The sequence below is a fragment of the Amia ocellicauda genome, chromosome 2 (assembly GCF_036373705.1).
Source record: "Amia ocellicauda isolate fAmiCal2 chromosome 2, fAmiCal2.hap1, whole genome shotgun sequence".
Classification (NCBI taxonomy): Eukaryota; Metazoa; Chordata; class Actinopteri; order Amiiformes; family Amiidae; genus Amia; species Amia ocellicauda.
This window is the reverse complement of record NC_089851.1, coordinates 10,508,099-10,579,903: the sequence shown is the minus strand read 5'-3', so window position 1 is coordinate 10,579,903 and position 71,805 is coordinate 10,508,099. Positions and strand designations below refer to the sequence as shown.

Sequence of the window (71,805 nt, the reverse complement as noted above, 5' to 3'; positions counted from 1 at the left end):
TGAGGACCACCACTTCCAGTACACCAAGCTGACCCACTCCCAGAGTGCTTTGCACGTGTCCTTGTGCATTCTTGTTTCAGAAACCAGTCCGAGCACAATCTCTGATCCTAATGATCATATCAAAGAACTGGCAGGAGCCAAAACCACAGCCACCCTGCTCTCCCACTGCGCAGCACTGATACCAGGCCATACGTTTTAACTTCCCTTTAGCAGCACGCTGGGAATCCGTATGTCAGCAGCACAAAACTGCATTAGAGTACTTCACTGAAAGAGTGAGAGATGGATTACAGGATGTACTTTTATTAAATCGCTGCAATGCATTGGTAGCAGGATTCATCACAACAGCATGTTTCATAGGTGTCGCACATTTCCATATCTGTCTCTCTTAACAACAATGAGATAAATCCATAGTGGAAGTATGGGGTGGGGGGTGGTGGTGAGAATTACACTTTAATGACAACTTTTAAAGCCAGATCCATCACCAGAGGCTGGGGGCATGGCTACTTATTATTTCATTTGTAACTATGGACTATTTTCTTTAGCAAACAGTATGCCTACTCTTGAGCAGACCATCAATAAACGTGCGCACGCTGGCCGAGACCTTTCACTCCTTCTGCTATCTTTAGTATAGATTGCCATGGTGACTTAAGACACAGAGGGAGACGTCTGGGGAATGAGAAAATCCTTTTTGTGGCAGTACGGAATACCGAAAACCCTCTGGAGTCAAGTTTTCAGTTTTGATTGAAAGAGGTGAAGGTGAGGATGGAGGAAAAGGTTATAAAAAAAAAAAAAAACATTTATGAAACAGATTACACTTTTCTTTTTTAAATTGCAAGCCATTTTCAGAGCTAAATTGGAACTTAAAAAAAAAAATAGGACAGTCAATTTCACCATTTTTAGAAGCCTGAAAATTCCTAGCTCTGCTCTACTTAAGTAAACCTCTTTGGCTTTGCCGTATGGAATACTTTGAGTGATGAATCGGACAAGATTTTCAGATCTCTATGAATTTTATACGCAACTCATTCTTTCAAGCATTCAAACAGCATTCTTTCAACCTTTGAAAATGTAAAGCCACCTGATGGATATATAGCTTTTAAATCATTAATTATCCTATGAAATATATCTCCAAATATTTGAAGAGCAAGTGTATTACATTTTAGGAGTTCCATCATTTCTAAAAATAATATATAGCTGTAATCCATTTCTCTTGATAGTTTATAGTGGGGGGAGTACAGCAGAGATTAACTTGCTTTCCAGAAGTTTAAAACTATGAATGTGCACATGTAATATTATATTGGAGATATTTCCTCAAAGACAATGCATAAAAAAGAAACCTTTTAAATAACTTAAATGTAATGAATACCCATATGTTCAAGTACACTAATGTATAATGTACTGCATGGGAGGGATCTCTGTACTTCCTAATACACAGGTGATGCATCTAGATAAACTGCAATAAACAAATTCAGTTCAGACAGAATAATTCATTTCAAAACTATTGTTAAATCCAAAATTTAGCAGAAGGTGGATGAAAGCCTTAAGGTACATTACAAACCATGCCAGCACAAACCAAACACTTAATTTTACAGTTTGAGAAACCGTAAACTGAGCTTTAATTTGTTTCCTGCTCTTTTTTGGACAACAAACTGGTAATGCTTTGTTAAAACTAATCTCCACAGTCTTGGACCACACAGAACTCTGTATGGTCATTTGTACAAAGTTAAGCACTCATTAAAAACTACAAATCTGTTCAGACAATTTTGGCAAGCGAAGCCTTCTCTGCTGCTACAGAGGACACAGCACTGCCTACGCATCATTATTTTACAGACAATCTTGATCGACAGCTGCATTGTTCCATTGCTACACATGGTACGTTGCATAAAAAGTATGATGCCATCACTGTGATGTATTATGGTAGACTTTTCTAATTTTAAACAAATAAAAGTAGACCTTGTGCTTTTTACAAAAATAAGTACTCAATTCTCTGTTTCCGTTTCACACTGATGACATGTAATGCTACAAAATAAATGGAATAACTGTGTACATTATACTGGGGAATAAATCTGCAATGTATTAAACTATCAAATTCATCAAGTTGTTCACGCTTAGGTCTATATATAAATATACAGGCTATACTATCCATTTCTTTCTTTAACAGTGTTTAGACATCAAGTCCTGGCATACATGTTAATCTTCCCTAATAGACAGCTGTATTTCTTTTTTTTTTAAATAGCTAGTTAACAATTTTCATTTCCATACCCTAATTGATCATCTTTGAAAGAGAATTTGATGTTAGCTAAAGACCAGATTCTCGTGACACAAACGAGAGATACGCACAACATTCTGTATGGGACCAATAAGCCCTGAGAAAGAGCAAGACAGTCTGCGCGCTGACCTGGGAGATGTGGTTGATGGAGGACTCCATTCTTCGCAGCTGGGATGCCTGGATATCCAGCAGCTGCAGGACATTGTTGGCTAAGGCATTGATCTGGTAAGCGACACTAGCGAGAGACTGAGTCGTGTATGCTTTGGTCTCCTCGAGGGCTTTCCTCTTGTCCTGGGCCTGAAAAGAAAAACGGTACAAAATCAGCATGTTTTGGTACTCTACAGTCCTCTGTACACATTATAACAGTACTGTGAGGATACTGAGATGCACACAAGGGAGTTTAGTGTAGCCTTCAACAAAGCCCCTGCTTCTCTAAGCGGGCTCCTCCCTCACACAGTAATGTTGCCATCGCAAAGACAATGTGCTGATGTCTAGAACTTCAAAGGTAAGCCCTCTCAGTTTCATTTATTCTGGACATTTCTCAAGCTACTTCAAATATTTGAAATCTGATTGTCAAGGTGCACTGTAAAACCCTGTGATTTAGTGACAAGCTGACACTATGCACTACATAATCCACAGATTGTGCAGTAAAATAAAATAAAGCTAGACTTGTGTAAGATCACCCTCATCAAACAGCTACACCCCGCTTTGCACGACCCACTATACACGGATTCATTATAGCACAGATTAAATAAATTTTAAAATGCAATTTTTTAAAATTTAATAAAATGTGAGCAAAAACTATTTTCTGCTTAACAGCGCAGTTATATTAGTATGTATCCCATTTTAATGTTCTGTCGCATTTATGAAACCTAGGCCTACTCATTAATTGTATTTATGAACCCTTTAGCATGAAGTGTTCTGGAACTTCTCATGTGCAAATAGATTTATCTGTACTGCAGAAAGACAAAACGCAGGACAAACTGACTTAATATTAATATTGTATATTATTTATAATTAATATTGCATTCTGTAATTAAGTAAAGATTTATTAAAAAAGCACCTTCCGATTGATTTTCAGCAAATTCACAATGTTCATCTCCTAACTGAAAACGCATGGAACCCAAAAACATGTCACACAGCATCTTGTGATCACGTTACGGTTGTTACCGTTTTCAGGCTTAACAGCCTTCATTAACAGTTCATATATAAATGAACACTGTAGTATGTGCATCTCTATGAGAAGATGAATGAATTAGAGCACTTACACACTAATAATTACAAGAGCCAAAAATGATTAATGTACTTTGTACAACGTCAATTTTAAAACTTTAATTATCCAATTACAGACTGAATGATACAGATTTGGGGTCATCTAGTAAACATGAAATAGTAATCACTCCCAAAAATGTAAATCAAAGGAGGTCCCCTCCTTGCAGTTCTGTATTCAAAATGCCCCAGTAAGCACCCAAGAATAAAGGAGTTTAAATGGCTGCATCATAGCACTTCTCTTGTGTATGCTGTGTAGCCATTTAATATTGATACAAGTCTAATGACATAATTAGAAAAACATTTGCATGAAGCAAACTCACAGGGACCTAAAGTACAATTACAGCTCTGCTTCTCAGAAGAGGCGTTGCCTCACATTACAGGGAGAGAGAAAAACAGTTAAACAGAAGAAAACTTAGCGAGACAAAACACAGCTGTTTCTGTATAATATATAAACTAAAAAAAAATGGTCTAAAAATGAAGCAACCTGCCAATAAACATTCATTGCTTTTTCATTTTGTGCTCATATTAAGAAGTTTATTTGATTGGCAAAGGGAGACACAATTAGGTTGTGGAAAACATTAAAAGTTATTTGTGAAAATAACTTGCCGACTGCCGTATTGTAAACCTTAGACCTGCAGGTTTTTGGAACAGATAAGAGAGCACAGTGTATTCATTCGATCAGAAAACTGATAGAAGTCCCCCACCCATAGTGCATGACCTACTAAAGCATTTCATAAATAACCTATTCGGCTTTTTTGTTGAAATATCCATCTTTATCCATTTCAGAGTCCAGCTGGACACAATGTCCTGCATCAAGGTCAAATGGTCTTTAAGATTCCGAAGATAAAAAGATTTACTGAAGGACACTCAGAAAAGAGCATTTCATATCTTCAAGGGCACTCAACACAGCCATGGAAGAAAATATTTATTCTGACTAACAAGGTCATTCCCATACCCACAGTGCACAGATTTAGGACATTTTATGCACATGTTCACAAGCCCCAAAAATCTTTACCAGCCCACCCCACACACACTCGTCTCAGAGAGACAAAAGGGGAGAAAGGGAGAGAAAAAAAAAAACAGCAGTGGAACAGAAGCAATGCCAAAATCTAACAGTACAGAAGCAATATGCTGTACTTCACTTATTAATCAGGGAAAAAAAAAAAAAAATGGAAAACAAAAACCCTGGCCAGAAAAGGTCCCATCAAATCTGTGATTCTTTAAAATTAGTGTCAAGCAGTTTGTACTGCACTTTGAAAAATGTCCAAGTACTGCAGGTACTGCATTTCCTTTGTATACAATAGAACATATAAATCTTATCTGTGACTATAAAGTAAGCAAAAAGCTACCTCTTGAACAGCCTTTGAACACAATGCAGTCTAGGGAGGATTTTTCAGCTGTTATCATCATTCGGTTTACCCTCCCTCCAGTCTCGTTTTCTGAGGGGAGTATTATCAGTTGGCAGCAAAGTGTTCAGGGCAACAGGAAGGAAACCCCCAGGTTTCCTCCCAGGGGACAGTTTCAGGGTCAGACTGAACCATGCACCCTTCTCCTCCTGTTGCTTACTACTCCTTTAACTCTGCTCACAGCTCAGATACACCATTTCCTCACCATCAACACGCCTTTCCCATTCTGCCTGCGCTGCACAACCACACAGACGCAAAGCAAATCACAACATCAGTTAGCCAGTCAAAATAATCCCCCATACCATGTCAGCCTGCATTTTACAAGTACTCCCCCAACTGAAGCACTAGAGACATAATGAGTAAGCAGTACTATAAAGTTTAGTCATACATTTTTATTCGACTTTAAGCCTACTTAAAAGCTACAGAATTAAATATAATACCTTTGTTCTAAAGTTTTTAGAAGACTTAATGATAAAAATAACAAAAATATACATCAAACTGTCAAAATGTCTTCTGAACTTTGCTAACAATTAATTATCAATCAATCTAAGGTACCAATGCTTTAAATCTCTAGGAAAGCAACAGGCCACTGAACAAAATTACCTTTTAAAAAAAAAAAAAAAAAAAAAATTGAAATCCATCTTTTACTACATATTAGCATAACAGAATATTCCACTAATCTTATTAGAAATCACAGCAAGTATGGTTTCTAAAATAAGCAACTTAAATTCTGTATTTTTGTAAAAATTGTTAAATAAAGGTCACTTAAGACATCACTGTTATATTGTGTTGTAACACCAGCCACTGAATGAACACTTCAACCATGCAACAGACTGGCTCCTCACAAGCATCGTCTGACATGGGTATCCAGACACAGAAAAGCAGCTAAATCTGAATCCTAATACAGATTAAATAAAATCACAAGATTTGTTCTCCAGATCATACAAAGTTTGGGGATTTTCTGTTCAGCCTTGGATTACCACACCCCTTTTTCAGTTTGTGCACTGTAATGACAACATGCTAAGGATGCCAGTTTCAAAATCCACCTGTGTAGATGTTACTTTCAAATTTCCAGGGAATGGTGCCCCAGACAGCTATAATCAAATATGGCTATGGTTTCAAGATCACAGAAATAGTAAAATTACTGGTTCCTTAGTCAATGTGCGTCATCCTGGCTCAGAGTAAGTATTTGTTGTCAACTTTTATTTCCTTAGTTATTCAACTTGAAGTCAAAGGCAGTTGAACAGACCAACCCAGTCTGGAGCTGCAGTATACATACAAATCGGTGAACTGAAATCCCAGAACAAGTCAGTCAAACTGCTCGTCATAGAGTTGCTGTAAAAGGCACTATGGAAATGAATATTCTGCCTCTCATCTGTTATGAAGATACTGAAGTGCATTTAAGAACCAAAATTGCTTCAGCCTCAAAACTACTCAAACAGACAGAAGGATGAGGTTTCAGCAGCTGGAATTAAATTAGTTAAAAGCTGTTTGAGAGCCTAGATGCACTGCAGGGACCAGGAAAACTAGGCAATGTAATCTAATATTAGGACCAATTTTAGTAACATGTAAAGGCATTACTTTTTACTCTTTTCAAATGTAATGCAATTAACACTTTCTTTTACAATAAAAATGATCCCTGATCAGTACATGATAATGCAGATGACAAACAGGTCTGCTGTCTTATTACAGTGTAAGCCCAGTTTAAAACTAAACAAACCAACATTAAAATTATCTGATAAATCATATGAACAATTGCAAAACATGAGTAACCAGATTAACTGGCGATGTTGTAATGCTAGCACATACGTTACACTGTTAATGGATTATATTAGAATTTATGAAAGTATTGACTGGAGCTATGTTAATTACATAACTGTATATAGAAGTTTAAAATGTTTTTTACATTCTCAAATAGGAAATAAGTGAAATGGGGGAGGGGGGGCATTTTCCAGAAATTGTATTAGCCATTTCCCAGCATGAAAAATCAGGAGCCATATTTTTACTAGTTAGGTCTATACATTGCTTCCAATTTCTCTACACCTCAAAATTAATTTCACCAACACCACCATTTAGCATTGTTATTTACCTATGGAAATCCTAAGACTGCTTAACTACAAATTATATACATGTTAAATCCTTTTAAATTCACCATTCCATCCGGTGAAACACACATACACATATGCATACACATATATTAACCACTAAAACATACACTGACTAATACCGATTTGTAATCAAGGTTCAAAATCACATTCCCCAAGCTGACCCTCCCTGTTTAAAATCATATCAACATGGTTTAACTCACTGTAAATCATTCATATTATTTAATTTACTCTGCAGTCTTTTGATCAGGAAAGGATGGGACTGTACAATTAACTGTGATTGTCAACATTTATCCCTTTGATCCATGAAGCCATCAGCTTCTGAAGGGCAATGGCACCATGATTTTGTATGCTACAAGTGTTTTAATTCACACAATTTACAGAATAATTCAACACAGTTACATTGCACTTCTCGAAGTGAAACGAACAATAAAAACTTTTTGAAGAGCTTAATAAAAAGGAGTGGAAATGCCCGTGTAACATGATAAACAAGCCTGGGGAGCAGAAGATATTCTAATCTGCTGCAGTCTGACATGGCAGTACATGCTGACAGTTGGGGAGTCTAGTCTGCAGCTTTACTCACAGCTGCTCTATTAGACCACTCCTCCCAACAGGTGCCCCTGCACCCCCTGCCTAGTACCATGTGCTTTAATAGCACAGTCTCCAGGTCTGATGTTGCCGATGTGTGCTAGAAGCAGACTGTCCCTACCAGTTATCAAACAGCAGACACAACAAGGGGCGTGCCTCAAAGACCACAGCAAAGTCAGTCAAACATATTGGTTTAATTAAAATAATTAATTCAGAGATTAAGTTAAAACAGATCAAAACTGGCAAACTGATTTTATTTGATACTGATCTCGACAGAAATTGTCATGAGATTGGGAAGTAAACCAGAGGAAAACAGATTACCTCCTCTGTAATCTCAACACAGGAGGGCAAGCACAAACAAACATCCCTTCTTGAACATATGTTTACTAAAGCTCAGTGATCCCTAGTCCACTTGTAAGACTTTCAAATGAATCAAATTGGTTCCTGACCCGATTCCTCCGCTTACAACAGAGATCACAACATTTGTGGCCCGCATTCACATCTCTACTGTAATTCCCTACTGCTTAAATGCTGCAATTTAAAACAGTTGCACTGAATCTATGTGCATCTACTTTAAATAAATACACAAAATATCTAAAATATACATTACAAAGATTGCTTAAAATTATGGCCTTCAAATATACATAACCTTCCAGGTCTGTAACAAGTGTATCTCAATTGCAGTGTGCTGTACACCTTATGCATATTACACATTAAACTAGCAGCAAGTAGGCTACATCACAAATAATCTAGAGCATAATGTAGAGAAGGTTCAGAGGAAAAGCAAATTATAGTTCACAAAATGACTCTTCAAAGAAAACGCATGCAGAACCTAATCACATGGAACAACTTATGGTATCTTCTCCAAGATCTAGGGATTCAGATCTTAAACTGCAAAAAATGCATCTTTCCAAACACAGACAACTAAGACTGACAAGAGGGAAAATACATTTAACACAAAGAAAAAAAAAAACAGTTCAGAACTTGCTCTTTGCAGTCACAATGAAAACACTAGAACAATGCTAAACAACCATCCATACCTGAAGAGGAATAAATGATGGGAAAAACATCAGAACTTAAGCATTAGGCAGAAGATCTGTTCAGAAGATATGTTCTGCACCTTCATGCACACAACCCCCATCTCAGTGTTCAGTGTTGCCCAAAACAAATTGACTATTCAGACAGTGTGTTCTGGGAGGGGTAAAGAACAACTACCTGAAATGACTGGTAATTAAGCAGCTGTTCTTCAATAAATTCAAAGTGGGAAGAAATTAAGGAAAATAATCCACCTAGAAAGATAAACCCTAACATCATGAGGTGAAGACGACCTCTCCTCTCACCAGGTGAATTGGGACCGATTAAATCAATTCAATTTCTGCCATCTTTTCCTCAATTAAAAGTGTCAATCACCACAATCAGTGTCATTCTTTAGGGACAGCCCTTGTCAGTGCAAGTCTTACTGTTGGCTACAATCTCCCTGTAATGAGGATTACAACACCACTGCAGCAGAAATCATTTATTTTAAACAGAATTTGTGTACCAACAAATTGTGTGTGACTTAAGAAACTAGAAGCACAATATTACAGAATGGATATGCAGTCTAAATACATGCTGGCAGGCTGGTACTTCTGTTCACATTTTTATGCAAGGTAAGCGAATTTCAATTACAAGATTTTGTAAATTTAGTAAGACTCTGTAAGTTAAGTCTGCTAGTCAAAATCAATGAAAACATCTGTTAGTGGGGCTGTAAAGGTGCACAAAATTGACATTTTGTATAACAAGAAATCACTACTCCATCTAAATACCCTAGTGTGTGGGTTGAGAGCATTTCCTTCTTGATTCCCCAGAAGATAAGACGTTATAAATTTTGTATTAAAAAAAAAAAAAAGACTCCAGTCCATTCAGTACAAACAGATCTAACTGACAGACTCTTACTGTCAAATATCAGTCTTTTGCCAGAATACTGCTTATTAAGAAATAAGTACAGCTTAGTAGAGTCTAGTGCTAAGAGATGCAAAGGGGAAAGGTGCTAAGGCGGGATTGAGCAGGGAGTTGGTCCAACGAGTCTGGATCTCCCAGCTCCTGTGATTCAGCTTTTCAAGATCAAAAATAAAACATCTGGTCAGGGATATCCCAACTTTAGCAGGCCTCAAAATTCACAAAAGCCCTGGTTATTGGAATAGCGATGCAGGCTCTTTTGTACTTATTGCCAGGGAGGAATGTGTACTTAGTGTTATACAGGGGTAACTTGTAACAATACCATCTGACTGTCAAAATTAGTGTTTCTGCCAAGACTAAATTTGTCATACCAACTGTACTTCAAATATGTACTTCAAATGTAAATAAGTTGCACTGCACAATGTCTTAAATGCCCAGTTGTGTACTTTGCACTGAAACCTGTGTAACACCGATAATTAAATCAGTCCATTTCCTTATTTTCAGCCAAGAGGTGGTGGTTGTGTCACAATATTAACTGAATACTTCGAACAAGCATGAACAATAGTCTAAGCAGAAAAAACTAAACAGTCTCACACACACAAGATCTGAAACACGCAAACCATATACAAAACTGTAAAAACAAATTCGTATTATTCTCCTTTGAAAAGCAACTAAATTGAAGTGAAACCAGGTCAGTATGATATGGCAAATCCCACCCTTGACAGCCAAGTGGCAGATCCTTTGGGATATCCAAAGAAAAGAAAACACACATCATGCTAAAGTGTGAATGGATTTCAAAATATGTCAGTCTCTAAATATTGAAGTACTCTTGAGCTTCCAATTATACCTGGTTACTTTGCAGAGGACAAACATCAGCCCTCAAGGTTGTTTTAGAACCACATATCTGGTGGTCGCTTTGTTTAGGAGCCCACCTGGTGTCTAAGCCTATCAAACAGTCAAATCCATTTTGCCACCGTATCACTGTTACAGCCGCTCTTTAACTGAATGTAACAACACTAATCACAATCTCAAAGTGAGCAAACTATCAGATATGGTTGGATCAAAAACATTTCCATTTCATAAATTAAATCAGATCAAAACTTCTAATTAAATGAACACACATTAGTTCTAGCATAAAAACACTTGATTCTGTTAATACAAATCCCTTTCACAGTGACCTCTAACCACCAACATCTTCATTTGTTAGAGGGAGGGAGGGGTAAAGGATACTCATGCACAGCAGTCTTACCAGATCTATGAGAAGTAGTTTGGGCATGCAGTAAATGGTTAACCGCCTCAGAAAGGCCAAGCAAAACCGGAACATCTTTCCCTCCAATGTTGCTTGGCTCTTTTCCAGTACTAGCAGGTATTCAGTATCCATTTTTGCAGGGCTTCATCTTCAGCACTCTGTCTGATCACAGCCTTACAGAGCAGCGGGAGTTTGATTTCTCCTACAGCTGACACCTCATTTAAATAAACCTCCTTGATGCTCTTGTAAAAGGAAGGACTACCATGAATGTGTCAAAGCCTCAGTTTGCACTATGCACCAAGGTCTCGCCAAAGTTTTTATTAAATTATGGGTTTGACCCAACTCTAACTAGTTTAGACTAGTGATTGAACTACTGAAAAATAAGTCTAAGGGGTTAAAATAAATACACCGTGGAATACATCAAATCCACAATCTCGACTCTGTACTGTAAACTATAGAACAGGCCTGTTTATGTATAGTCAGTAGGAGTGGCAAAGCAGACAGAAGACTACTTTCAAATTATAAGAAATAAATGTTTCACTCTGTAATATTCAAAATTTCATGTTTACAGCCATGTGTCAAGAGTTCAACACAGTTAGAGGGGGATTACTGTAATTCTTTATCTGGTATGCTAAGAACCTCCATTAAAAGGCCAGACTGCTGTCCACAGAGTAGAGGTCTTAAAGGCAAACCAGTAAAGCTGAACCAGCACAGGACACTTGATAAGGGTTTAAACAATGTCTTCAGACACTATACAGGGCAGACAGACAACTCTAGTGACTACAGGAAAATTTAGAGATTTGCTGAAAGGGTTTAATAGTTATTCATGCATTTACAATATACTTCTCAAATGCATATAAAAGGAAAATATGTGCTGTATTACTCTGTGCCTTTTTGAAGTTAAGCTCTTGAAGAAAATTACAGGAACATCAGTCTAGAGCTGGGGTCTAAAAATCTGTTGCTTAAATTCATTCCTACCAAAGTACTAAGCTGAACCAATTATTAAATTGATTAGGTAAGATTAATTTGATCTGGAGTCTTCTGCTGAGGACAAAAGGGGTTGTGGCTTTTGGGTTATTTTTGTAATGCCATATATATATATATTAGAACATTTGTAAAACTATGTACTAGAAAATAAAAATGACATTTAAAAATTCCACAGAAAAAAAAACACCTATACCGTCTGCAAGATTCATGGAAGCAGCAATGACCCGTCATAAATTAAGATGTGAAATTCACACTATTAAGTGGGACAATTGCTGTCCTCATTACTGCCTACATGGACCAACCCCCACCATCTGTTGCTGCATGTCTGGTTCTGCTGCTGCAGGACCATTTGTCTGCAAAGCCACAAGTGCAAACAAACGTTGCTCCATAGGGCTGTCAGCTTGCAAGCAGGAACACGTCCGTGAGCACAGCAATATCTGTGTGCCTTGGATTCTTCACCTTTTCGAATGAGAGAGAAATGCAGGCAACCTTCAAACACTGACACCACAAGATAATCCAAGGAACCCAGACCTCCATTCCTTGGAGAACATCTTAAAGCCCTGCAAAACCTGGTGGATGAGGGTACGCTGCAAGCTGTGCATGGCACACAGAGTAGTTTTTAAAAAACAGGTTATTTTTAACATGATTATTAAATTTTATTTTTGTATCTGTCCCCAGTCATTCAGAAAATAACCTAATGCCTTGTTTCCATTGCTGTATATTGAAAAAATGGTTTCCTTTCAGTGAGCTTCTAAAGGAAAGAGTGTGTTTTTATTTACTTATCATGATAAGAAATCAGAAGACAGGAATCTCTTTCGAGGGAGGGGTATATGCATACAAATAAATCTAAGTCCCAATAGAACACCCTAAGTAACAACAGCCACATGTTAAACCAAATATTCTGAGAATTCAGGGTGCTCCCTCAGTGCAAAACGACAGTTGTCTACCACTACTGCGGCCACACCTTTGACTTGTGGTTCGAGTTGAAACACACACTGCCTATGACACACTAGCAGTAATCGGTCAGAGCTACAAAACTTAAAGAAACAAATACAGTATCATTTTTAATGATGGTAGCACAGATTATAAAAAATAGGATTTTTTACCATATTTCCCAGGTAAAAACTAAAAACAATTCCATCACCCTGACACAATACTGTTACTACTAAAAACAAAGCTGAAATAAGATGTATGCTAAATGTAGTTACTCATTCAAATGATCGGTGAATGTAGTTTACTCCACTGAGTTCAATTTCAGTCTAGCAAAGGACACGCCTTCAAGTCTTGCACAGTCTAATGTTTTTCTAAACATTTTTTACATTCCATACAACGCAATACCTGGGCTGTGTCAAGTGACTATACACATCTATAGCATTGAACATTCAAGTAATTACTTTAACCTGCAACCGTAAAGGCTACTCGAGTCTTTACAAAGTTTACAAAGCTAACGTTACACTATTCCACTATACTGGATTTATTAAAATTGTATTCATTTAAATTAGATAGACTATCAGATAAAAACTTAGTCAGGATTTTGCTTAAGACAGTTTACAGTAAAAGACAACCTAAGGGACTATGCAAAAAACTTGTTTCATACTCAAACAAATTATAAATTAGAGTACATACAGGTCTAATATACATTTCAGTCACTGATACATGTTTAGGCTCACTTTCATCAGCCAAAGCAGAATACACTTTTTTTCTGGACAGCATGTACACAAGAACTGTACAGTACAGGTAATACTAAAATGTGATTAGTTTGGAAGCACATATCATACAGCTTCATCCTTTCCATTTTAATATTTGGCAGTTAAATTGCATTAGTTGTATAACTGGTAAACATAAAATAAACCTTAAACTGTTTGCATTCTTTCAAAGGAGGGAAAACATGGTCAGCAATGCTGTACGCTTAAAAATGTCATTATTTTGAATGTGGAGGCGAACTACAAAGCATGGTTAATGAAAGATGGCTTAGAGGCAGTGTGGATTAAACAATGCTTTGCAATGACCACAAATCTAAAAGAATGTGAAGGGAAACTTCATGAAAATGTTAATCCAAGGATATTTTCAGGTACTTCTACTGATGATAGTAAACACTTTTGCCAATGAAAATTAATGATCCCAAAAGTTAACCATTATGTTATACCATTACATGACTGCAATTACAGAATGGACAAAAAAGTAGATAAATAATTGATTAATGAATCACTGATAGCTGTGTGTGTGTCTGTCATCTTGAACAGCAACATTCAACACACAGTACTGATACAATGTAGCGAGCAAGGAAGTGTCTTTCACACGATTGGGCAAGAGCAGTAGGGTAAGTTAATACATAAAATTAAGATCATATGATCAATTTTCCCTGAAGCTACAACATTAATCACATAAGACTGTAGGATGAACTGCTGTATACAGCTCCGTTTAGTAAACAAACATACTGAACAGTGTACCGTTAATGGATAACTAAGAATATGGATATCAACAATGGATAATAAATATAGATATATATATATATATATATATATATACTGCAATCAAATACATACGGAGTTCCAATAAATACATAATACCAACTAAATAAATACTGACATCACATCGTCCCCGGAGTCGTAAAACCGGATCAAATAAAGTTCTTAAAAATAATATGCATTTTTGTCCATATTAATTACCGACATTTCGTGTGATTAAAGCGATGCACTAATTGCCGGACTTTAGGCAGAATCTGCAGTCGCATTGTGAGAAGACTTGACAATAATACAAGACACACCCTCTGGATACACGAACTAAACGGATCATGAAGGATTGCAATGAATGGGAACAACACATCTCGCGTTTAATGTTTTATTACATTTCAAAAGACAATAGAAATAGATTAAAACGCAGATTTAGCAACGACACGTAAAACCACGCGGTGTTTCTCGGCTCATTTGTACATGTTTAATGTCTATCCCTTTGAGTTTCCTCATTGCTGCAACACTCCACATTTCCTGTCTCCGGTTTCCCACACTTCCACGGGGGGGGAAATACCGTGGAATAAGCGTTGTATTTCAGGATTTAATCGGTTTTTCTTTCTTACCTGAACATAATTGCTTTCACAGTAGTCTGCTACCCGGGTAAGGTTCTGGTAGCTTTCGACCAAGGCTCTTTTGCCGGCTGGAATTTCTTCCTCTAACAACATTTGCAGCTCTGCCATCTTACATCTCTCTGCATTTCTTCTTCTCCTTCCCTTTGATGAAAACCACAAGCTCTGCCCCGAAGAGGAGCTCCTTCGCCGGGTATTGTGGGATTCCTGGCCTCGCTTTCACCACCGCGACCTTTCACCTGACAGACAAAAAAAGAGAAAGAAAGAACAGAAGAAAAATACTGTAACCTGGAAAAGTGCATGCTGGGATACGTAGTTTTATTTGCTTAATGCAGCGAGAGAAACTCAAGACATGTTTACAATTAACATGAAACAGCCACGCTTGAATTTATACATATTTAACGTATTTACTCTACATATGCGTGTGTGTGTAAATGCATCATACATATATATGCAATACACACTTCCGCTTTTGGATTAGAATAGGTGTATGTAAAATTATAACATTATTTGTATTCCACTTCAGCAATTTCGATAACTACTTACTATACTAATTCAGTACCTTGAAATCGACCCTATTAGATAAATGATACACGACTAGTAAATACATACATCATAAAACAGTATCCTTTTAAGTACTACAACTCCCAACAAACGACTACATTTCCCAATGCATCATGGTCGTTGTCGTCATTTTGCCGACTCTGGTTTTTGACGCACTTGGCAAGTTGGTCTTTGCGGAACTACAACTACCTGCATGCACTGCAAGGGCAGGCTCGTATGCTTCCTGTTTATGGACGTATTAGAGAGGTCGCCGTATTTGCACCGCAGCAGGTAGATTATATTTGTGACATTGTAAGAACTGTATACTTGCAGAATCTGGATTCTTTGTGTGATTTTATGACAGCCCTTATCTACGTATATATATATATATATATATATATATATATATATATATATATATATATATTAAACCCACAATGTGTCATCCCTGGGAAGAATGTGTGCTAAGTAATACTAGTGGAGGAATGACCTGTTTGGAGACCGTACTGTTTACATTTGTGAGACGATTGTTAATATTTAATTAAACCGTTTAAAAGCTTCGTGGAAGTTAACTTATTCTGTGATCTTTTGTGGCGATAATTGTATACTATATTAGACAATAATTAAAGACCTTTGAACTGCGATATATGACGCCAACACTGTCGGCACTGTCGGTTTATTTTTTAATGCAGACAGCTACCCACAGATATTTATAATCCCCAGGTTTAAAGGTTTGCTGCTGACACTTTCCATTTTGTGTCACAATGGCGGATGAAAGACCGATCCACGAACAAAGGTTTGACGCTGCAGTGAAAGTAATTCAGAGTTTACCACAAAATGGTAAGGGCTGCATTTTCTCTCCTCTAAACTGATGTGTTAGTTGACTGAAAGCACCCATGAAGTGAATTAATCTGATTGGTTTCGTTGATGTCTTTTGCCATCTATCTTCAGATCAACTCTTTAAGTGTAATTGACACTTTTTTTTAAATGCATTTTTATTTAGTTTAAACATAACGTGCATACATTGAAACTACCACTTTAAACAAAGATATCAAATCTATTTTGATGCATCGACTGAAATCTAACTAGAAGGGGAAAACATAAATAATATGCTAATGCAACATATAAATATACATTTGAAAACAAAATATGCATTATTTGTACTGGTATTTTATCCCAGTTACTGTTGTAAAACTATTATTCCCATATTGCATTGTGCATTTGCCTCTTAGTCAGAATGCTGAAGATACATTTTAAAACTAATGCAGATAAGAGGGACATTTGGAAATCTGGGACTTACAGGGAGCTTAAAAGTATGGTGTATGTGCAAGCAGTATATACAGTACAGCTAATTTAAGTTACATTTGTAAAATAACAATCTTGTTTCATTCTTCATTTTTTCAACATGCTCAAGAAAGGAACTTTTTCTTTATGTGTTGTGTTGTTTTCCAATATGACGCATATCTTACCCAAATTAATGCATTGTGAAATATGCTGGTCCTGCCAATCCTCCGACATGAACTTAGCTGAACTGTTATTGGATGAGCTCACTGTGAGAGAAAAAGAGTGCAATCAGCATAAAAATAACAAATAAGCCCCTGCAAGGTGCTTCAGACTAAAACATAAAACATTGCTTAAACGGGTTGACAGAATGCATACAGTTTTTTAGCCCCTGATTGTTAACAAGATGTGAGGTTTAATGGCAAGCCAAGTTATCATTTAGAGGTTTCAATTGCATTTCAAAATATCTTTAAATATTTAAAGATATCTTTACATCATACAGATATCTCTAAATTAATTTGAGATCTTATTTGACTCAATGTACTGATATCTGAAAATAATTTAAAGATATCTTGAATACATGTAAATATACCTTTAATTCATTTCAAGATATTTGAAATTCATTTGGAGATATCTATAAATAACTTCCTATTTTGAGATCTCTACCAATCATTTTCTGATATCTAAAAATGACTTCCTGACCTGTACCTTGTTAAAACACTTTGAAGATATAGTCTATGTAAATTAATTGCAGATTTCATATTTAAAGTGTATTTGAAGATGCCTTCAAAACATTTAAAGATATCTGAAATTAATTTAAAAGTATCTCTAAATATTTACAGATATCTTAAATACATTTACATATATCTGTAAATGTATTTAAGATATATCTTGAAATGCAATTGAAGATGTCTCTAAATGATAACTTGGCTTGCCATAAGGTTTTCATGGGGAAACTTTGCAGATATATCCCAACAGAGTGTAATATGTAAGCATTGTGTTTTAATATACTTTTGTATAACATCAAGACCCAATTATTAAATGTAACCACTCTTGTAAACAGCTGATTCGAGTAAAGCTGAGTCATTTTGCACATTGTTGCATCAGTGATTATTACACTACCAATCCACTTCTTCACACAATCCCCTGTATTTAGATTTTTGTGAGGTTGACCTAAGTTGGCTACAAAACTGGATTCATTCCAAATGCCGTTTTAAAATTAGTTGGAATAACCTTTGAAGTGTACCCATCATTTTAGTGAAATATCAGGATAAATATTATTGGCTGGGGGAGTATTATGTTGGGCAGCCTGTAATAGCTCTTCTATTAAATTACCAGCATTCATCTCATCTTCTCCCTGAAATCTGAATAATTGGTTAATGGAGTTTTATGCTTTCCTATTGCTCTAGTTTTTAGCAGCACTAATGAAAAAAAAAAAAAAAATGGGAAGAATTTGCAACTATGGCTAAAGGAGATAAAGGTCATCTTGCTCTTTTTACAGACTGTGTTCATTGTGGACTTCACAATCGAATTGTTTATTTAACTTGCATGATTTTTTTTAGGGTCTACGAATCTGCTAGTTATTAAGATACATTTGAAGCCTTCGGGAAAGATAAACATTTTTTTTTGAATCACTATGCAATGCTTGCAAGTTCTGAGATCTCTTGAATAGATCCCTTCATTCATTGCTTTTACACATAGAAACAAATGCACACAGACAACGAGTCTCTGGTCTCAGCGTACAGAGTCAATTATCTACTTGATAGTCGGCAGAGAATTTCAGCAACACATGTTTGGAGCTCTCCGTATATATAGTACAATTACTGTTAGAAAACCCATATTTTATATATTTTCCCTTTGCAATCTAAGCACCTTATCTTTAGTTTTCCATCAGTCATCACTAACTTATCCTTATCTGTGAAGCTGTTTAGTGTTTTCTCTCTTTGGGCATTTTTACAAACTTTACTCTTGTCATTCATTCATTCATTCATCTATTACAGTTTAAATACCTCACCCAACGTCTTTGCTCTAGATCTTTTACTCACAGAGCAAAGATACATTTTTCACAAACTATTTGAAAATCAAAATACATGTTATATTTAATTGTGGATTTTCCTTACAACTTAATTTACAGTAGGAGCTAGTGTTGCTTACCACTGCTGTAATAGTCTCTAGCAAGATCACTTTTAAAGCATTTCACGTACAAAGAGAAGTAGGCCCTAGCTGATTGTATCCAGTGTACCTTGATAGAGTCTCTTAGAATGCTTAGCCTACTAAATCAATTACTAATTTAATTTAACAGCCATAATCCCAATTGCCATTATTCAACTATCCAGAGAAATCTAATTTTAAATAACGAAATATTAAATTTATGTTGTGCATGAAAACCACAGATTTTTTTTGGTGGTGGTTGTTGTTGTTGTTGTTGTTGTTGTTGTTGTTGTTTACATGAATCTTGCCCACAAAATTCAAAGTATTTCTGGTTGATACTAGGCCTAACACCTATGTTAATGAGGACATTTTTAAGTTGTGGTGAAAGTAGTATACTGCTCCCAAAAAATGACTATTGTATTTTTTATTGTTGTTTAAACTGGGGCAGAGTGACAGATCAAAACTGCCATTTTTTCAGGAAAATGGTAATCATCTTTCCTATGAGAACTAAATCTGGGATCCAGCCTTGCATATCTTAGCAGAAAATGTGAATTGAGAATTCAATCAGCTCACTGATCTTACAACTCTGTGTTCTTGTGTCACCATCCTTTTTCTTCTTTTCTTTCTTAAAACAGGTTCATTTCAACCGTCCAATGAAATGATGCTAAAGTTTTATAGTTATTATAAGCAAGCTACACAAGGACCCTGCAACATTCCCAGACCTGGCTTCTGGGATCCCATTGGTAAATACAAATGGTAAAGTGTTTTTTCATATTGAGATTCTTATTTTCTTGCATCTCTGAGGAGACATTTAATGACTGTCCAGTTCTGAGATGGTGTTATTCTCTTGTAACCAAACAAACAAAAAGATGTGCTGAAATAAATAAGCTGTGACTGCCCTTCATTTTGTTCTTCAAGATGCCAGTGGAACAGAAGCCTTGAAGTAGCAGGCATATCCAATCTTGTGATCAGTATTGCCAGGAATCCTCACTGTCCCTTTCCGAAACTCAGCATGATGGAGCTCTCTGCTCTGCAGTTCCTTGACAGGCTTGATTTGAAATTATGTAATACAAATTAAATGGTGTTGTATGAAAATAGCTGGCAGCATGTTTTTGACCCACTGGAACTCTGAAGTATTGTAAAGAAGTTAAATATGAATAGAAGCATCTGTTGACACACTTGTAGGAAGGATGTGGCAGAGTGCCCAGATCATTAGTATGGTGCTTTAGTATAGTATGTTATATTAAGTAAATTCCACTTCACACAGGGAGTTACCAAATTACTCAATTGTTTTTATTCCAAGGGGGGCAGCCATGTCTCAGAGCTCTCAAAGCAATGCAGGGTGATGAAAATTTAATTTAGATTTGTAGGTTACTGTTATTTTATCTTTTATGAGCTGTTGCTGTTTTCTGTATTATCTTATTATCTTTTCTTATTTTGCTTTCCTTGTTTTGTAGCAATATCTTATTAATGTTGTTCTTCAGATCAGGACATTCCAGTCCTCAGGGGCTGCATGGGTGACTGGTTTCAGTCGACAGATACGTTAAAATTGGCCGATTGTAAACCGACCCAGGAGAGCCAATTTCAGCTAACGTTTTCAAAGACGCAATTATAATATTTCTTTTTATCTAAAAAAGAATAGATCGTTACTTCATGCTTGAAATTGCAAGCCTGTGAACCCACCACATTAAACAAGGATTCATGAGATCTTACAAGAAACCTGACTTGTGTTATATTTTGCTGTAGGGATGCATGGAATTCTTTAGGAGATATGTCAAAGGATGAAGCAATGATCGCATATGTTGAAGAAATGAAGAAGGTACACAATGTTGATTTTTCCTCTTCTATTTTTCTTTTAAACCGGAAAGAAGAAAACATATATACACACGTTTCTTTTGATTAACATTCGTTTTCCCAACCTTTAGATTCTGGAGACGATGCCGATGACAGAGAAAGTGGAAGAGCTGCTTCATGTTCTGGGACCCTTCTATGAAATTGTGGAAGACAAAAAGAAGATATCCAACGTATCTGACCTAACCACAGGTGACTGATTAAAATTACAGATTTACTGATCAAGATCAAGCTGAGAGATCTCACACAGCTGTTTGAACAGATCATCATAATAGATAAAAAACTAAAAAAACTCAGGCAAAGCCATTTTAATTGTCTTGCAGTTTGTAAGCCATTGCATCATTAATAGCATAATAGTTCATTGATATGGCAGCATACATGATGAAGTTTCTCCTGAGAGCATTAGGCATATTGGGATGCATAATAAAAATGCAACAACATCACAAACACCTTGTGAAGAACTACAATTGCAATTCTAAAATCTAGATACTAAAACTAGTCACTAATATGTGGTTAATGAAGCATAACATGTTTTGGAGATGTGTATAAGCTATAGTGTTTCTCATAGCTGCTACATTGCAGTAATATGCTCTTCCATCACATCTCTACCTGACAGTTATACTAAATCTTTGCTCTTCAGTCGCTGTGGGCATATTTGCAGATTTGTTATATTCATGACACTTTGTCTGCTGTTGTCAGCAAAAACTGCTGCTGCTGCGCTGGATTTAAAAAAGTTATAGCTGAATAACACAACTACTGAAGTGACAGGACATTCAGCCAATTCAATAAGCTCATTACACCAAAATATTTATGTATGTTATACTGGGGACCTGGAAGAAGTTCTAGGAGGACATCAAATCTGCAGTAGCATCCACACGTTGGATCACTTTTCTTGACATTTCTTAGGTGTTTTTTGTTTGTTTTGTTTTTTTAATCGTAAACGTACTATTTTAGTTCAAAGTTTTTTCCTCCAGAGACACATTTATCCTCCTTTTTGTTTTTAAATCATCATACAAATATAGCAAGACACAAAGCAGGAATGGACAAGATATATACATAAATATAATTGTAATATTTTGGGGAGACATTAGCAGTAGCCTGTTCGTACATAGAAAAAGTGAACACATTGTCCACTGGAGGAAAGAGCTTTGATAGCTGTTCCACTAATGCATCCCGAAGCATTAATACAAATGTTTTGCTTCTATTTCTTGCTCAGCCCGATTGGAAAAATTTGCTAGGTCACTGGAAGGCAAGTGTCAATGTGCAGTCTGTGTGATCTTTAGTGTCCCACTCCTATTTTGTTGACAGCGTAGTTAACTCACTTTTGAGCATTTGCTTTGTAGTGCGGTTTTGTATATTTGTTTTGTGTATTGCTTGAGACAGGAGATATAACCAGAACCTCTGGGCATTTAATCCGAATTCCAGATTAACATGTTATACATAGATTTCCTTTTTAAAACCCAGAAAAGTCTGCAGGAAATGTGTTTTGTGTGTGTTTTTGTGTGAACGGGTCCTGGTTGTCTTACACCAAGGGATTAAAAAATGAAGGAATTATTGATGATTATAAAAGTGGTTATAGGTACAGTTTTTATTGCATACCTGGAGAAGTTGTCACATGTAGTGTGGCTGAAACTTGACATTGATCTAACTGTAAAGACTGTCTTTAGGTGAACATGTTAAATGTGCTTCTGGGATGATGTTTTGCCCTAGATTTCAGCTCTTTTCTCATCCTTGTTTCTCAGTGTTTTATAGTAAAGCACAAAAATTCTCACATTAAACAGACTCTTTTTTAAACTCATTTAATATTAGAAATTGAACTAGTCTTTGTCTTAGTCTTTTACCAGAAATAGAGTGTGTTGGTTAGACCCATTAGTTAAACCTCTAGATATAGATGCTTTTTAGATCCATTATGTATAGCTTTTAAACATACCTTGCTATTGTTTTTGATGTTCTATAGATTTTTAATGTTTTTTTAAAGGGGTGGCAAATGTAAATGTTGTGGGGTTTTACATCACCGACTCACTGCTGAACACATCCGTAGAAGACTAATTAAGATTTAGTCTTAAAGATCGGGGAAAGGTGAAGGTTTTTGTGGTTAATACACCTTTGATCTATGGAAATAGCACAGACCTCCAAGTAGCTAATTGCCAGCCATGTTGCCTATTTGCATTGACCGCTTCTGTGCAGTCGTGTTCATTGGTGATAAGTCATTATTCTCTTGGCAGATGAAACTGACTAATGTACTTAGAGTTAAAAGAATGTAAAATTAGTGTCTTATACCGTGGCTGTCCTCAGGGTTTGGAAGCATGTTGACGTCGACCCCGAAGTGCATCACAATGAACGGCAAATTGGAGAGCAGCGACAGTGGAGCCGAGTCGGAAAAGATTGAGGATGAGGAGGAGGAGGAGGAGGAAGAAGAAGAAGAGGAGGAGGAGGAGAAGGAGGAGAAGGAGGAGACTGAGAAAGGTAAATAGAGCTTGGGGAGCCAAACACGACAATGTGACATTTCAGAAAACTGCATAGAATAGGGAGAGAGAACATAGATTGATTGATTTTTGCAGTTCATGGGGTACAGATTTAAAAGTTCAAAACTAAATTCCTGAGTGTCAACAGTGCCCAACAGTTTTGTCAGATCTTCCTTTCAATGTGTCTCTGTTGCAGAAGAAGATGTTTCAGACCTGACAACAGAGATCAAGGACTCGTCAGGAAGAGAGACGATGCCCTTTGCCAATGGCAGTGTAGAGTACAGCGTTCCCTCTGTAGTTACCAAGACGGACAGCAGGGCTTTGCTTAACAGTGAGGACTGTGAGGAGAAATCGAGCCACAGCGACCAGCCTCCCGAGCCCCCTGTGCTGTGCGAGATCAATGGCCATCTCAGTGGTAAAGTACTAACCGTTCTCCTAGCCACACCAGTCTGGTACACATGCTGTACATATTTCAGTATGTGGATAGATAAAATCATGCTTTTGTGAAATATCCCTAAAATGTTTTCATGATGTGATTAATGACAAAGAATAATTTACAGTTTCATTGTTTTATATCTCCTATAAACTGGTTCTATGTTTTTGCATGTCTTACATTGTTCTCTTTTACGTGTCTTAGTTATATTAATGGTTGTTCTTTAGTCCTGTACTTTCTTGCTGTGGCATGTATACGCATAACAGGGAGGTTTAAAAGCCTGTATAATATTCCTCAGATCTCAATGAGGATGTCTCCAGCCTGCATCACTTAACAAGCGACTCGGACAGTGAGGTGTACTGTGATTCTATGGAGCAGTTTGGTCAGGAGGAGGTAAGTGACAATTATAATAATAATGAGAACCAGTTGAGCCATGTGTCCAGTGCGGACCCAGTAATTTTTAGATATCAGCAAGTGGCCTATGAATAGAGATGCTGTGGTGTTGATTTGCCTCACTGTGGCCTTTTTAAGGTTTAAGAAAACCTTAAAAAAAAAAAAGGAAACTAACTCATGCCCCTTTATGTACTAATGATCGTAATTCTTATCATCCTCAACATTGTTGTCATTATGATTAGGATTATAATCTGATTACGTTTAGAGCTCCGAGATTCTCATCAGCCACTCTATGGAGACGGGTGAAGTGAGTCGCAGTGCCCTGTTGTTCAGGACAGAAGTGGTGCAGGCTGGAGAGCTGTCTGGAAGAGGGACTCTGCAGGCAGGACCTGAGGCCGTCAAACATGGAGGGGAAGACGGAGAAGCCGGCGGAAACCCCCCACAGAGAGAGAGTCTGAACACGGAGAGGTCTGACAGCGCGGGACCCAGGAGAGGCAGGGGTACTGTATTATATTTTATATTTGTGCTCGACTTTGTGTCTCTTACAAGGATATTTGTTTTTACACCTTTTATTTTATTTTGGGAGGGATGAGGTTAGCTTTTATCATATTTATGCTGAACCGTTAATGGGAAATCAATAATCAGTCATTAATAAATACTTTGAGTGACAGCTGAATCCGAAATCAAGATAGCTGTTTGATTTTACAAATCCAGATCTAATCTAGTTTATCCTTCATGATAATTTAGGTAAGACTCTCCTTTGGCATGAGTTAAATCAGTGAACCAGTGTAGCCAACATTGCATTGGTTTGGTCTGCCTCTGACTGCTGTGCTTCTGATGTGTGACCAGGTGTCAGGACACAGGGCGTGGGTGGAGGAGCGCAGGGGGGCCTGCTGGGCAGTGGGGGTGACGGAGAGCGCTGGGGCACAGAGAGCACATCCAGGGGAAACCTGAACGAGCAAATCGCTGTGGCCCTCACCAGGCTGCAGGAGGACATGCGTAGTGTGCTGCAGAGACTACACACTTTAGAGGCACTTACAGCATCTCAGGTAGGTGCTAGCAGAGGACTGGGGAGGGCCGAGTCATTAATTATCCAGCACCAGATCAGCCACACAGTAAAGAGTGGATTACAATTGACTTAGTCTGCATCCCAGTCAAACACATGATTTTCTCCCCTGCAATGGCTACATGTGGATCAAAACATGCAGTAGACAGAGTTAGAGGGTTGCCAGTCTGGCCTACTTTTTTAAGTTTAATACTTTAGCTGTTCTTTGGCTTTCTTTTCTGCAGTAACTCTTTAATTGTTTACTGTTTGTATCTGGCAGCAGCTTAAAGCAAACATTGTCTAAACATAATATAATGTTATTAGTCTTATTTATGATGTTTTATTTATTTATTTATTGTTTACTCTGTGTGTTTTCTGTGTTTGTTCTCAACAGGCTAGATCATTATCTTTACAAGAAAATTATCCTTCTCCTCCAGTAAAGAAGGTATGGTATCCATTGTGAACCATCAGATGAAATCTTTTGACTGCTCTCTGTTGCAGATTGATTTGTGAACTTTTGTTTTATTTGGATACAGCTTTGCATCAGACTGCCAGTGACCGCAGTGTTGGTAACCCTGAACTGTCTCGTGAACGGGGGGCCTGCACTTTGTCAGACATGTCACTTTAGCTTTCATCATACTGAGAAGAAATGTCTTATTTTGCCTGCTTGTATACTTGCAAATTAAAAATGGGTAAAATCCGAAGCAAAACTAGCGACATTAACCATGAGTTGCCAAGAAAACACTGGCTCATTAAGCCCGATTGAACTTTTTTGTGGGAGGTATTATCTCGATCACACGGTCTATCCAAGGACACGCTCCTGCTAGTATTTCAGTATGTGCTCAATGAGATTTTCTTCTTGCAGAAACCATCCTGGTGGCCTTTTGACATCTCCCCAGGCATGCTGGCCTTTGCTGTGGCATGGCCTTTCATTGTGCAATGGCTTGTGCGTGTCTATCTGCAACGAAGGAGAAGGTAATTACGGGACCTAAAGACCTAGCTTGCTTGAAGGAATTTGCATTGTAGAACTATGCAGGAATTCCCAACCACCAAACACTCTGGGTAGATTCCAGCTTTTCCTGACACCAGAATATGTTTCCTTATGTAGTCGATGTGGGTCGGAGCTCCCCGCCCGGGATTCGAACTGCACACCACCGGCGCCCCTCCGAGTGCTCCAGCGCAGTACAGTGTTAAGCCCTCTACGCTAAAAGGCCGGGCCTCCTACCACGGGAGGCTTAACACTGTACTACTTTTAACTGAGGGGTTACGTCACTTTGTAATGGGCTCATTATGCACGGATGAGCCCCGTTACACTTACCACATCTTAATTTTCTCTTGATATGAAGTGTGTGGCAGATAATCCTGTCAATTTACAGTACTGTAAATGAGGATCTTGCCACACATAGAGCTAGCACACGTTGAGCAAACTAGTTGCTGATCTCATGTTTTCTCTTTCTTACAGGAAAATGAACTGATAGATGGGATGTCCTGAGGGAAAGACGGCTCAGTGCATTGCAAGCTCTTGAGGTCCTGTTAGTTTAAAGGGACTGCGTCACCCTTGCCCTCTGTGTGTATAATTCCTGCTTTTGCACTACAATGATGGCACTATTAGAAACAAGTGGCAACCTTTACAGCATCTACTGATACAAGAAATGGATTTAGTCATTCAAGGAAAAAAAAAAAAGTGAATGTATGGTATTCCAACTTATAATCATGCAAGTTTTTAATACGACGACTGTGGTAGAAAGGACAGTCAAGATTCCTTTTCCGAATTACTGCATATAATGAATTTGAAGGAAAGACGTTGGCTATGTGTGGTTTAATAGTATGTTAATGGTTTGATTGTAGTAAAACAACTTTGGTTTTAACTTTTCTGTTTAAACCTAATCTCTTTGAAGCATGTAGACCAGCATATGTCTCAGTGTCAGGTGTAAAGGTCATTACGATTACATTATATTGTTCAAGGCTTTTTGTACCCTGAAATTTGTTTCCTGTAGCCTTCTACTATGTGGTTACATATTGTAAATTAAACCATTCACCATCTCCTAATGTCTGCCTGCCTGACGGTTAAAGTCTGCTAAAGAGTCTGGGCAGATCTGTGGTGAGACTCACTGAATGACGTGGTACTCTTAGTACATATATCATTTATTGTGCTGCATTACTAATACAGCCTAATGATTTAATCAAGATCTAATTAACCTTTGATATTTACAATACAATTAAAAGGCTAGAAATTTGGTGACAAAAAAAACTATGTAAACCATATCCAAAGAATGCAACAGGATACAGAAAATATTTCCAAAGACTTCCAAGGTACAGCATTGCGGGTTGGTGGCATCTTGGTGATTGAAAGGATACGTGTTGAGTGACAGCCCAGTGCAGAGCCTTGACTTCATCAGTGTATGGTTTCCTGCTGTGAGACACTTTGCTACATCCTCTGAGGCCCTGAAATCCATTTGGTTTAATTATGATTCTTTTTATTTGTGTTTTGTTTAGTTTTTTTTACATTTCATCTGTTAAATATATCTTCCTTCACCATGTTTTTTTTACTGTCATGAAGTTGAGCTAAAACGGTGTAAAGAAATCTTCAGTCCCTTTTATGCTTCTCATGAAGCCAAGAAAATATTTAAATGTACTGCACAGTAGTACTAGCAAGGATATTTTAATTCCAATATTTATGTTCTAATACTCTTTATTTCCCACTGAGCTGTTATCTTCAGCTACAGTATCCTTGTTTATTTTTCTTGTAGTGTAAATTGTCTAATACTGTTAATAATAGCTGTACAGATCAGATTGTAGAAACTATGAAGATAAAAATATGCAATATTTTAATTGCACTGTATTGATATGGCTAAGAGTATAGAAGTCTATATTCAGTTAATCTGTAATTGTAAAGTATGCATTGGCAACAGAACTAATTTTAGTTCTAGACCTGTTGTTTTGTTAAAGCATATACTGCACTATCTTTTTATGAAAATGAAACTAATATTGCTTTCACTTTTTTCTTTCACAAATGGGACAGCTAAAAGCATGATAAACTTAATATTGTCTGAAGCATGAATAAAGTTTTCATAATTTATTTGGTGTTTTTATAAATTTTTTCAAATGTGAGATCATTTCAAATTGGTGTCATGTATGAGTACAAATAGGTTATGACTTATGAAACCATTTTCACCAGAATTATTCTTGTAATACTGAAAATTGCATCTGGAGATTATAGATTTAGTTTTTTACTGCTTTATGAACTATAGCTGTTCTAATAGACAGACATATTTATACATATTTATCAATAAATTACTAAGTGTCCGTTTATGTGAAATGTAAGCTTTCATATCACCAACTACAATATACAGCTTTCTCTTTGGACATAAAATTTACAACTTAAAATAAAATAAGTAGGCTTTTTTGTTAAACGCTTTAATATATTTCTTTTTTTACTGGACATTGTAGATATTGTACAAAGATTGGATAAACAACTACAATGTAACATTAAAGGAAATATCACATCAATAAAATCAACCCAAACTTCTGTAGTGTGGAAACCAGGCCAAAAGCACATTTTACAACTTCTGATAAAAACATGTATTGAATTTTCAAAATACCTGTGTTAGCCAGTAAGTGGTGTACAAATTTAAAAAAATAACAGATGGATTGATAAACAGATAAATATAGATGCATTACAAAATGACCATACAGGGGGGGGAAGTCCAGTTAAATTGGACTTACTAGATATATGCAAAGCAGATGTACTTGTTACCATGTTGGTTTTGTAACTAGAAATATGGGCATGAAGTGTCAGTGTATGCATGTACATTTTTAACAGGGCACAAATGTAGTTCTTCCTTTTTGTAGTATGTTTACACGTGTGGAATGAATCCCTCCTACGTCTGGCAAACATTCTTCACATTGGGTGACCGAATGAGGGCCGTGTCCTTCGCGATTCAGCAAGTTTTTTTTTTTAATGGCAGGTGCTGGGAATGAGAAAACAGCAAAGGAGACCTGTAGCAAATCACAAAATGTGTTTTGGGACTGTTGTCGAGGCTATAACCACCACTTTATAAAATCACTACACAACAATGAACAATGGAGATCTGCAGCCGTCATTAATTTGTATTAATTGTATTAATTTCCCTAGATTCCTGGTTTCCACTAGTGCATCCCTGTGTGAAAAGAAAAGTCCTAATAGTGGCCTATGAAAGCTGTGGTTTCTAGACTGCTTTAGTTTAGTTTTCAAACTAAACAATTCCAATCAAAACATTAGTTGCCTATGATTACAGGACCAAAAAATAACCCAAACAATCCAGGTAAAGGATGTCATGTTACACTTGGGACGATTATTACATCCACAAACACCTGTGGGTTAGAAAGTACATTGTGATGAGAAAACAGGTTATATTGCATACACAAAGGGAAAATGACTTTGATCATTTACACAGTTCTAAATGCTATACACATAATCCTTTATTTGTAACACCACTAAAAATGCCAGGAATCGTTGCACTAACAAAAAGACTGAAAAGCTGAAAACTGCACGCTGCATATTGGGAGCTGCATAAATCCCCTTTATAAAGCATGTTATGCTTTGGCACAGTAGTTTATATTGGTTTTAGGTTTCAATCCATGATTAGTGTTGAGTTTTTATCATTTTGTTTTACAGTAAAAGTATGTTGCAACATAACTTAGCATTAGTTGCATTTAGTAATAAGGTTTAACAACAAGAACATACATTTGCAACTAAGAATGTGGAAAGATGGGCTGACAATTAAAATTACAAAAGCACTGTGACAAACAATACAAACAGTTACGGAAACATTGCACAATATTCCATATAACTTACATGATCAAAATAATGAAAATATAATCAAATATATATATATTAATATTCTCAAACAGCACGGTTAAAACTGTAGCGATATAGAATCTTCCATCATTACTAAAATTGTCCCTCGGTTGGAAAAACTTGGCCTACGTTCCAGTGTTTTCTCATGAAGACGGATGTCCTATTGGATGCAAGATAATTGCACTCTCCCATGTTAAACACTAACAGCATCATTTTCAAAAGGGTCAGTATAAGAAGCTGGTTACACAATAATTATTAAAGCCTGGTTTAAGTAACCAAATCAATACATTTGTATTTTAAAGGTGCAGAATGTGGATACATGATACATTCTACATGTACCATTTGAAATAAGTTTGGGTGTCCCAGATGAGGCTTTAGAAATTACTTTGCTGCCCACATCTTATTTTGCCTCTTTTGAAAATCACTGCACATTTGTCATCAGTAGACTTTTTTAGTTTTTATTTAATCTCACCTCTATGGTATAGTATGCGACCTATACATAAATTGGAAAGAAAACAAAATCTAACCACTATAAACTAAAGCCAGAAACAGTCAGGTGCTGGGCATTATTTCTAGCATCAAAATAGGTAGTATCCGTCTCATCGTCAGGTTGGGGAATGAAAGGCATGGGTTGATCCTGTAAGTTTTCCCAGTCCAAACCCTCAAATAGGGGATGCTGTTTGAGTTCTAGAAGACATATGAAGAATAAATAAACGTAAAGCACATTCAAACCACACAAAAGAAGCAGACATTCTGAATAATGCAATAAAAGTAATCTGAAATGTTTTCGAATGCCGTTGGAGTCTGGTTCTCACCTTTTAGTCCTGCTCTCTTGGTCATGTCCATGGTCAAAAGAATCTCGATGGCGTTCCTTGAATTGTGTGACAGCTCCTCTTCATCTTCTGGCCAAGGTATGTCTAAAATGGTGGAATTGTAAAAGTGTGAAACACATCAGCTGCATTCTTAACGGTTAATTTTATGATGCAATTGTGCATTTTGTAGTTCACACATTAGAGGACATGTGAGGGGGCCAGTTGTCTTTCAGAGGTGTGTATATTCATTACGAGTGAATTCCTGGGGTTGAGGCTGCACTGACCCCCTGCAGGAACTGTAAATCCTTGCTCTACAGGCATAGCACTGGTGTACATGTGCTGACAGCTCCTCATTAGGGGATACATCATCCCATAAGAGCATGTCAAAAAGCACAGCAGGTGCTCCTCCCAAAGCCAGGCAAGCAACACAAAAAATATAGCACAAAAAAGGGGACAGGAAGCAATTATTTCTTTCCACATGTTGTTTACCATGTTTGTTCAGTATGTACATACCAAGCCCATACCTCATCAAAACATTTTCTGGAGCAATATGAACATGAAAATGGGCAATCTGGATTGTAGAACTAAGTTAAATAAACACATTGTGCTGTGCAGCCTCTGAAAGCTCACCTCTGTTGAGTATGTTCTGGAACACCTGCTGTGGCGTTTCATCATTGAACGGAGGCACTCCCGTCAGGAACTCGAAGAGACACACGCCAAGAGCCCACCAGTCTACCATGAAATCTGAAGAGCATGAAACACACTTTTAGAAAGCTGCCTTCATTTGAAAGTGATCGGTCAAAGTTAGAATGTCAATATGATGTACAAAATGTATTGTTTTAAAACAATGAATGTCCTACAAATTATAAAATAAGGTGTGCGTTGTGATACCTGAGCAAAAAGCACTGCATACTCAATGGTGCGCCACATAACAGTTTCAGGAAGAGTGACTGACACTACATTGATCGAGGCTGTATTTCTTGCTATATAAGATGTAGCATAGAAAATAGTAATTTAAAGTGTTATCACATATCACTTTATATTAATGCAAGTCTGCTTAGAACATTATGCTATAGCACAGTTTGACATTATGTCTTAAATTTACTTTGGACATCCAATTATTCCACAAACTGAAGCACTCAGTTTCCACTAGATACAAAACATTGATACAAAAGTACAAAATCTGTTATATACAAAATAATGTTTTATACATAACATTCTACAGAATACTCAACACTGAGGAAAAATGAAACTGTGCTTCTTTAATGAAAGGCTTGACCAGATTAGACAGTGAATCTTGGGTTTAATTAAAAATGTATAAGAAACCTTCTAACATACGGTTCACATTCACCCTCTCAAATTCATTGAGAAATAACATAGGAGCAGTTACAGACCCATAATGACAAAAAGGCACAATAGCTGAAACAGTTAGAAAGGGAAATAGCTAGAGCAGCTGAGGGTCTTAACAGATGTAACTTTATCAGTGTTAAAACAGTTCATTGTTATCTTCTAACAATCGGCCATCTGTTTTTTGTGCTGCTTTACAGAAAATAGTGAAGTGCAGCAAACAGAAACAACAGCCATTGGCGCATGCACTGCTCAGAAATTCCCAGGGTTTAATTGCTCATGGCAACACCTTAAAAAAAAAAAGCAGGATTACAGCACACTTACCACAATGGGCAAATCCTGGAACTTAAAGAAAAGCATTGTTAAAACAGTATTACACTGCATGCCATTGATCAAATATGGCAAATCTGATTACAGTGTGAAATATTTAGCAAAGCACAAGACTGTAACTTTAGCCAATATCTTAAGAAAAACCTTGCATGTTAAAATGAAGGTGTGAAATACCCATATTAAGATTCTTGCCGATTTGGACTTAAATGAAAGCACTTAAGATTTCATTTCTCAATAGGAGTCCTTTATGGGCATAAAATGTATTGTTACGAACCCAACAATGTATTAACTAGTCAGGAGTTGACCTTAAATCAAGGTGTGTCAATTGTATCCTAGTCAGGCTCATTTTGTTAATCTCTACAGGTGCAATGCGAAACTTCCATAAAACCCTAATGAGTCAACCCCCTACTCTCCCTTGCGTGACCTCTGAGTCTCATGTCCAAGGTCTGCTTTCTTCTATTCAGATCCCGCAGGAACCATTTCATGAAGCCTAGCACTGGAACTGGTGAAAAACCGTTCGTGTTCCTTACCATGAGGTTTTCCTAAAAGCAGTTCTGGAGCCAGATAGTCTGGAGTCCCCAGGAGAGGCCCTCCATCCACAGGAGCCGGTCCTCGGCGCACGCTCTTTGGGGTCCTGAATGGGGTATGGGTATGGGTCTGCTGAGGAGTCTGAAATACACCTACACACAATCACAATCTTCACACATATCCTGGTGTCCAAGTAAAAACAGTTTCACACGTTTATGTGAAACATCATAAAGTTCAACAAGTTTTACATCTTAAGCCATGTCGTCTTTTTTCCTTAAATGCCAAAGGATATTCAAAAATGTAGAAACTCAAAACAAGTACCTCTACCACAAGAGCACAAGGCTAACATACAATATTAAATATAAGAATACACAAAAACAATTACCATTCTTGTGTATGATTAACCACTGCTGTACTGTTACCAGAGCTCTTAGAAAATCTTGCCAGTTATATTATTTTATTTTTTTCAAACACTTGGAGAAGATCTAGCTTAAGAAACAGAGCTAACAAAACACTGTACCTGATACTGTGAACTGGCTGTGCTGGATCGTCTGCTCTTCTGCACAGGAGTCACAGCCACTGGAATACTACTGAAGGAGGTCGTTGACATCTCCATGACATCCAGAGAGCCAACACTCATCCGTGAGCTCACAGTCATGTTGGACCTATTGATTGAGCTGCAGTAACTTCTGAAAGCCACAACATTCTTTTGTTTAAGGGCAGAGGGAGGTTTCTTTGCCACACAGGGTTGTAAAGGGTGGAAATCAAAAAAGTGCTCTCTCTCTCTTGCCTGGATTAATTGAGAAGAAGAATGAGGAGGCTTTGAGCCGTTACTACTGTTGATACAGGGCAAATTATCCTGATGGAAAATTAGGGAGCCTTCGTTCTCGTTAGCATCTTCAAACGATATGTCTTTCACACAGTCATCCACTTCGCAGATGTCCTTGTCAAGGATAGCTGTAATATTAGACAGGTCATGAGCTGAGCAGTTTAAGCCCAGGTTTAGAGTTCTCAATTGTTCATCATCTTCATCAACAGACACAAAGCTGGAATTAATAACTTCCTTATGGTTATGCTTTCCAGGTTGTTCATCTAGTTCACCCAACAGGTTCTTAGCTACAGGAATAGGACTGGTCCTTCCTAACATTTCATCTTCTGCAATTGTGGTTTTAGTTGTACCACCTCTGATATCCTCAAGCATCACCGAAGCAAACTCCATAGTCAAGCCTGTACTGAACGTAGTCTCTTTTTCTGATATTGGACACCCTCGTTTGTATTCAGCAGTGGTTTTCTTGAGCTGAATGACTTCGTTAGGACTTTTGTCGACCTGCTCAAAACCTCTCTTCACAGCTCCATTCTGTTCACCAGTGGCCTCTTTAATGCTGGCTTTTGCCTTGCTGTCCACCTGTATGGATGGGCATACTTCCTGGTTCGTCTTGGAAGCAGCTTTACTTGGAGTTCTGGAATTAGAAGCATGATTCTGCAGAGTAGCAACAGAAGATTCATTTTCATTGAACTGCAGTTTCTTTTTTTCAAAACACTCATTTTCAAATACACATTTCCTGGAAGTGTCTTTCGGAGCAGATTGTAGGTATCCTATTTGAGATCTTCTATCAAGCTCACAATGTTCAGCTGGTCCAAGAACAGAATCCCTGCTCAGTTTCCTGAAATCATTCACTGCATTCCCTCCACGAATCCTCCCAGCACTGAGATCCCCAGGTACTGTATTGGTAACCCTAGTCCTTTCATGTGCATTTGGGAAATTCTCTTTCTCTCCCATTTGCTAGGGAAAAATAATAAAAATAATGACACATTGTAGAAAAAGCTATTTGATTACTTTGTCCTTTTCTATAAAGCAGATGCTTACAAAAGATCTGTAAGACTTTCAAAGATCTGAGAATGAAAACTATACAGTACCTATAATACCTTAGGAAAAGAATATAATGAATATAAAACAACATTGTGAAAATAAAATCTATTATTTGAAGGCCATGTATGATTTTAGTAGCTCCTTGTTTCTCTGAATCACTTATTCGAGAAAATTGTGGGTTTGAAAAGAATCAACATGCGCTGGAAACATTTCACCGACTTGGCAGAAACAATCTGTTTTGGGTTACTTGACAGTGTGATATAAAAGATGGAAAGCAGACTTCAACCAAAGAATGAGTGCTTTAGTCAGCCTCACTATGCCCTCTAGCAACACATTAGAACAGTGTGACACAGCACAACCAATCTTAATATGTACACAAACTTCACCTCCAAGATAGTATTGTGCAGTTAGATCAATTCCAAAATTTCCAAAGTGTAACTAAACACATGTAGTCCATAAACAATCATCGTACATGGCCTTTGAGTAGCAATAATCTCTGGTATCGATAATTTTAAATACATTATGTATAGGTTTTCTTTCTTCACATTTCAGTATAGGATAACTCTGAAATACCTACTTTGAACAGGAGATCTACACTCCCAGGAAATAGATTTGCATAACAACAATACTTTTTTGGCATCCGGATGCTCAGGGTTATTGATTTTGTTCAAGGTAGGACTGACCTGCTGTTCAGAATCCCACACAGGGCTGATACAGCTATCAGACTCTGTACTAGAAGGGAAAAGGCAGGACTGACTGCTGACACTGGAAGACTCGAACCTTTTCCTCGATTTTAACAGCCTTGGAGTCAGACATTTCACTGGAACACCAGGACTGAATGTTGAACTGTTGGCGTCTGAAAATAACAGAGACATAAAGAGTATATATATTTTAACATGATATACATAATGTATTGTAAGATATTACTGGTATTGCTATTATAAGCAGCATATTGATTTTGACATTGATCCTAAGTCTGCTTGAAGCTTTATATGTTATACTTTAACCACGGTTTAATTAACGCCAGCTAAAATTAAAGCTTGCATTTACTAAAATATTGATCAAAACAGATACAGAAAGTATCCATTTCCTTATTTTAACCTAATGGCAATACATTTTAGACAGAAAGGTTTACTGCACAACAGCAGGTACCTAAAGCAGAATGACCTTGCTCTGCATGACAGCAACATATTTTTTCACTATAGTCTTTAAAGCACGTGCTACTGGAAAACAACTTTTCACACTTTAGACTCACTGCTTTGTCATAAAACACATATTATACATTTTGGTCAACATCTTTGAAAGATGCATCATACATAGCCACCATTATCCTCATTGACACTCCCCTGGGTATCATCATCGTGTCCATTTGCTTCAGTGTAGTCTTAATATGGCATGGTTGTCTGTGGTAAAACCTGCAGTAAACTCTGTATATTTCTGCTTATATCATAAAGAGTCTGAATATATTTTCTCCATATTCTTTCACAAACTGTGCATACCCAATGCTGACTGAAAGCCACAACATGTTCCTAGCACTTTCACCTACATGAGGAACCATCGCTTCAACATTAAATCAATTTGCTGAAATGTGTATTTGAGCAAAAACATTTGAACAAAAAGGAGGGTAGATTACATGTTTGTACCACTTACATGATGCACGGAGTACACTGGGGCTGCAAACTGGAGAACTAAGTAACATTTGTTTTTTTCTTCTCAACAAAGGTGAGCAGTGCGACCCTCTAAAATGCTGTACTCTGTCACAGGACATTGGGCTGGCTTGTGCTGAAGCTGAACTGGACAGCTTGCCTTTTGCTGGTGTGTTCTTAAAAAAGTAAGGAAAGCATTAATTACAAATAAAAATCCCATTTGCTATGAATTGCAATGTATACATTTCTGTATATATATATATATATATATATATATATATATATTCTATACACAAATGTGAAATAGATACCACAAACCCAACATGAAACTCTACATAGACTGTCTGTTGATGCTATAAAACTGTAGAAGAGTTAATTATTAGACCACCCTGATGAAGGAATTGCAGGTGGGAATTCTTTGAGGTTAAACCAAAAATCATTGTACCCTTAATCCCACCATTCACTCCATAATGAATTACTAAAAATAAGTATTTCTTAAGATTTATCAAATATTTAGTTCAGAATTGTTTCACTTACAAGACCAAGGGAGCTGATCAGAGACAAAACCTGGCCAGGCGTACGAAAGTAATCTTGCTTCGGCTTTGCTAAGGAAGGCGTCGTCAGGATATCCATCAGGTTCAACTCTTATGAAACAATTTTGGCATTTCAGTACATTGCATTGCATTCATGAAAAACATGGGATAGAACTACATTTTTCACACACTTCAGTGGCATTTCCCTTTCATCTTTTAATTGATTGTTCTTTTAGTTCACAAAACAAAATTCAGAACAACCAGAAAAATACTGCAATTATAGAATTTCATATTTCTTACATAATTGCCTGTCTTTATTAATATAAAATTATTTATTTTAACTGTATGAAATGCTAAACCAATGTTTTTAAAAACAAATTTTCTTTAAAAACATCCACTAATTAATTTTACATTTCTTATGGACAGGTACAGAAACAGGAACAATCGTCACAATGTAAGTGTCTATGAAGCACACACACACTTCATAAATCTAATAAATCCTAATTATGTAATGAATAAGTGGTATAACAACTCAAAGTATTGAATCAATTCAAATCATCACTAGAGTCAAAATTGTAATTTATACTCACAAATTCAAGTTTTTTTTATTACTCACACTGATTACTCTAAACTATTTTTTTAAGTTATGTTAGCCATTCTTAATATGAACTAGTAAATCATTTAGCTATTTTACTTGTGTACCCACCTCGATTTAGGTTAACTTTTGAAAGCCCAAAGTCTGTCAGCTTGATATGGCCTTTGTTGGAAACAAGCATGTTATCTGGTTTTAAGTCTCTGTTAGAAAACAGTAGGGAATAGGAAAATATAAATAATGGTTATTATTAACAAATTATTACAAACATTTATTTAGACATGAAACTTAAAACATGAATCTGGCAGATTACCATACCTGTGAATGATGCCATGTCTGTGAAGATAGTCTAACGCGAGTGCAACTTCTGAAATATATTTTACCGACATGTCCTCATCAAAATAACCATATACATGAAGAAGAGATTTAACATCTCCACCAATGAGATACTCCATTACCTGGTGTGAAACAAACAAACAAAAATACAATATTCTTTCATTAAAATTTTAATTGAAAGTCTGCTGGACTATATTATGTTCTCAAATTGAATTCTGAAAATGTGGTTTGTGCAAAGTCCCTCACAGACTTACCAGGTATATGTTTCTAGCTGTTTGCAGTGAATAGTACAAGTGCACAATAAAAGGGCTTTTGCTCAGAGCCAGTGCATCCCTCTCTGCCTTCAGTTGGTCTATCATGTTTTTAATAACAATATCAGCCTTCTTCATGACCTGAAAAAGAAGAGGGTAAGTAGAATTGTTTCCGAATATAGAAAACTCAAACCCAGGTTTCACATGCGTCCTATAACCAAGCTCTTGAAAACAAAATTTGCAAGCTGTGTTCAATGCAGTTTCAATAACTGGAATCTGTCAAGCTTTATCTACGTGCCTTCTGAATGGCTGACACTCAAAACTAATCAGAGACACATGAGACACTTTGCATGTAGTCAAAAGCAGTCCGAGAAGATCGTAGTGGAGACTTTATATATAGTTCCTAATTTTGTCTAATGTATTATTTAGTATTAGTGTTATTATACGGATTCATGCTTGGCTATTTTTCCATTTGTTTTGTGTTAAAACAGCACGTCAAATATGCCTCTTTCCTTTATTTATTTTATTGTTTAAACAATTTAAATCTCGCAGAAACTGCTGTGCCTTTATACTGTGAACGTAGTACTGGGCTATCAAATTGGAGCAAACCTGTTAAAACCTGCCCCATCTTTTATGACAACATATCTATTTAGTCTCTAGAAGATATACATATTGTTTAACAAATTATACAGATATGTAAAAAGGCTAATTGCATATACATATATGAATGATGCAGGTTAATGTAAACATGAATTCCCTAACACTAGAATGAATGGAATAATTTTGACAAGCTGCTCAGTTTGTATTATTGGCAGTGTAATGTAGTGTAATTGCTGTACCTTTGCTAACGCAGTACTCACTACGGAAGTAAACAAGCAGCATCAAGAACAACAGATATCTGTCCTGAACAAACCACAGCGGAAAGACCATGTCCTCACCTTGATCGCATAGAGCCGGGCATTGCTTTTCTTCCGTGCCAGGAAGACCTTCCCAAAGGCACCGCGGCTGATCGGCTTCACGACCACGAAGTCCTCGACCGAGGCCGGCCTGGCGCCTCCAGAAACCCCTTTCATCAGGTCATCGGGCTGATCTTCTCCGTCCATAACTGCCGACACCGGGGACAGAGCTTTCAGCTTCTGGTAAATGTGAAGCGAAAAGTGACCATCTACTGCGTCCGCTATAGAATTGAAAATTGTATAAATTCTTAAATTATTATTCCCCCAAAAAATATTGTTCTGAAGGTTTTCAGTGTCGTTTAAACCAAAACATGGACAAGAAAGACGAGACCTCCGCCTTCCCCACACACACCCGCTGGACTTGTTTTCAAAATTTGAAATCCGCTCCAAAGTGGGGTCCTTCGTGACGTATTTCGTCACGCGGGTTTCTAACATAAATAAATACAAAATTGTGTTTTTATATTAGAGTATAAGATGATTAAAAATAGCATACATCAAATTTGTATTTTCACATTCAATGCCCAGGATTACGGTATTTCACTTAATTAAAAAAACAAAACAGGCAGTACTAAAGACAACAGGAGGGTTTCATTGTTCAGGAGGCTAGCAGTGGAGATCAAGATGGCGGCTGTCTGTTGTTTTAGACAAATCAGTTCTATTTTAGAAATGCTTTCAATACATGTTATACATGTTATTTCTAGATTAAGAAAGTCTCTTTATAAAGGGTTGGTTTCAATAGGATTCGCTTAAAAACATTAGAAATCGACATAAAACATGAATTTGTTGTTATCAGCACATATGATCCATAGCCACAGCTGTGCAGGAGACATGTTCAAAACGTTGGTCATGGTACTGTAATAATATTAATACACACAACTACATTATTGAAAGGTACGTTCAGTTGCACCCACTGCATATTTCAGCTATGCAGATATATATGAAAATAACTATTTTCTGATTCATGTAGGTTGAATATAAATAATACACAATTGCATAAAAAATAAAAAAATAATATATCCCGCATTTTCCCCTAATAACAATTGCAATAAATACGTGTGGTCCTGCTGTGACGTAGCAAAGGTGCGACCCGGTAGTAATCGCTCTACGCCAGCCAGCGAATTCCCGGTTGACCTTTTGAAGAAGCCATTTTCAATTTCATAACATTGTGCCAGCTGCGAAGGAGCTACGGGGGAAAAAGGACGAAAGTGGGGGGTTCAGGATTTAACAATCAATATTAAACCACTGCTGTCAACATTGACTTTGTTACACAGCATTGGACATGTTCTCTCTGTCGACCACGGTTCAGCCACAGGTAAGATTTGCAGCTGAATACCAGAGGAGTGAAATGGCAAATGAAGAGCTATGAACTGAACAAGCAGCCGATGGGTGAAGGGAGAAATATAATGTATTATAAAGAGTCTACCTCCTGATAAAGATCTTAAAAACGAATCGGAAGAACTGCATAAAGTGTGTTGTAGCGTTATGTGAACTGTTATAAGATGTAGAACAATTGGTCATTTTGTCTGTGAATCAAAGTTGTATTCTGTCAGCAAACCACTTTCAGGGTTTGACGTTAAACTCCCGAATTTCAACGTCATAGTAAATGTAACCAGTTTGATCCACCAGGAGTCTGTTAAAGTCCCGGTAGACCGCTGTCACACAACCCTACAGTGTCATAATGTAACTGTGCATTGTGTAATAGCATTTCAGACCAGTTCAACAGTATTGTTTAGCCTATTATATTCTGTGGGATGATTTTGTTTGAGTAAATCTCCACTGACTCTATATAACGTGTGTGTTCTAGTAGCGCTGCATCAGCACTGCGGCTGGGCGCTGAATGGCTCTGTAGCCAAAGGATGCAATGGCTGCACACAGTATACAATGTAACTTTAAATCTGAAGGAAGCTTTATATCCTATAAGCCTACGTGTGCATTTATATACATCCACAGAAATACTCGATGTGAATGTTGTAATTTTCTTCAGCTTCATTAGTAATTTTAGAAAGTTCCTGACATTAAATGTATTCATATTAATAATGATATAGGCTAGGCATTTTAGTAGGACTTAGTGCCCAACCTAGAAGATTTTATGTATATGTATTTAGCTTAAAATGTAATGCCAGATGTAAGCAAACTGAAGGAAAAAAGTTATATATCAAATTACATAAAATATTATATAATATTTTTTCTTAAGTTTGGCTTTAATTTAATGTTGAAATATAAAATGTAGGTTAGCATAATATTTATTGAAGGTTTTCTAACTCCATGTGATTTCAGATGTCATAACCCATTACGATAATGTAAAACGGATAACTTATATTTATATTGTTCCGTTTTAAAAAAAAAGTTTACACCTTTCATCTCCCAGAATTCAACTACTCTCACAAGTCATCTAATGTCCCTTCCAATATTCTAATATTCTAATAGTCGTGCCCATGCCTAATTATGAGAGAATCTATCAACCTGACTTACTGAAACACTCAAATCCTTATGCCCTCATTTAATCTTTAGATTATTTCATAAGTGAAGTTGCATTATTAATGCAGATAAATGCAGGGAGATTTTATCTATCTGCCTAATAATGCATAATGCAGGTGTGGTAGAGTGTGGACTCCCCCTAATGAATGGTATTGTGTGAAAAAGCTAGTGGTCTAAAACTCCAGACATCTGATACATTTATAATTATACATTTTAATACACTTTTTTGTAAAAACGAATACAATATTTTTCTTTCAAACTAATATATTAAAAAGCTCTGTGTGAAACAAATGCAGGAAGATTTACTTCACTTTTTTATTTTCTCTTTTTGTTTATCCAGATGCTCGGTGGCAGAGTAGTATGCAGAACCCAGTACCATTTCTGATTTATTTTGTTGAACAGTTGAAATAACTTAAGCATGTTCATATCACTGTGAAAGATATTCGCTGTGTTGTTACATCTAAAATACCATCCCATTCGTCACTTGATCTTGCGTTCTCTGCAAACTCTTTAGTCAGTAAAGAAATGTGGTTGACTTCCCCAGATGTTATAACACACTGGGAGACATATCTCACAAAATTTCACTTCTACAAAATGTTGCAGCCATTGTAAAGTACTGTGTAAAGTAAACTAGTTTGAGTTACGTGGGTATGATGGCAATATCCGTAAGTGTTTGGATGTAAAAATGGAAAGTTGGAGAGAGAAGTTACTGTCCCCCAAATACCTTCAGTGATCTAAACTGAATCTGTTGCCTTGCATACTCCATATGTAGGTGACCCTGTCATCGACGCCATATAGCCATGCTTGTCCACTATCACACGCACACACACATTTATAAATGTGTACGAAGCTGTATGAAATTAAAAACTCCCCTCCCCACAGAAAGGGAAAACCTATTTGTACACAGTTTATAGCCTGCTTACTCTTAAGACCTGACATAGTGATTGACTGAAGAACAACAGTTATTCCCTGACTTATGTAGAAAGCAGAATTATTTACTGCTTGGCAGATTTTTTTGTCAGAGTTTATTCTCTGCTGATATGAACAGATTTTCCTTAAAGATTCATACCTGTTTGACAGCTCTGTTTTTCTCTGTTTAATAATCCGTTTATTTTTACAGGTAACCGTCCCTCTGAGTCACCTCATCAATGCCTTCCATTCCCTGAAAAGCTCAGCCAGCTCTGTAAGCACGGCATCTGTTCAGTGTCTGCAGAGAGAGACCACTCTAGAGCTTGACCTTCAGAGCAGCGAGGTAAAGGACTTTTCCCAATTGTTTTCATGTTGGCAGTCGAGAATAAGATTTTTCAAATCATTGAATGTTCCTACTTAATTCTAGGATACAATTTCCTACATTTACAAAGGTAATGATCTCACTACAGGGTTCTCTGAGATTGTGTTCGGTTATATGCACAAATGGGTGATTGTTCTTTATTTTAAATCTAGTATGGCTGTCTAAATTAACTTGAAATTGATGAGTTAACCCTCTCCCAAAATTAGAAACTTAACAGTCCTGCAAAGTCCTCTTTCTCTTTTCAAACATTGGCAATTATTTTTTTGGCTTCAGAAGAAAAGCAGCTCTTATTTCCATGTCTGAATATTTTGTTAAAAAAGTAGGTATTTCTTTGTCAAGCCTCTAGATTGCATCATCCGCATAGTAGGAATATGTCCTGTAGGTCTAATGACATCCCCATGTATCTATTTAAAAACAAAGGAAACTATTCATGAGTTTATGTTAAACAGTACAACTACTAGATAATAAACATTTGCACCACCTCAGTGGAAATGTTTTGAAAGGCTATTTAAATCAACAACTTGGATATTGTTTATTTGGTTATTGTTTTGTCTCTGACTATTAAACCTTGGCAGATTCCAGTTAACCCTGTGTTTTTGTTAAAGCCTCTTAATTCTATTACACGAGCAAGGATTATTGCAGTCTCCCCACCTTTATCAGCCAGACATATTGTAAAAGTCTTGACACTTTCTTTCAGTACTCTAATGTACGTTTTCTCCATGCTAATAGTAAAGGGATGTATTTTTTATATCCTTTTATATCCTACATTCCTCAGTAAAATGTGCTGAGATTTGCCCTCTTCCCTCCTCAACAACTTCAGTGTATATTGTGATGGAAAACAAACATTGATTTTCCACTTGTCTTTACATGTGCATCAGCCCTGTGTAAACTTACAGATTTCTGTTTTGTAAACAGATCGTTAAACAATAATAATGTTAGGCTTAAACTGCTTCAGTCATTATTATTTCAGGTCACAACAACCTCTCTAGTTTGAAAATGCAATGTTTTTGTAATTGCCTTGTTTTTCTCCATTTGTAGCCCACATTAAACTTGAGGGATTTGGGCCTGACCGATCTGAGAGTTAGTCAGCTGGATGACCTTGTGAACAGACTTCTTCCCAGTCTCTCCACAGAGCAGCACCCCAGCCAGTCTTACTGGAGAACATCCCATGTCTCTGCAGAGTCCTTCTTTCAAAATAAACATGGTAATGCAACATCTAGATAACTTAGTTGAATTTACCATCTATTATCATGTGTTTATCAAGTGTGACTGGGTTGATTTGATTAAAAAATGTTTTAGTTTTATATATATATATATATCTCACTGGCACAATAATCTTCAGCATTGTTTTTCATGTTCCAGATGTCGGTTATCTCCATGCATTATGTTATGGGGGGAGCTTTATTTTGGGTTACCCTGTATTAATGTTGTGATTGGTTTTAATGTATGTTTCCCACAGGGTTCTCAAGCAGAACATTTGGTGTTCTGGGCTCCATGGCACTTTACAGACACAGCCCTAGTCCTCTACAGGCGGTTTGTTCAGACCTTCAGCACTGGCCAGGTAAGGATATACAATATTAGATCACCTGCTATGTGATGACTTTATTGGCAGCAGCTTGGCTGCAGTCATGCATGTGGGTCATCTTTAGTTGAAAGTTCTCCCTGAAGTTGCATGGTATCATGTGAAGCCGTGCATCTTAAGGTACTCTGATCTGAAAAGTGAGCTGCTTCATAATTTTTTCAGGTGTCTGTGTTCATCCTAAGTGCTAAAAGTCAGAATGTTTCCTGCAGATCTTTCTGCTTCAGTCATACTGAGAAGGGTATAGTTTCGGATAAAGATGGTATTTCACTTTAATATTTTTTTCACAAAACAGTTGGTCTACAATACCATGCATGCTTAAACTTTTCCTGGTGTAGAGCATCTGCCATTCCCAAATGATTTCAAAACCTCTGGTAATGCTAAGCCATTACTTATAATGGGTTCCAAGTTAAACAGCTGTGTACACATGTTTTTTTGTTGCTGTTTTTATTCAATTGTCTTGCTTTATTTATTTTATGCACAGTTTGGTCTAAAGCTTTGAACATGTCACAAAGCATATTTTTTTAAATGTTGCTATTTTTCTCAGTGGTTCCCAACCCTAGTCCTGGAGGACCCCCTAAACTGCTGGTTTTTGTTCCAACCAAGCTCTCAATTACTCAATTGAACCCTTAATTGAACTAATAATCCTAACTCAGAGCCTTTAATTATTGGAAACATTAGGGGGGTTAAGTTAAGTATAGAATTGTATAAATAACTTATTAAAGAACCACCCTTTTTATACAAAAATAAATTGCAAAGTCAAATCTAAGCAGGTTACTTCAATTAAGTAATTTAGAGCTCAGTTGGAACAAAAAACAGAAGGTTAGGAGGTCCTCCGGGACCAGGGTTGGGAACCACTTCTCAACTGCGTTAAATACAGTACATGTCCACTAAAACACTGGGATACTTGATATTTTGTATTGCTCTCATCATGAATGGACCTGAGGATTCAGTTACTGCATCTGAATTTGCAATCTATCGTATTTTTTTTCTTTTTTTCTTTTTAAGTGTGGATCCAAAGTCGAGGCTTTAAAACGCTTAAATCCAAAACCAGACGCCTGCAGTCGAGTTCCGAGCGTGCTGCCGAACCAGAAGGTTACACTCCATCCTTCATGAAGGTTTGATTTTTTTCTTCTTGAACTGCGTCACAGTGTATACTTAATTTATTGATCATAGTAAATTGCTGATGTACATATTAATTTCCTTGTTCCTATTTTAAACTTCTGTACTTGTTGTTTTAAGAATGTGGAAGTTCTATAGAACATTTACTGAAGTTTCTGAAACTTATTTTTTCCCACTCTGATTCCTTCTTTCCTGTTCCACGTCTTGATGTCATATATTTTCTTAATTCTGATGTGTTCTCTCTCTTAGGGACTCCTGACGAGGGACAAGGTACCTGAAGTAGAAAGTTTAGACAAACTTTTGAAAAATAAAAATATCCCCGATTCCCAGCATGATGCGTTCAAGACTGGATTTGCAGAGGGGTTCTTGAAAGCACAGGCACTCACACAGAGAACACAAGGCATGTTTTCTACCTGTTCCCTAAGGAATATATCTGAGCATTTAGGACCTTAAGCAGTACCTCTTCACAGATATTTCTATTGCCACCTATTACAAAATGACACTATCAGTATCACAATGTTAATTAACAAGTTCAGATGTATTTTATAAAGATTTAAAAGTTAGGGCTTTTGGATTTCAAAATCTCGAAATAAAAGATTTACTTTGCAATAAATGGAGCAATGTTGTCAAATTGACACTAGGTGGTGTCATTGTATTCTAGTATAGCTGGTGTCAAGTTTTACCAGCTGATGGTCTTTTCTCTGTCACAGATTCTTTGAGGAGGACACGGCTCATTCTGTTGGTGCTCCTGGTGCTGGGTATATATGGGTTGTCAAGAACACCCTTTTTATCTGGTAAATGATCCTTTTTTAAATTTAAATGTATTTGTGTAACACTAGACATGGCAGCTTTCTCATCCACCATTTTTCCTCCTCATTCTTTCAGTAATATTAACGCCACTCTTAACATTATTTTGATTTACTTTTTGAAGCCAGTAAGAGAACATTTATTCGCATTGTTAAATGTGAATTAAATATATTTTTTCCAACAGTGCGATTTAGAACAACATCTGGACTTGATGCTGCTGTCGATCCTATCCATATGAAGAATGTCACATTTGATCACGTGAAAGGGGTATTTACAAATAGTCTGCAGTATTGTTCTTTAATCTTATTCTGATGTATGAAGTTGGCGTGTGTTTACTCACTCTTTGTTCTTTACAGGTTGAAGAAGCAAAACATGAACTGCAGGAAGTTGTAGAGTTTCTTAAGAACCCAGGGAAATTCACAGTGCTGGGTGGAAAGCTGCCTAAAGGTGGGCAGAACATTTATCAAACTTACTTTATACCAACTCAACATGGGCTTGCTTTTCATGGACAGGAGCAGACATTAACCAGATTATAGTGAATCTGTTCAGTCGTCTGTCCTTGTTCCCCTCAGTGCCCCCCCGCTCCTGAACCACCTGATTTAATACCAGAGTGAAATAGTTATTTCAGCTGTTGTGCGGTTTCATGCAGTGCCAGTGCTCCTCTCTCTCTGCAGGCATCCTTCTTGTTGGTCCACCAGGCACAGGGAAAACCCTGTTGGCACGAGCTGTGGCTGGTGAGGCCGATGTGCCGTTTTACTACGCCTCTGGCTCCGAGTTTGATGAAATGTTCGTTGGAGTGGGAGCCAGTCGCATCAGGAACCTCTTCAGTGAGTAATCCTTTAGGAAACTGGACCTTTCAGAATAGCATGTTGTTTTGCTTTTTCAGCGTTCTGTTTGGTATATGTAAAATATAGTAACGGTGCAAAGTATTACCTTTTGAAGTGCAGCAAAACAGCATAATGTGGATATTGCAATAAAGTATTTTCTTCAGGCTGGAGTATAGCACCATGTGTTGAACAGCGTTGCCTTGTCATCTACCTGTGACTGTAGCCAAAAGACTCGTACCCATCAAATTCTACATAAAGTGGTGTGTGGTATGACCCATATCTTTTTGCATTGCTTTTCTTGATCTCTAAGGGGAAGCAAAAGGCAATGCACCTTGTGTCATCTTTATTGATGAGCTGGACTCTGTTGGTGGAAAGCGAATTGAGTCTCCTATGCACCCCTATTCCAGACAGACCATAAACCAGCTATTAGCAGAGATGGATGGGTAAGTTGAACATCTAATCAAAACTATTTAAGAAAACAAATCCTACAAAATAGTTAGTACGTGGCCCTATTTCCCCTTTGTCCACATCAAGAGTTTGTTTGAATTACTGACTGTGAATCTTTACTGTAGTGCCTTACAGTGTCAAGCGATTTAATTATTTCGCTTTTCTGTTTATGCTTAAATCTATTTTAATAAAATAAATCAGAATAAAAATGTGAACAAGTGTTTACTAGAAAACATTGCTTACTTGTCAGACTTTGTGCACCAATCATGCAGTGTGATTTTAATTACATTGATGGAGACACCAGATGAACGTATGTCAGTTTTTTTTAACAAACATAATGCACTATAAATTAACAGCAACACCTACATTCCTGTTTCTCAAAATAAAATAGTCTACAAATCTGTTTTTTTTTTCTTCTCTCTAATATACTGAGATCTCAAGTTTTGTAAATGTGCATCTTTGCTTAATTTTCTTTGCACAGAAACTCTTATTTGAGTCCAGAAACAGGTTGTGAAAATTACGCATCACTCTTTACTGAGGTTTCATTATCACTCAATGAGGACTGAATAATTTCTTATTTTCATTCCATCTTAAATATTCTAATGTCTGCAGGTTTAAACCAAACGAAGGGGTCATTATTATAGGAGCAACAAACTTCCCAGAGGCTTTGGATAAGTAAGTTACCTTAAACCTTCAAAATCTGTTACTCTTAGTTTGGGCATTAATGTGTTGCATTCCTGTTTACTTATTTTATTTTAACCAGCTTATGAGAGAGCAGATTGATGGAAGTAACGTTAAAACTCTTTTTCAGTGCTTTGATCCGTCCTGGACGCTTTGACATGCAGGTCACTGTTCCCATACCAGATGTGAAGGGGCGCACAGAAATCCTCAAGTGGTACCTCGACAAAATTAAAGTGGATTCTGGTACATGGCTCATTTGGGTCTAAATGTCCTTTTAATTTGAAATATACCTCATGCATTATCACAAACCTAAATCTTCACTAAGACACTATTTAAATTAAAAAGTTTCGGAAGCTCAGAAGCAATGCTTTAGTTCTCTTAAGTTGTTGATCTGCTGTCATAGACTTGTATTGCTCCCTCGATTATTTTGGGACAATGACTAATAGTTTCATATTTGCAAAGCTATTGACCAAATATACATTTTTTAACATTTCACTTTATGAACTTGATCTGGCACACAGTAACCATCATTAACTGTGCATTTCTTAGCGGTTAATGCCCAAATCATTGCCAGAGGAACAGTGGGCTTCTCTGGAGCCGAGCTGGAGAACCTGGTGAACCAGGCCGCCCTGAAGGCCGCAGTGGATGGGAAGGACATGGTCACCATGAAGGAACTGGAGTTTGCCAAAGACAAGATCCTGATGGGTATGTATTCTGGCACATGTTATTGTGCTACTTGTTGTTATTCTCCCACTTAAAGCGTGTGCACAAGGCATATCATTAGTGCAGATATGCTGTAAAGAAGGGAATGAACTACAGTGCTGACTGAGACTAACTCTTATATTTCCATAATGGATTGTAGGTAATTACTGTTCATGATGATTTTGTGTGTGTGTGTGTGTGTGTGTGCAATCCTCAGGCCCTGAACGTAAAAGTGTTGAGATAGACCAGAGAAACAAAACCATCACTGCGTTTCATGAATCGGGACATGCTATTGTTGCCTATTATACCAAAGATGCTATGCCCATCAACAAGGCTACAATTATGCCAAGAGGACCTACTCTTGGTCATGTGAGTACACAATATATAGTGCTTTTGTTTTATATCATTTTGTCTGTGTTATGTAGATTATCAAAATTGATTTCACTGCAATTTTTGAGCAATCACACAGTGCACTCACCTTTTAGGCAAAAGTCAAATTTTTAATCTAATTCAGTTTTTACAGGTGGTCAGAAACAATGCCTGAGAATAAAAGTTACAGCATACAATTATTGAGGTTAATCAATACTATTCATTAATCCATTGTCCAGGTTTGTTAAACACTGAGTTTCCATCCTGCAGGTATCAATGCTCCCAGAGAATGACAGATGGAGTGAAACACGTTCTCAGTTGCTGGCACAGATGGATGTCAGTATGGGAGGAAGAGTGGCCGAGGAGCTTGTATTTGGACATGAAAACATTACTACAGGTATGCCATGGTTTTGTACTGGAAAGTGTATTGTCATAGACATCATACAAGTATCATTACTGATTTTTAAAAGAACTTATTTTAATGTATTTTCAGGCGCATCAAGTGATTTTGACAGCGCAACCAAAATTGCAGTTATGATGGTGACCAAATTTGGCATGAGTGAAAAGGTAAGTGTTCCCATTGTACACACTTGAATGTGCTCTTGTTCTTGCTTGTCTTCATTCAGGGTGGAGTACTTTAAAGTGCTACTTTGTTTTGCACTACAACACGGACATCTCCATGCTTTTAGATTTGCATGCGTACATATCAATGGGCTGGATGCATCGAATTCTCTGTCGCAGTGAAACATGTTTAATATCCCCAGCTGTTGCATTTGTTTTGATTTAGCTGTGCCTTCTGTCCTCTGTTTTAGCTGGGGGTGATGACCTATGGGGACAAGACAAAACTCAGCCCCGAGACACAAGCTGCTATTGAACATGAAGTGAGAATACTCCTGAGGGTAAGTGCCCAACCTTCTACAATTCTTCTGGGTTGAATTGAACATTATATCCTTTTCAAAACTATTCTTCATCCACCTTTAAACATCCGTGGTAGTGTGTGGTAGACATTGGCCAAGAAGCAGACTTATGTTTTTCAACAGCCAATATGTTATTCAAGCTCTTAACTTACAACTTTAGTGCTATACTGCTTGATGACTTTTGGGTGTATTGTCAGCCATGTTTAAGTAAACTCTCGATATTTTAACCCTTTGCATTGCATTTATTTGGGACTAATCTGGTACATAAGGACTAGTTTATTTCCTGGGAAAATAACGTTGCGTAGTGTCTTGATTTCATTCCAAAGCATTGAAACCCCTGTAGAACTTCTGTGATGTATAAAAGTGAAAACTGTGTGCAACATGCTCCTCTATGGCATCCAGTAACATGCTCCTCAATCATGATTTCTGCCTTATTATAACATCTTGGATATCTGGCAGATTGTAATGTCCTAAACGGGGGGTAATTGAAGCTGCGGCCTTGTTTGTGGCATATAAGAGCTCTATAGGAAATTCCCTATGGGCTCAAGCAGTAGTCGACTTTCCAGGACAAGAGTTGGTCAAGCAAGCCCTAAAGGCTCCCTAACCTTTATAATTAGAAACCGTCTCTTTCTTGTGTCCACAGCCTGTATATTCTGTGAGTTCTATAAAGGGTTCATACAGGTTTCATATGATGAATAAAGATGTGGCATTGATGATCAAACTGTTCTGAGTGTTTGTTTTTATTCTTATAGGATTCATACGAGCGAGCTAAAAACATCCTGAAGATGCATAATAAAGAACACAAGAACTTGGCTGATGCTTTGTTAACGTATGAGACTCTGGATGCCAAAGAGATTCAAATGATTCTGGAAGGAAAGACACTGGGGGTGAGATGATGATTCTGGCACAGACTGCTGCGATTCTCCTGAATGTAAATATGCAATAGAGCAAGGGAGGGGGGCACTGAATGAAATTGTCTAGTTTATTTTTCTTAATATATGACTATGTATACACATTTTATCCACCTTAGTATTTTCCTTCAAATATTCTGGGCAGGATTGGGGTTTCATGTGGGAATCATTTATCTTTTCCCCCATTGTGTCTTTAGTGAACAAATCACTGACGCTTCCCTACAAGTCAAAGGTATCTCAGGTGTACAGGCAGTTGACTTCAGAGTCATCAGTGTTTTGTAGAGTGTGTGTGGACTCTATTTATTTTTATGTTACATTTTTAATGTCCGGTTCTGCCTTGAAAGTCTATAATGGAGTGTCCTTTGCTGTGTTATTACAGTAGGGTGTGTTACCTGATCACATCATACCTTTTATTTCCAACATCCAGCATTTTATTTTCTTTTTTTCTTTTCATGATTTGCTTTGTCAGTATGTACCTGAGAGAAGTGGAAAATACACCTCAATAATAAACATTAAAATTTGCTTGAAATGGTGATTTTATTTTGGACGTATTTAATTGACAACTGTCATATAAAACCTGAATTGTTTAAGGCCAAGGTCTGAGGATATTGCCTTGTTTTTGACATGGCATCTAGACTTAATTACCATTAGCACATACATATTTTACTTGGTACAATAAGTATTATGCAATTAACTGTAAGAAGGGGGGGGTTCAAAACATGAACAATTTGAACAGTAAATCGAACGCATGACTACACTGGTTTCTCTCAAGATGTTGGTTTGTTCCTCTAAATCATATTTGTGTTTCTCTTATACCCCGTTTCCACTGGCCATGTTTAGGTGCACCTCCGTGTGGCCAGGCTGTAGCTGTGCACCTAAACTTTGCTGGCAGCATTTCCATTCATTGTCATGAGGTACAGCTGCCCTAGGCGTCTGTGAGATACGAAAGGTCAAAACGCAGGGGACACTCGGCATTCTGGGATTTAATGTTTTAAACTGGAGGCTGAAATACCTCTAACATTAAAGTGCAATAAACATTGGGCTGAAACTTTTTTATGATATCTAACAGTCTTATAGTATAAGTTATACCAGATATTCAAAAGTAGAAACCGGGACACATTGAAAAAATATATAAAACAAATGACATCACTTAAAAATATGATTGTTAGAAAATGTAGTGTTCATTTTGACGTATCTTTTCCCGTTTCATCTAGTTTATTTTGTTTACCTGCGCATTGTAACTAACCGTGTTACTTCTCCCTTTATCATGATCCGATTAACATTGACAATATAGCTTAATTTAAGTATACTAGATATTCTCCCTTATTATTTATCTGTTAGAATTAACTGCGTTTAATTATTAAATACAGTGCGCATGGGTTTCACTCTGTCCAGTGTAGCCACTACATATCTATATCATGAATGTACAGTATGACATACAGCTCTGGAAAAAATTGAGATCACTGCAATTTTTTCTTAAATCAGCATCTCTACATAAGAAAGTTTACAAACGAGAGGAGGCCATTAGACCCATTGTGCTTGTTTGGTGTCCATTAATAATTAAATGATCCAAGGATCCTATCCAGTGTATTTTTAAATGTTCCCAAATTTTCAGCTTCAACCACATCGCTGGGGAGTTTGTTCCAGTTTGTGACAACTCTCTGTGGAAAGAAGTGTCTACTGTTTTCTGCCTTGAATGCAAGTCATTCAAGACAGGCTGTCATGTATGGCAGCCATTTCATTCCAGTTTCTGTTCAATTCCAACACAGGCACACCTCATTCTACTGAATGAGGTACTGATTAGGTGATCACCTGAACCAAATCTTATTTAACGAGGAAAAGTATCAAAACCACTGCTGTGGTCATCACTATCTTCTTGCAATAGGACCAGCTGGATGGCAGAAACAGTGCTAGTAGTACCTCAGAAGTAATTGGAATAAAAAAATAACTATTGACCATGCAAAAACAGTTGAAAAGGAAAGTTTTGAGTGAGGAAAAGAAGGGTTCAGTTCTGGCTTTATTTGCAGAGAGATACAGTGAGCGTCAGGTTGCTTCCAACCTTTAAAATTTCAAAGACTGGTTCATAAGAACAAGATCAAGCAGCAGACATTGGGGACAACAAAGCTACAGACCAGCAGAGGGCAAAAACGACTCTACACTGACCGGGATGACCACCAGCTCATTCAAATGTCACTCAACACCCGTAGGATGACATCAAGTGACCTACAAAAAAGAATGGCAAACGGCAGCTAGGGTGAAGTGCACGGTGAGGATGGTTCGAAACAGGCTCCTAGGGGCAGGGCTGAAGTCATGCAAAGCTAGAAAAAAGCCCTTAATTAATGAGAAGCAAAGAAGAGCCAGGCTGAGGTTTACAAAAGACCATAAGGATTGGACCGTAGAGGACTGGAGTAAGGTCATCTTCTCTGAATCCAATTTTCTGCTTTGCCCAACACCTTGTTATCTAATGGTTAGATGAAGACCTGCAGAGGCCTACAAGCCACAGTCTCGCACCCACTGTGAAATTTGGTGGAGGATCAGTGATGATCTGGGGGTGCTTCAGCAAGGCTGGAATCGGGCAGATTTGACTTTGTGACGGACGCTTGAATCTAGCCACATACAAGGTTGTCCTGGAAGAAAATTTGATTCCTTCTGCTCTGATAATGTTCCCCAACTCTGAGGTTTGTTTTTTCCAGCAGGACAATGAAGGTGTGGATGGAGGACCACCAGATCAAGACCCTGTCATGGCCAGCCCAATCTCCAGACCTGAACCCCATTGAAAACCTCTGGAATGGGATCAAGAGGAAGATGGATGGTAACGAGCCATCAAACAAAGCCGAGCTGCTTGAATTTTTGCGCCAGGAGTGGCATAAAGTCACCAAACATCAATGTGAAAGACTGGTGGAGAGCATGCCAAGATGCATGAAAGTGATTGAAAATCAGGGTTTTTCCACCAAATATTGTTTTCTGTACTATTCCCAAGTTAAAACATTAGCATTGTGTTGTTTAAAAATGATTATGAACTTATTTTCTTTGCATTATTCAAGGTCTGACAACACTGCATCTTTTTTGTAATTTTGACCAGTTTTCTGCAAATAAATGCTCTATATGACAATATTTATTTGGAATTTGGGAGAAATGTTGTCAGTAGTTTATAGAATAAAACAAAAAAGTTCATTTTACCCAAAAACATACCTATAAATAGTAAAACCAGAGAAACTGATAGTGTTGCAGTAGTCTCTTAATTCATTCCAGAGCTGTATACAGTCACAGCCTATATATGTAGTTTCTTAAGAAAAATGAATACATGTGTATATATAAATATGGCTACAACACTCTGGGATCCATAACTTACTCAAACAGTTTTTCCACAAACTCAGTGTTAGCATTTTTTTATCTGTATACCTACAGCTTTATCAATGTTGCAAAATAAAATAATCACACATCAATAACATTGTGTGTGGCATCAGCTTTTATTTTGAATGAGATTCCTTTAAAAAAATACCTTTGACACCGTAATGAATGGATCAGTTGTATTAATCGCTAAGTTTTGAAAGGTTTGTATTTCTGCAGTCGGTAAAGTGTCTATACTTGGATTACCATTAACATACAGTTAGTGACAATGAGGGCTTACAAATATAATTAAAATATGCGCTTCTTCATCCGATTTATCACATAAAAACTAGTCTCTGATAAAAACCATGCCATTGAAGTTATTTTGAGAGAATTTACAAGACATCGGGACATTTAAATCCAGGACGAATATTTCATGTTTATAACAAAAAAATGAATTTATTTCGTCACGGCATGATTGTTGTCCTTTCTCCAGCTGATCTTTTCAAACACTTTTAAATGTCTTTCTGCTCCAAGCAATTAATCCTGTGTGGCACTTTTCCACGGTACATTAATAACTGCTCCAGATGAATTGTTTTTCCAAGGTAAACACACACATTCTTTTTTTGGAAAAGTTTCTACCACATATCTCACATCGAGAACGGCCACCAATACTGTAGTTACAATTTCCAAATGCAGTGGCGCTGCGTCAGGGACGTCACGGTACTGATCCGGACCAGTGTGGGACTCTGGTACAATGTACGAAACTGTGCCTCCTGAAACTAGTTCGGGCACAGGCTGAGGTGCAGCTGAGCCCTAGTGGAAACACCCTGGACCAGAATGGCAAACTGGAAATGGGGCATTAGAGCCATTTGCCCACCATTCAGTCATACAGGATTGAAAAGCAATACAACTTCTCTTAACTATATTACTGAAACTAAATACAGTAAATCGAAAGACAGCCATTACAGAATGGGAAGAGCCTGCTGACCTGCCAATTAGTGAAAGCTGTACCAGAGCTTCCCGATAGGGGCCCTGCTGGCAGGAGGAAGACCCGCCCCTGGTGTCTGTGAAAAGTCTCCTCCTGACTGCAGCTGCCTACCATTACTTCTTTCACCTTGCCAGTGATACTGCTTTTAGTCTCGTTTGCTTGCGTTCCTACTAAAAGTTGGAGAAGTGTGCTTTCTTGCTGTCCTGAATCGGATTATTTGGATAACTATCTACTTCTATTCTGAGTTTTATCGCTACTATTGGAGCTTTGCTTATATTCAGAGGGAAGTCTACAGCGGGAGTCTCGCTCGGAGCTGACTACGGTCCCTCCATTGATATCTGCTGTGCGATCATTACTTCCAGTACCATTTTTTCCTACAGATTCGAGTGAAGGAGTGAGAAAGCGACTCTACTCCGGCTGGAGCAGTCTCCTGCAGTTTCAGTCCGCTGACCACCCCACCCACTTCTCTTCCAATCTCCTGGTAGGGGAAATCCTCACGTTGACTCAATCTCTGCCGGCGGGAGTCTAAACCATTCGGCACATCAAGAGCAACAGGACCAACTTCCCTCGACATCAACATCTGAGCAATTCACGACCCTGAGCGCAGAGTTCAAGGTGCTGATGAGGCAGTGGAGATTCCCTGGCCCACTCAGGAGGAGGTTCCGAGAAATAGGCTTATGAGGGGAAAAAGCTTCTAGACCCTCGGAAGCCTTGCCTTGCTTGAATATGTGGACATTGTCCAGTCCACCTGGAAACAGCCAGCATCTGCTCCTGTGACAGAAGGGCCTGGGATCCTTCCCACCAATAGGAGACTCACTGGCCAGACTGGTGCAGGCTAACACGTTGTTTGTCCTAACAAGCAGTGCAGGACCACGAACGCTATGCTTCAGAGGTCCGGGCAGCCAAAGCACAGGTCATCCTAGTCCTCTACATGGGACACCTGGTGGGTCGGATGAGGGAGCAACACTCTGCGGGAGATGCGGAGGAGCTGGAGCTTCCGTCTGCATATACAGTGAGGGAAAAAAGTATTTGATCCCCTGCTGATTTTGTACGTTTGCCCACTGACAAAGAAATGATCAGTCTATAATTTAGGTAGGTGTATTTTAACAGTGAGAGACAGAATAACAACAAAAAAATCCAGAAAAACGCATTTCAAAAAAGTTATACATTGATTTGCATGTTAATGAGGGAAATAAGTATTTGATCCCCTATCAATCAGCAAGATTTCTGGCTCCCAGGTGTCTTTTATACAGGTAACGAGCTGAGATTAGGAGCACTCTCTTAAAGGGAGTGCTCCTAATCTCAGCTCGTTACCTGTATAAAAGACACCTGTCCACAGAAGCAATCAATCAATCAGATTCCAAACTCTCCACTATGGCCAAGACCAAAGAGCTGTCCAAGGATGTCAGGGACAAGATTGTAGACCTACACAAGGCTGGAATGGGCTACAAGACCATCGCCAAGCAGCTTGGTGAGAAGGTGACAACAGTTGGTGCGATTATTCGCAAATGGAAGAAACACAAAATAACTGTCAGTCTCCCTCGGTCTGGAGCTCCATGCAATATCTCACCTCGTGGAGTTTCAATGATCATGAGAACGGTGAGGAATCAGCCCAGAACTACACGGGAGGATCTTGTTCATGATCTCAAGGCAGCTGGGACCATAGTCACCAAGAAAACAATTGGTAACACACTATGCCGTGAAGCACTGAAATCCTGCAGCGCCCGCAAGGCCCCCCTGTTCAAGAAAGCACATGTACAGGCCCGTCTGAAGTTTGCCAACATCTGAATGATTCAGAGGAGAACTGGCTGAAAGTGTTGTGGTCAGATGAGACCAAAATCGAGCTCTTTGGCATCAACTCAACTCGCCGTGTTTGGAGGAGGAGGAATGACCCCAAGAACACCATCCCCACCGTCAAACATGGAGGTGGAAACATTATGCTTTGGGGGTGTTTTTCTGCTAAGGGGACAGCACAACTGCACCACATCAAAGGGACGATGGACGGGGCCATGTACCGTCAAATCTTGGGTGAGAACCTCCTTCCCTTCCAGGGCATTGAAAATGGGTCGTGGATGGGTATTCCAGCATGACAATGACCCAAAACACACAGCCAAGGCAACAAAGGAGTGGCTCAAGAAGAAGCACATTAAGGTCCTGGAGTGGCCTAGCCAGTCTCCAGACCTTAATCCCATAGAAAATCTGTGGAGGGAGCTGAAGGTTCGAGTTGCCAAACGTCAGCCTCGAAACCTTAATGACTTGGAGAGGATCTGCAAAGAGGAGTGGGACAAAATCCCTCCTGAGATGTGTGCAAACCTGGTGGCCAACTACAAGAAACGTCTGACCTCTGTGATTGCCAACAAGGGTTTTGCCACCAAGTACTAAGTCAAAGGGATCAAATACTTATTTCCCTCATTAACATGCAAATCAATGTATAACTTTTTTGAAATGCGTTTTTCTGGATTTTTTTGTTGTTATTCTGTCTCTCACTGTTAAAATACACCTACCATTAAAATTATAGACTGATCATTTCTTTGTCAGTGGGCAAACGTACAAAATCAGCAGGGGATCAAATACTTTTTTTCCCCCACTGTATATATACACACATATATACACACCGATCAGCCATAACATTATGACCACTGACAGGTGAAGTGAATAACACTGATAATCTTGTTATCATGGCACCTGTCAGTGGGTGGGATATATTAGGCAGCAAGCGAACATTTTGTCCTCAGAGTTGATGTGTTAGAAGCAGGAAAAATGGGCAAGCGTAAGGATCTGAGCGACTTTGACAAGGGCCAAATTGTGATGGCTAGACGACTGGGTCAGAGCATCTCCAAAACTGCAGCTCTTGTGGGTGTTCCCGGTCTGCAGTGGTCAGTACCTATCAAAAGTGGTCCAAGGAAGGAAAAGCGGTGAACCAGCGACAGGGTCATGGGCGGCCAAGGCTCATTGATGCACGTGGGGAGAGAAGGCTGGCCCGTGTGGTCTGATCCAACAGACGAGCTACTGTTGCTCAAATTGCTGAAAAAGTGAATGCTGGTCCTCATAGAAAGATGTCAGAACACACAGTGCATCGCAGTTTGTTGCGTATGGGGCTGCGTAGCCGCAGACCAGTCAGGGTGCCCATGCTGACCCCTGTCCACTGCCGAAAGCGCCTACAATGGGCATGTGAACATCAGAACTGGACCACGGAGCAATGGAGGAAGGTGGCCTGGTCTGATGAATCACATTTTCTTTTACATCACATGGATGGCCGGGTGCGTGTGCGTTGCTTACCTGTAGAACACATGACACCAGGATACACTATGGGAAGAAGGCAAGCCGATGGAGGCAGTGTGATGCTTTGGGCAATGTTCTGCTGGGAAACCTTGGGTCCTGTCATTCATGTGGATGTTGCTTTGACCACCTACCTAAGCATTGTTGCAGACCATGTACACCCTTTTATGGACACAGTATTCCCTGATGGCATTGGCCTCATTCAGCAGGATAATGCGCCCTGCCACAAAGCAAAAATGGTTCAGGAATGGTTTGAGGAACACAACAACGAGTTCAAGGTGTTGACTTGGCCTCCAAATTCTCCAGATCTCAATCCAATCGAGCATCTGTGGGATGTGCTGGACAAACAAGTCCGATCCATGGAGGCCCCACCTCGCAACTTACAGGACTTAAAGGATCTGCTGCTAACGTCTTGGTGCCAGATACCACAACACACTTAGCCCTGGATAAGGACATCTGCTAATAAATAAATAAATAAATAAATATTAAGGTCTTCAATGGTGTAAGAGGTTTGTATTTTCCAATTTTTCCATTTCTAAAATTGTTGTAGATTTCTCTTTACAAATAAAATACATGAATTAATTCAGTTATCTATAGTTTATTCCCTAAAACAAGATCACAACAGAAAAAGTTTTTTTACCCAAAAAAAAAGAATTATAAACAATATTCAAATTCAATAAATACACAGGCTCATTTCCAACTTCCTACACACAGACATATAAAGATACATACACACACACATATATATACACTGTATGTACACTCACCTAAAGGATTATTAGGAACACCATACTAATACTGTGTTTGAACCCCTTTTGCCTTCAGAACTGCCTTAATTCTACGTGGCATTGATTCAACAAGGTGCTGAAAGCATTCTTTAGAAATGTTGGCCCATATTGATAGGATAGCATCTTGCAGTTGATGGAGATTTGTGGGATGCACATCCAGGGCACAAAGCTCCCGTTCCACCACATCCCAAAGATGCTCTATTGGGTTGAGATCTGGTGACTGTGGGGGCCAGTTTAGTACAGTGAACTCATTGTCATGTTCAAGAAACCAATTTGAAATGATTCGACCTTTGTGACATGGTGCATTATCCTGCTGGAAGTAGCCATCAGAGGATGGGTACATGGTGGTCATAAAGGGATGGACATGGTCAGAAACAATGCTCAGGTAGGCCGTGGCATTTAAACGATGCCCAATTGGCACTAAGGGGCCTAAAGTGTGCCAAGAAAACATCCCCCACACCATTACACCACCACCACCAGCCTGCACAGTGGTAACAAGGCATGATGGATCCATGTTCTCATTCTGTTTACGCCAAATTCTGACTCTACCATCTGAATGTCTCAACAGAAATCGAGACTCATCAGACCAGGCAACATTTTTCCAGTCTTCAACTGTCCAATTTTGGTGAGCTTGTGCAAATTGTAGCCTCTTTTTCTTATTTGTAGTGGAGATGAGTGGTACCCGGTGGGGTTTTCTGCTGTTGTAGCCCATCCGCCTCAAGGTTGTACGTGTTGTGGCTTCACAAATGCTTTGCTGCATACCTCGGTTGTAACGAGTGGTTATTTCAGTCAAAGTTGCTCTTCTATCAGCTTGAATCAGTCGGCCCATTCTCCTCTGACCTCTAGCATGAACAAGGCATTTTCGCCCACAGGACTGCCGCATACTGGATGTTTTTCCCTTTTCACACCATTCTTTGTAAACCCTAGAAATGGTTGTGCGTGAAAATCCCAGTAACTGAGCAGATTGTGAAATACTCAGACCGGCCCGTCTGGCACCAACAACCATGCCACGCTCAAAATTGCTTAAATCACCTTTCTTTCCCATTCAGACATTCAGTTTGGAGTTCAGGAGATTGTCTTGACCAGGACCACACCCCTAAATGCATTGAAGCAACTGCCATGTGATTGGTTGGTTAGATAATTGCATTAATGAGAAATTGAACAGGTGTTCCTAATAATCCTTTAGGTGAGTGTATATAATGTATTACTTTATTTTAAATATACATTATTAATATTGCATAATTTGAAAATAGGCTGAATTTGGTTTAGTATACACAAATATGAACAAATATTTCAAGCATTATGTATGTGTTTGCTTGTTTTGCTTGTTTGTGTGTGTTTCATGAATTCCCTCATTTATCATTAAGGAATGAGGGAATTCATGTAATACTATTATTCCGCTGATTGTTTTGACATTTTATTTTTTTATTTACTGTCAACTCTATTCCCATTAGAGCTGTTTTGAACGTGTTAATGATATTTAGGGTTTTGTATGGTTAGTTGCATATCCTTTTCATCAACTTGAGCTGTGCTGCTGCAAAAGCCAAAGAAGGTCAGAAACACTGGAATAAAAGTGAGGCCATGAACTGCCCCAAACAATATGACCAAGAACATGATCTTAAAAAAGGTTCTGAAGATGTAACTCGCCGCTGCTGCCAGAACCACCACCCCCAGAATGGTGGAGACGGCTCCCTGCAATATGGAATAACCTAGAGTAAAGAGTGCTTCCACTGCCTTGTCATTGACATTGGCTTTAGTACTTGAAACAAAGGCATAGGAAATGTGTGCAGAGAAGTCTACAGAGAAGCCAATGCAGATGACGAGGTTGATCATGGATATGGAGTCTAAGTTAACATCCCACAATGACATGAAACCAGCCACCCCCACAATGACAGAGCCAATGGCAAACGTCACCCACAGAGAGCAAAGAGGGTTGGGAATCAACAGGAGGGAGATCAGCAGCATCACAGCAGTGGCCACCCCGATGTTCTGGATGGTGTTGTCAACTATGACTGCATACTGATCGTAGTAGATAAAAGCAGGATGATAAACCAGCAGAGGGATGGGACAGTTCTTCGCAGTGTCTCTCAGCTCGTTCAACATATTCTTTTCATCAACTGCACTGCTGATGTTCACAGTCAGAATAAAGGAGCGGGAGGCGTAGATCTTATTATTAGACATGTTTAGATCTTGTTGAAACTGTGGAACTAACTGCAGAAATGTAGTTAGATTTCCCATGAATGCAGCTTCATTATTCAAATTGACCTGCAATGAATTTGCAAAGGATTCGTAACTGTCAAGCCATGATATGTTAATTTCTTTATCAACAAAATTAAGGTTTCTAAAATGTGTCATACATGACTGCAGTTCAGTACGGATGCTGTTATTCCAATATTCCACTTCTTTTTCCACAACTACCATAACGTTTGGACCATAGACAGAGAAATATTTATCCTCATAATCATAATAGTTAACTACATATGAATCATCCGATGCCAGATTCTTAAGGTCTATACCTTCCTTCATCTGGATGCACCCGTAAATACTGGCAGCCAGATACCCTGCATACAGCAAGATCACAAACACTTTAGTCCAGGTTTTGGTCAGAAAAGGACCATAATAATTCTTAAAGAAACTGTTAATTGGTTGTGGTTTCTCCCTGCCAGTCTCTTCTTCATATGACCCGCCAACACAGCAAATACTGTACCCTTTGGAGTGCCCATCAAGGCACTTTCTTGGTACCTTCATACAGGTCAGAGAGTGCCTGTTACTCTCTTCTCTTCTTCCATTCAAAGCCATAAAAGCCCCAAAAAATGTAATGCTGTAAAAGTAGCAGAACAGGACAGCAGTGCCAGTATAGAGGCAGAAAGACTGCACAGACCGGAAGGGCGTCATGATGCCGATGTAGAAAGCCAAGACATCAGTCAGAGTGGTGATCGTGATGGACACGGCGGCCTCTTTATATGTCTCTGCCAAACGGATCTCGACTGGATCATGAACCTTCGTTTGCTGCCAGCAGGATATCATAATGAACATGTCGTCAACACCGATCCCTAGAAAACACAGGTCAAGACATTGTTAATAATGAATAAGCATACTTATTTTGTTGAACAACTGAAAACAAAAATAGGAAAAAAAAATCATTACTTATTTCTTGAGAAGTCAGGAAATGTAAACTTACATTTTCCATCTTACATCTTTAAAAACATGAAATCTTAAATAATGATTTTGTAACCATTGCTTATTGGTTATTAACTCGACAGGGGTTTCTGAGAGATATCAGAAACCTGTACTGTGGAGCATGAAAAGATTCTTACCTAAGATCAAGAATGGGGAGTTTACCACAGTCATTGAGAATTGCGCTCCACACCACAGCAACAAACCAAAACTAGACAGCACTGCCAGACCTGCAGAGAAGACACCAGTGGAGGCCACCCATACTTTATTCCTTACACAGTCCAACCTAAAACAATAAATAAATACATGTATACAATACATGAATGCACTGAGGACTCTGTGACTAAATGCACAGCAGAATTTAGGATAATGTCAAGAGTCAAAGCCAAGGCTCTCATGCTGGGGCCCTTAGAGAAAATTGAGAGCAGGGAAATGCAACAGGACATCAAGTATATAAATTCAATTTACTACTCATCTGTTGCTCTGTATAATGGAGCTGCTTCTAAAGTGTAAATGTTTGCCTGCTTTATTGCTTGTAATACTTTAGAAGACATACTAGATTGAGAATTAATATATTGTAAACAATTCCCATTTTGGTTTACATTGGATGTTCCTATTGAAATGGAATGGTTGTAAAATATAAAATGTAAATGCACCACAATTATTAAAATATGATATTGCATGCTTAATGTTTCAGATCAAAATCACTTGTGTTATGATAATTAATATAATTAAAATAGAGACACCATGAGCAATTAGCAGCAGTCAAAATATTACTAACTTAATTAACAAGCTAACTTAATTTTTTAATTAATTAATCTTTTTTAAATTATATAAAAAAACAATTCAGAATATTTTAGATATTACATTATTATTAATAATAATATTAATAATATAATACAAATAATAATAATAATAATAATAATAATAATAATAATAATAATAATAATACTCCAGACAATTACAATGGTGATAATAACGATTATAACAATAATAATAATTTGTGGTGGTATTAGTAGTTGTATTAGCAGCAGCACCTCGCTTGAAAGGAAAGGTGTTACAGCTGTATGCTGATGACGAGTTATTGCGATTATATAAATTGTCACTGATCCAGTCAGAAATGCAGTTTCTTCCGCCACTGCCAGAAATGCGCCATTGTCAGCAGAGATACAGGTGGTGACAATGTTGCGGTGTCTGGCCAAAGGATAATGCAACATTGTAGCACTGATGATGAGGGACCATCATCACAGCCTCCAATAAGCAGAATTCCCATCAGACCATAATGGCATTAACAGCACCCCAGATCTCTCGGCAGTTCACTGTGTCCCCATCACTGCGCGGTAATATCCTCCAAACAAGCCCCATTCATAATCAATGCTAGCATATATTCATCAAGGGTTTTGCATTACACCAATTCTATATCCGACTGTTTGTCCGAAAAATGAATAAATAAATATAAACACTCAAACAAAGCATATTCGTAATAAACTGTTAAGTTAAATTTGCATTTCATTCAATACAGAACAAGTGTCTGAAATAGCGAATCGGTGTAAAACCCTTCATGAATATAGTCCTACCCCAGTGTTTCCACCTGTGGACAATGTCTTATGTAAAGAAAGATCAATTGTGTTACATTTTAAGATGATCTATGTATATTTATGTATATGTATGTATATTTATTTATTGTGATTATGAATGAGAAATTAATCTAGCATTTTAATTCCATGTAGCACTTTATCGGTAATAAGGGAAACACATAAACAAATAAAAGGCTGAATTAGCATATTCGTATAGTTTATTTTAAAAACATTTAAAGCTAGCTGTCCTAACCTGAATTGCAATGAGATGTAGGCTATACTGACCAATAGGAAAATAGTTATTAAAATATCTGGACATTATTACAAATTCAGAATACACCTGCGTGAATAACTTAATCCATTATTTCTTCTATAAAACTATAATGGGTGATTGGAGAATAGAATGACAGCTGCATCTTTATTAATCTTCACTGACTGAGTTGGTAGGATACAAATCAGTGATAGCACAAATTTACAAATGTATGCTAATACACTTATAAAAAATCTTAACCTTCAATGCAAAGACTGTCTTAATTTTGATGTACCAAACCTAAGCTGAATAATTTAATGTGTTGAACAATCATAATTATATTGAAAAAATTCACCTTGCATCGATTAAGGATTAAGGATTCAAAATGCTCTGGACACGCCACTGTCGTAACATACATACCTCATGCAAGATGCAATGGAAAAAGTTATGGCAAGGAAATAGGTGATCGAAAATAAAGGGACGATAGCTTTTGCACTCTCGACGAACTCTTCCTGTCTTGATACAGAAGTAAAATATGATACCTAAAACACAAAATGATATAATTTACATCACTAACAGGGGCTTACATGTAATAATAGACATAGTTCAAAAATACATAAGATATAAAACAGTTGCTGTATGAATGAACAGATTGTATACTGTTTGTTTCCACTAAACCATGGTTACAACCAATTTATCAACCAAGGCGAGCTATAGAGATGTAAAGATGTTGCTTAGCTTGCTTTATCTTTTAAAAGGAAATAGCAAATCACAGAAAGCATACTTGAATATATCTTGATTTTCTTTCAATGTCTTTCTAATACACACATAAGTAGCAATGGCATTAACCGGTAAATATATATGTAAGTGCACTTACCTCAATATACTTCATATGAGATACATTGTTAAACACTGTAAGGAATTCATGTATCCACACACTTGAAGTGTAGTTTTCCATTAGATAGTAAAAAAGTCTTATTGCCTGGGCACTTTCTATTATGCTGCTGTTTGCCTTCACCCCACCCACGGCTGACCCGAGGAAAACAGGATCGTTTTGAAAGTCATATATGGGGTAACTAAGCTGGATCTGTTCGATTTTACTAGCATTATAATCTACAATATCTAAAATTGCATTGGAAACGCACCCCTGGTTGGTCCTGGCACAAATACTCTCATAATTAATCTCAACGCCGTCCACTACACTGATCTGTCTCAATGTCTTGTCTAAACTTAATATTTCTTCAAAGGCTTCTTCTGTTAAAATGTGGGATGATTTGGAGACCACAATCAGTGACACAAAGGCCCCTTCAGTGTACAGTCTCTGACTAGAAAACTCATTCTCCTCAATCGGGAAGTTTTCCTTGACAAATTGTCGTTCAGCTTTTGCAGGGCCATTAGTTGGAGTGAACTGGTCTTCAATTTCATTGGATTCTGCTTCTTGCACAAAATAAAAACCTCCTCCCAGCCCAGCCGAGAGCAGCAAAGGCAGGACAAAAAAACACCAAGGATACTTTCCAACAAAACACCCCAACTTCTTAAAAGCGACGCAGATGGGCTTTTCTATGCAGTTCGTGTGACATCTAGCCATATTAATCTGTATTACTTCTTTTAAATGACATACAAGTAAGCTGCCACAGAGATGCTAACTCCTTCAGTGTTTGCGGTGCCCGGCTTAAATCACTAAAACTAATCTGAAAACTACTAAAGCTTCCCTTAATAGGCTATCAATATAAACTCCCCCTGCCAAAGTCTAGCGACAAATAAGAGAAAAGTAATTGCACTGTCCCTAACAGATTTTACTTATCTGCCAATAGCTGCGCTGCGTCGTCTTGCTCCCCTTCGCCGCATGGCACTGGGCACGCCGGGCCGCTCGTCTTATACAACCACTGTCTTTCACTGCGGTGTCACTCTCTCCATCCACACCCTGGCCTTGTCACTCTCTCCATCCGCACCCTGGCCTTGTCACTCTCTCCATCCACACCCTGGCCTTGTCACTCTCTCCATCCAGACCCTGGCCTTGTCACTCTCTCCATCCACACCCTGGCCTTGTCACTCTCTCCATCCGCACCCTGGCCTTGTCAATCTCTCCATCTGCCCTTTCCTTGACCGGCTGTGCTATCCCCACGGAAGCACTGGACTTATTAAGCAATACGTGATTAAGTGAACCTTGTCACCCCCTTGACACTCAGCATAGGAGGACTTTTGCAATCGGTTTGTAAATATTCTGGACTGACTCTTTGCACATTTAATAGATCATTAGTTTTTTTAGTTTCATACACTAATTAACTAAATAAATGTGGTCATAAACATAGTCATTTTTTAAATATAATTTTGGTGGTTACATTATTTGCTGTTGAATTCCGTATTTTTTAATTAAAAGTTACAAAGCCATAAGCATGTTTCTCGTACTTTATGCAGGATCTGAATCATATTAAAGACAATTGATAACTGCTGCTTAAATCCAGACATTATTAAAACTGTCTCATTGTTGGAATAATGAATCTGTGTGGTAGTTGTATTTTTCTGTATTTATTTGTCCTCTTTGTGTGTGTGATATTGTATATTTTCTAGAAATGAAACACTAATATATTATACCTTATCCTTTAAAAGTTGTTCATGATGAAATCTTCAATGTGTAACATTACCAGTGTTGATTTAGTCTTCAGTTTTTGATTTGGGCGTAGTCTAGTCAGGTCGACTAAAATGTCTATGAGATAGGCTATAGTCACATTTTAGTCATGCAATGTTCTTTATTTTTAGTCTACAAAAATGGCTAAAACCTTAATCAACTAAAATTAGGCTTCCATAGTTTTAGTCACAAATATTTCGTCACATTGACTTAAAACCTACATACATTTAATTCAACTATTTGGAATATTAAATACATCACCTTAATTTACCTTTTTAACTTATTCATTAAGACCGTTCAAATTTGTTAGCACATAAATCCATACAATAATTGTGTTGCAAATTATTAGACCTACTTACCAAAACAATATAAGCAACGAACACATTAAAGCATAAGAAATCTTAACCATTACTCTAAGGATAGACTATCGATGAATCACTGAACTTACATTCAAAATAATTATTTGACCTCCAAAGCCTTCACGTTTGTCTAAGAAATAAACAAACACACACATCTTACAAATGGAATTTTATTGATTTATCTCGAGATATCGCTTGAAATTTGTTGTATTTTTCCAGTCATATTGTATGCATTTCCTGCGCTTAATATATTACAAAGACGCTTTCTTCTAATCGTATTTGAAGTATTGCCACACTGCAGGTTTATTTCTTCCAAATAGCCTTCTAAATGTTGTGTCATTTAATCCTTAATATGCATTTTTGATTTATAATTGTTGATATCAAAAATACAATTACTGATATCAATAATTAACTGCCAATTGTTGATAAAGACATTTATTTTTGATATCAGAAATTGGATTCCTGATATCAACAATTGTATTTGTGATATAATGCATAATAATTAACATCCAGTTAAGGATTAAATGTCACAAAGTCATGCTATGAATTGCTGATATCAGGAATTATATTAGTTTTATAAGTAATTATGGATTAAATGTCTAAACGATTTGCAATATTTGCTGTTAAGTTAACTTGACTAAACTAATGTACAGAATTCACATGCATTACGATTTCGAAGTGAATGAACAGAAACAAATCAATGACAACAGGAGTGTACTGCAGAATAATAGACTCAATGGACAAGCACCTTTTCTTCCTGCAATAAAATTGTGCCTAATAAAGCTGGGATTAAACTAATTTCTACATAAACAAATGTGTTAAAGTAGAAATGTTAAATACTATCTTAAATTGGTCACTAAAAATAAGTTATAACAGCAGAAGCATTACAATACAGTCTATGGTGACAGACTTTGATGGATTCTCATAGATACATAAACAGTCAACAAAGTAACACAGTTCCATTGCCAACCTATCACCAATGCTGTGGTGAATGTGGGGAATAAATATTTCTATCTTCCTGTTAGATTCAGTATTTCACACACTTAATTTTAATGTTAAGAGAATAAACAACTCCAAGACATCTGAGAAGAGCTTATTACAATTTTTATATTTGAATATGAATTAAATGCCATTTGTATGAATGTTATGTTGAAATATAGGTAAGACCTCAGACTTGTTGCTGGGCAAAGTATGTGACATAATGTGGTGTACGTGCAAAATGTGATGCTCTTGCAGGATGAGTAAATAAGATTTATATTAAGCTTTAAAAGTGTAACCACATCATTGTTATTCAGCATTGTTTAATAACTACTGTGTATGTGTTGCAATTTTCTACGGTTTAACAATAAGGAACTAACTATATAAGGAAATTAGGATTCATGCTCACTTAAGCTACTTCCTATAAAAACTGCTCGGCTCTGCCTGTGTGCAGATCATTTGTTTTCTCTCCTGCAGCTGCATGAATTGTGCATATTGATTGCGTCAAACCCTAAACTAAAGTGAAGCTTGAAGCCTGTCGGGTGGACCATCTGTCTCTGATTGTCTTGGGCCCATAAGGAAAAGGTAAGAGACCTCTTTAAATCTCTATATAGGGTGAATCACAGAGGGACTGAGGTAATAAAAAGGTAAAAGGTAATGTAGACTACGACATGCATATAACCAAGGTTTGTCAATAGGCTTTAACAATTGCCGATTGTGTCGACAGGGGACTGTAAAGGTTTTGGGGGTCAGGGGAAGAGAGTCAAGATGATCTCCTGATGGTAGTTGATGAAAGGTCTGTAAGCCTGTGTGTTGTCCTTCTCTATTTTCCTGTGTGAGTGTCCCCAAGTCAATTGAAGAAAGATGGTTGGACAAACATCCAAAGATGTCCCTGTGCCCCCAAAAGAAACCCCAGCCTTTTACATGTCATCAGCACATCAAGAGCAGTCATATGTACTAAAGATGCCTGACAGACAGTGAGCAATCACAGATCTCATAAGACAAACACATCAGTAGGGTAGAAATGTATGATCCTTATATATTTCATGTGCTGAAGTTGGACCCTTCGTTGTATATTTATAATGTATGGGATGTATTTTAAATGTGTTGTAGTCTGTAATCCATATATTATGTTTAAGATTATATATTATATTATAATAATATATTTCTACACACATATATGCATGCCACTCTACTGGCATCTATCTGAGAGAGAAACTAACTTTATATTGTATTTAACTTATCCACTGTGTTTGCACTATACCTTCACTACCTATGTTTTGGAGAAATTTATTAAATTAGTGATATATTCTTGCATGCTAAATCACACAGAATAAGAATGACCTGGGATGAGAACACTGCAGTAGTTGGACTACATTGAGCTGATAGCTACACCACTAATTAGTTGCAAAACATCAATAAAGTATTATTGTTTCTCAATTAAGATGTGACCCTGGGATGTCAAAGTGATTCAGTTGCTAACAGGTCCCACTCAGAGTGGGAGATTGACATTTTAATCTGGTTGTATCTGCTGATCGCTACGTATGTTTTTTTTACAAGTACTTTCTGTATTGTTTTATACTGAAAGAGGAAAACTGACTGACTACATTATTTTAGGTTGTTATGTGATGAAATAAAAATGGAAGATACTGGTGAAGATATTGCAGTAGTAGGCATTGGATGCAATTTTCCAGGAGGTAAGCACTAAAGCATCATTACATTAAATATGCCTGGAATGAGTTTTGAATATTAGAAAGACATTGTGCTTTGTAGTGTATTGGATTGAAAATAACATTCCCCACAGTTATTGTGATTAGTTTTATTATCTTTACTATTATTGAATCTCTTAGCATACACCCTTATTCAGGGCGACTTACAATGGGAGTTATAACGTCCAGTCTCCAAGGGCTTCCTCTGTAATCCTTTTTCGGGGAGCTCGCCATTCTCCCTATATTTCACCGCCTCTGCCGCCCACTTCCCTCCAGCCCTGCGCCTTGATTTGGCTGTCACGCGGGCTATTATTACACCCCGTCTCTCCTCTCCATTTGCCCGGTCAGTCAGTAACCTACTGTCAGTATTTAGACACAGAGACACAGTCAGTCAGTAACCTACTGACAAAGAGGTAAGGGTGCCGGTGAAGGCAATCAACGAGGCAATGTGCAGGTAAGTCCAGGTGTGAATGCAATCCGGCGGCGTGCGCTTGGCAATAAAAGCAACCAATCAATAAACCAATAAATAACCAAATAAACCAATAAACCACATAATAAATGAACAATAAGGAAGTAAAAGAACATACTTCATAACTAAGACAACCGTGATAACCAGTTAGTGCACAGATCGAATTAAAACAGTATTAGTAAAAAAAAAAAAATCGTCACTCATTCGGGCGCCCCTAGCATTTGCCTATTCCGCCTAAGCCATGGGCCGGCCCTGGCCAGGTGGAGTCAGTTAGGTGTGAATTGGAGGAAGGTAGACAAAAGCTACTTAAAGCAGCTGTTGAGAAAGAGCTGCGCTGTTTCTCTGTGACAAAAAGTTAAGCAGTTGACTAGGGAACAGGAACCAAGAGACAGAAAAAACCTGTAACATTTAGAAGCATGTGGCCACTACAGTATTCTGTTTGCAGAATGATTGCCTTCCTGGATGAACTCATCCAAGAAGATTTAATTTGTGAACACCATTGGCATGTTGAAATCCTAGAGATCAAGGTCCCTGATGTTAAGTCTCAGCTTGTTTATCTGTGCTGTATTAGTGATCTAGAAGTATTAGTCAATCAGCCCATGAGAGAGATGGTGTTCACGTCAAAACCTAAGAGAGTTGAGACCTTAGAGCAGGACAGTGTAGAGAACTGCTGGGTTACAGTAGGTCATAACCACAGAAAAAGGGAGTGCACATCCCTTAGAGACATCCCAAGAGCTAGAAATGCCCAACAGGTTCCAACTGCTGGACACCAAGTTAGACAGTAATGGCTCAGAGGGTGATGGGAGGGCAGTTGAGCACCAGAGCACCATGGTGCCCACTCCTCCCCAGAAGAGGGAGGTAGTTATACTAGTAAACATAATTATTAGAGGTGTAGATCACACAGTGTGTTCTAGTGATAAGGAGACCCGCATAGTATCTTACCTGCCTGGTGCTCAGGTTGCAGATCTCCCTAAACTAGTAGACGGGCTTCTGGCCAAAGCCGGGGGGAATCCAAGGTCCAAATTGGAACCGATGACATAGG

General features: G+C 37.8%; 6 protein-coding genes across 12 annotated transcripts in view; 3 read left to right on the top strand and 3 right to left on the bottom strand.

Annotated features, from left to right (window-relative positions):
* abi1a (abl-interactor 1a) overlaps nt 1-15,106 on the bottom strand; it is a 47,036-nt gene extending 31,930 nt beyond the window's left edge. For 3 of the 6 annotated variants that reach the window (XM_066718015.1, XM_066718024.1, XM_066718059.1), the window contains exons 1-2: nt 14,888-15,105; nt 2,396-2,563 (exon numbers count right to left, since the gene is read on the bottom strand). In XM_066718015.1, the coding sequence (XP_066574112.1) occupies nt 2,396-2,563; nt 14,888-15,004 (285 nt within the window). In that variant the 5' untranslated portion in view covers nt 15,005-15,105. Of the gene's footprint in view, nt 1-2,395; nt 2,564-14,887 lie in introns of all 6 variants that reach the window. The other 3 variants (XM_066718034.1, XM_066718050.1, XM_066718043.1) reach the window with 2 other exon arrangements.
* Nucleotides 15,107-15,675: 569 nt separating this feature from the next.
* Nucleotides 15,676-28,134, top strand: acbd5a (acyl-CoA binding domain containing 5a). The gene is made up of 13 exons (XM_066717980.1): nt 15,676-15,727; nt 16,160-16,276; nt 19,504-19,624; nt 20,615-20,687; nt 20,794-20,911; nt 23,015-23,185; nt 23,381-23,599; nt 23,916-24,010; nt 24,276-24,510; nt 24,860-25,059; nt 25,450-25,500; nt 25,921-26,030; nt 26,518-28,134. The coding sequence occupies exons 2-13, from the start codon at nt 16,201-16,203 to the stop codon at nt 26,528-26,530; spliced, it is 1,482 nt and encodes a 493-aa protein (XP_066574077.1). The 5' UTR covers nt 15,676-15,727; nt 16,160-16,200; the 3' UTR covers nt 26,531-28,134.
* A 506-nt stretch (nt 28,135-28,640) lies between these two features.
* mastl (microtubule associated serine/threonine kinase-like) lies at nt 28,641-39,470 on the bottom strand. Of its 2 annotated transcripts, XM_066717960.1 has the most exons (13): nt 39,079-39,470; nt 38,144-38,281; nt 37,872-38,011; nt 37,668-37,756; nt 36,966-37,072; nt 36,433-36,604; nt 35,466-35,638; nt 33,433-34,695; nt 32,915-33,053; nt 32,379-32,399; nt 31,338-31,451; nt 30,711-30,812; nt 28,641-30,582 (listed from the first exon to the last, which is right to left on the bottom strand). In XM_066717960.1, exons 1-13 carry the CDS (start codon nt 39,241-39,243, stop codon nt 30,425-30,427), a joined length of 2,781 nt encoding a protein of 926 aa, XP_066574057.1. In that variant the 5' UTR covers nt 39,244-39,470; the 3' UTR covers nt 28,641-30,424. The 2 variants fall into 2 exon arrangements, with proteins under 2 accessions (XP_066574057.1, XP_066574063.1); XM_066717966.1 differs by lacking the exon at nt 32,379-32,399.
* Nucleotides 39,471-40,235: 765 nt separating this feature from the next.
* Nucleotides 40,236-51,756, top strand: LOC136764136 (ATP-dependent zinc metalloprotease YME1L1). The gene is made up of 19 exons (XM_066717952.1): nt 40,236-40,408; nt 42,695-42,826; nt 43,904-44,069; nt 44,325-44,426; nt 45,453-45,562; nt 45,816-45,966; nt 46,277-46,360; nt 46,558-46,640; nt 46,730-46,820; nt 47,048-47,200; nt 47,511-47,643; nt 48,260-48,322; nt 48,459-48,571; nt 48,878-49,033; nt 49,248-49,399; nt 49,670-49,796; nt 49,893-49,966; nt 50,212-50,298; nt 51,069-51,756. Exons 1-19 carry the CDS (start codon nt 40,376-40,378, stop codon nt 51,210-51,212), a joined length of 2,154 nt encoding a protein of 717 aa, XP_066574049.1. The 5' UTR covers nt 40,236-40,375; the 3' UTR covers nt 51,213-51,756.
* A 9,305-nt stretch (nt 51,757-61,061) lies between these two features.
* On the bottom strand, nt 61,062-66,213 carry LOC136712505 (patched domain-containing protein 3-like). Its single transcript, XM_066689140.1, has 4 exons — nt 65,497-66,213; nt 65,040-65,161; nt 62,933-63,078; nt 61,062-62,668 (listed from the first exon to the last, which is right to left on the bottom strand). Exons 1-4 carry the CDS (start codon nt 66,205-66,207, stop codon nt 61,086-61,088), a joined length of 2,562 nt encoding a protein of 853 aa, XP_066545237.1. The 5' UTR covers nt 66,208-66,213; the 3' UTR covers nt 61,062-61,085.
* Nucleotides 66,214-70,224: 4,011 nt separating this feature from the next.
* Nucleotides 70,225-71,805, top strand: part of LOC136764126 (mycocerosic acid synthase-like polyketide synthase) — a 19,254-nt gene continuing 17,673 nt past the window's right edge. Inside the window, exon 1 of the mRNA XM_066717947.1 lies at nt 70,225-70,282. Coding sequence (XP_066574044.1) covers nt 70,225-70,282 — 58 coding nt within the window. The remainder of the gene's footprint in view (nt 70,283-71,805) is intronic.

Coding starts and splice junctions, on each gene's coding strand:
- LOC136712505 (XM_066689140.1), bottom strand. CDS start 66,207: ATGGCTAGATGTCACACGAACTGCATAGAAAAGCCCATCTGCGTCGCT. Junction 63,079..65,039: donor TCCATTGCATCTTGCATGAG/GTATGTATGTTA, acceptor TTATTGTTTTAG/GTTGGACTGTGTAAGGAATA. Junction 62,669..62,932: donor CTCCCCATTCTTGATCTTAG/GTAAGAATCTTT, acceptor TGTGTTTTCTAG/GGATCGGTGTTGACGACATG.
- LOC136764136 (XM_066717952.1), top strand. CDS start 40,376: ATGTTCTCTCTGTCGACCACGGTTCAGCCACAG. Junction 40,409..42,694: donor CGACCACGGTTCAGCCACAG/GTAAGATTTGCA, acceptor TTATTTTTACAG/GTAACCGTCCCTCTGAGTCA. Junction 45,967..46,276: donor ACTCACACAGAGAACACAAG/GCATGTTTTCTA, acceptor TCTCTGTCACAG/ATTCTTTGAGGAGGACACGG.
- acbd5a (XM_066717980.1), top strand. CDS start 16,201: ATGGCGGATGAAAGACCGATCCACGAACAAAGGTTTGACGCTGCAGTG. Junction 24,511..24,859: donor GGGACCCAGGAGAGGCAGGG/GTACTGTATTAT, acceptor ATGTGTGACCAG/GTGTCAGGACACAGGGCGTG. Junction 25,501..25,920: donor CTTCTCCTCCAGTAAAGAAG/GTATGGTATCCA, acceptor TTCTTCTTGCAG/AAACCATCCTGGTGGCCTTT.
- mastl (XM_066717960.1), bottom strand. CDS start 39,243: ATGGACGGAGAAGATCAGCCCGATGACCTGATGAAAGGGGTTTCTGGA. Junction 38,282..39,078: donor CCCGGCTCTATGCGATCAAG/GTGAGGACATGG, acceptor CTTCTTTTTCAG/GTCATGAAGAAGGCTGATAT. Junction 38,012..38,143: donor CAGCTAGAAACATATACCTG/GTAAGTCTGTGA, acceptor GTTTCACACCAG/GTAATGGAGTATCTCATTGG.